This window comes from Lactuca virosa, chromosome 4, assembly GCF_052849685.1.
Source record: "Lactuca virosa cultivar CGN04683 chromosome 4, Lactuca_virosa_CGN04683_v6, whole genome shotgun sequence".
Taxonomy (NCBI): domain Eukaryota; kingdom Viridiplantae; phylum Streptophyta; class Magnoliopsida; order Asterales; family Asteraceae; genus Lactuca; species Lactuca virosa.
This window is the reverse complement of record NC_136429.1, coordinates 223191399-223263487: the sequence shown is the minus strand read 5'-3', so window position 1 is coordinate 223263487 and position 72089 is coordinate 223191399. Positions and strand designations below refer to the sequence as shown.

The 72089-nt window shown below is 33.6% G+C and overlaps 1 protein-coding gene and 3 long non-coding RNA genes across 5 annotated transcripts; 2 read left to right on the top strand and 2 right to left on the bottom strand.

The window, feature by feature from the left end:
- Positions 1-42424: 42424 nt before the first annotated feature.
- On the bottom strand, positions 42425-45008 carry LOC145105646 (putative protein phosphatase 2C 6). Its single transcript, XM_079042730.1, has 6 exons — positions 44888-45008; positions 44765-44802; positions 44384-44443; positions 43830-44102; positions 43625-43736; positions 42425-42720 (listed from the first exon to the last, which is right to left on the bottom strand). The coding sequence occupies exons 1-6, from the start codon at positions 45006-45008 to the stop codon at positions 42425-42427; spliced, it is 900 nt and encodes a 299-aa protein (XP_078898856.1).
- A 2501-nt stretch (positions 45009-47509) lies between these two features.
- On the top strand, positions 47510-48538 carry LOC145168734 (uncharacterized). The gene is made up of 2 exons (XR_013742042.1): positions 47510-47978; positions 48348-48538. It is a non-coding gene; the product is annotated as an uncharacterized LOC145168734 (long non-coding RNA).
- Positions 48539-55708: 7170 nt separating this feature from the next.
- On the bottom strand, positions 55709-58000 carry LOC145108029 (uncharacterized). Of its 2 annotated transcripts, XR_013708054.1 has the most exons (3): positions 57599-57921; positions 56261-56823; positions 55709-56006 (listed from the first exon to the last, which is right to left on the bottom strand). It is a non-coding gene; the product is annotated as an uncharacterized LOC145108029 (long non-coding RNA). The 2 variants fall into 2 exon arrangements; XR_013708053.1 differs by lacking the exon at positions 55709-56006 and having other exon boundaries at positions 56133-56823; positions 57599-58000.
- Positions 58001-66261: 8261 nt separating this feature from the next.
- On the top strand, positions 66262-67460 carry LOC145168733 (uncharacterized). The gene is made up of 4 exons (XR_013742041.1): positions 66262-66357; positions 66431-67195; positions 67285-67340; positions 67424-67460. It is a non-coding gene; the product is annotated as an uncharacterized LOC145168733 (long non-coding RNA).
- The last annotated feature ends 4629 nt before the right edge of the window (positions 67461-72089 follow it).

The window sequence follows — 72089 nt, the reverse complement described above, 5'->3', positions numbered from 1 at the left end:
GCCCATTCCTTGATAAATTTGTGATTGTCTTCATCTATGATATTCTTATCTACTCTCGAAGCAAAGAAGATCATGGTCAACATCTTCGTCAAATCTTGGAAACCCTAAGAGCTGAAAGATTATATGCGAAGCTCTCCAAATACGAATTCTGGATCCGCAGTGTAAACTTTTTAGGTCACGTAGTCAGCGAGGAGGGGATTCACATAGATCCTTCCAAGATCAACGCCATTGAAAGCTGGGTGATTACGAAAACACCAACAGAAATCCGTCAATTCTTGGGTCTCGCAGGCTACTACCGAAGGTTTATCCATAATTTTTCCAAGATAGCCAAACCCCTTACCTCATTGACACAAAAGGGTGTGCCTTTCAATTGGACGAAAAAGCAATAAGTCGCCTTCCAAACCTTGAAACGAGCCCTCTGTAGTGCACCAGTGCTATCCTTACCAGAGGGAACCGAAGATTTCGTAGTCTGCTGTGATGCTTTGAATCAAGGGTTACGTTGTGTCCTCATGCAGCGTGGAAAGGTGATAGCTTATGCATCCAAGCAACTAAAGACGCATGAAGTAAATTACACCACTCATGATCTCAATCAGGGAGCTGTGGTCTTCGCCCTAAAGATTTGGAGGCACTACCTCTACGGTACAAAGTGAACCATCTTCACCGATCACAAAAGCCTCCAGCACATTCTAAACCAAAAGGAGTTAAACATGAGGCAGCGAAGATGGGTTGAGATGCTAAATGATTACGAGTGCGAGATCAAGTACCATCCAGGCAAGGCTAACGTGGTAACTGATGCCCTGACCAGAAAAGAATACTCAGGTCGCCGGGTGAAAACCCTATCAATAACCATCCAATCCCACTTAACCTCGTAGATCAAGGAAGCCCAAACAGATGCATTGAAGCCGGAGAACGTCACAAATGAAACACTACGTAGGATGGACAAGAACTTTGAAGCCAAGGAGGACGGGACTTACTGTATCATGAAAAGATTCTGGGTCCCTAAACTTGGGGGATTCAGAGAAATGATCATGAACGAAGCCCACAAGACACGATATTCCATCCATCCGGGTTCGGATAAGATGTTCCTGGACATTAAGCAACATTATTGGTGGCCAAATATGAAGGCAGAGATCGCCATTTACGTGGGCAAGTGTCTCACTTGCGCCAAGGTGAAAGTGGAATACCAAAAGCCCTCGGGACAATTACAACAGCCAGTAATACCCGAGTGGAAATGGGAAAGGATTACTATGGACTTCGTGACCAAATTACCTAAGACGACAGACGGATTGGATGCTATCTGGGTAATCGTCGATAGGTTAACTAAATCCGCCCATTTCCTGCCAATAAAAGAATCTTACAAGATGGAAAGGTTGATGCGAAACTACATCAAAGAGATCGTAAGACTTCATGGGGTGCCAGTGTCTATTATCTCGGATCGAGATAGTAGATTTACCTCACGATTTTGGCAGTCACTTCAGAAGGCAATGGGAACACAACTAGACATGAGCATTGCTTACCACCCTCAAACCGATGGCCAAAGCGAACGAACCATCCAAACACTCGAAGATATGCTCCGAGCCTGTGTGATTGATTTCGGCAAGTCATGGGATACCCACTTGCCTTTGGTTGAATTCTCATACAACAATACTTATCACACGAGCATCAAGGTTGCTCCTTTTGAGGCTTTATATGGTCGTAAATGCAGATCGCCTCTATGCTGGGCTGAGGTGGGTGACACCCAACTAGCAAAAGGACAATCACCAGACAGCACTCTCACAGGGCCTGAAATCATTCGAGAATAGACCGAAAATATAATTCAAATCAAAGGCCGAAAGCCTGGAAAGGAATGATCCGTTTTGGGAAACGGGGAAAACTGAACCCGCAATACATCGGATCGCTCGAGATCCTTGCCCGAATTGGTCTGGTAGCGTATAAGTTGCAGCTACCTTCAGAGCTCAGCAACGTACACCCCGTGTTCCACGTCTCGAATTTGAAAAAGTGTTTATCAGATGAAACTCTAGTCATTCCTTTAGAATAGATCGAAATAAACGAGAATCTCCTATTCGTCGAGGAACCAGTCGAGGTAATGGATAGGGAAGTGAATCGTACGAAGCAGAGCCGTATCCCGATTGTGAAGGTTTGATGGAACGCTAAGCGAGGACCGAAATTCACATGGGAACGCGAAGACCAGATGAAGCAGAAGTACCTTCACTTATTCTCTCATTCATGATCCTACCTTTCGAAAGAATTTCGGGACGAAACTCCTTCTAACGGGGGGATGATGTCACAACTAGCATTTTTAGCTAGGAAATTTTATTCTCATGTAAACATAATCTATTTTAAGGCATGTACTCTAAGTGAAATCATACGCTATGCTTAATCAAAATCATCCATTTGAATCGAACCTCACTCAAGAAGCCCATAACCTAATACAATACATCTTATATAGTCAACTATGGGTTGAAAACCCAAGAAATCCCCGATTCAAGTTAATATGGAGTAGGATCCTCTTATTGGGTCTAATGGACCAATAAACTTTCAATTTGACTACTTTGGGCCTCGGAACCCTATTTGGGCTCTAATTGGACCCACATCCATGAAATTAAGGTATTTTGGGTCATATGGGCCTAGAATAATCCATCTTACTTCTAATGGGCCATGATGGGCCATAACTAGTTTCATAAGCCCTAATTGGCCGTAAACTACATCCTTGGGCTTCTTTGGGCCGTGAACTCTCATAAAGGCCCAATAGGCCGAAAAATATTTATTTTGGGCCTCATGATTTCGAACTAAAGCAAGTAAAGGCCCAAACCAATTCATTTCCTTTCTCCTTACCCCATTCTCGGCCCAACATGCAAAAAAACAAATGGGAAGGAAATGGGAGTGACACCTCATTAATACATATTGGATATCCATGAAAGAGTGCATGTATCCATGCAACTCTCACATCACCTTCTACTAAAGTCAAACTTTATTCTCTCTTATCTCGCACTCTATCTCTCGGCCTCTCTCTCACTCTCCAACCTCTCTCTCATTTCAAACTCAACCCTTATTCTCTCAACTCTCTTCCACCCTTCTTCTCTCAAGAAAATCGTGGGTAAGGAAGATCTCCAAGAGAATCAATTCAAGCTTCACATTGTGGTAAGATCTTAGAAACCCAAGTGTTATACTTCATATTTAAACTCATTCACTCCTCTTACACCCATGTTTTCGTGAATCATGCTTCTTAGAACCATCTAAGTTCGAAAATCATCTCAAGAACACACCTAGGGCCGATATCTCCTCATCTCATCACCAAAAAGCCGAAACCATCAAAGCAATGTGAGTTCATGCCCCTTGTTTTTTCGGTTTTACAATGTTTTGGGGGAGGATACAAGTTGCTTATGTGTTAGATCTATGTATTTGTGCATGTTTATGTGTGTTTTCTATCTTATGTGTTGTGATTTTGTGATGAAACTCCATAAATCTCGAGAACTCTAACAAAAACTTGATGATATTTGTGAACTAAAGCACCTTATATAACTTACCTTGAAGATGAAAGTATTATACATGTTAAAGATGTTGAAAGACTAAACTAGATCTTGTAAAGGGACCATTTTTGATAAATAAACAAAAAGGAATGAAATTTTTATGATACTTACGGTTTTACAAGGACTAAAAGAATCATATTTATATAAAATGGGTCTTTATGATAATCATAGTTTTAAAAGGGCCAAAAGTGTTAAATTTCGCATAATGGGCCTTAATATGGGCCTTCACGGTTTCATTGGGCTTAATTTGTAAATTTATGATTTTTATGGATTAAATTGTCATTGAACACAAATTTGAGCCAAAAATGTAAATTTACACTTTTATGGGCTGAAATTTTCATTTTATTAGGATTTGGGCCTAAAATGTTATTTTCACAAAACTTGGGCCGAAAATGTCATTTTTATCTAAAATGGGCTAAAAATGTAAAATTTTAATAATAACGGGCCGAAAACATCAATTTATATATACGTCGGCCAAAAATGTCAATTTATATACAATTGGGCCGAAGATGTCAATTTTCATGATATTAGGCCAAAAATGTTATTTTAAATCTAAGTGGGCTAAAAATGTCATCTTATTTGAAATGAGCCCATAAAGGTAAATTTTTAGTCTTGAAGGACCTAAAGTGTCAATTTCATCAAAAATATGCCTAACTTGTAAATTTTCGGCTTAATGGGCCAAAACTGTCAACATTACACAAAGTGGGCTTTTTATGCCATTTTAGAAAACTATCAAGCTAAAACAAACAATGTAATAACAAACGAACTAAATTCATCGATTACATATTTATTGGGCCTAATACTTACAATCCATGTTGTTGGGCCTTAGTGACCCATTTACATGTTTATTAGGCCTGGATTATACATTACATGTTTATTGGGCCTTAGTGGTCCATTTACATGCTTATTGGGTCTGGACTATACATTACTTGTTTATTGGGCCTTATTAGTTCTCCTACATGTCTCTTGGGCCTCGTACATTCACATACATACTCGTTGGACTTTTCAAACATAAAACGTACACGGAAAACATTATACATAACATAATACAATATTCACGTAAACTCAGTTAAGGATTCTAGTGAGACATGTCGGTTGACATCTCTCGAGTGTACAATCGTATCTTGTAGTTATAACCAGAGTCTCCTGGAGGGAGAGCGGGAGTTTGTGTATAGATCTATATGGGGTGACACCCCACACCTGAGTTGTTCGCTACAGTTAGACTAGGCCAGTCTAGGGTGACAAACATTACCTTAAATGTGACAACCCGGAACTTCTATCAAGGATAAACTCGACTCCGTCACCTTTTATCACCGTTTAAGGGTCCGTTTAAGTGTTCTAAGCTTGCATTTGACCAAGGTTGAGTTTAGGAATGAGTCAGCACGTCCCATAGTGAGAAAACCGGGCCATACACCCTCTTGGAAGGTATGTACGGCCGCACACATGAGTGTACGGTCGCACACATGAGTGTACGGACGCACACCCATCCTCCAGCCGCACACTCATCGCTATTTATATAGGGTGACCCCTTCACTCATTCCTTTCATTTGGCTGCACTCTACTTTCTCTCACTACTTTCTCTCTCTAAAAACTTCATCCAAGAACACTCTAAGGGCCTCAAGAACGTGAATTACTCCACCATTCAGCTTGTTATAGTGGTAAGACACCTTGATCTAAGCTTAAAACTCAGCATGTTCTTCGTGTTCTTCGTCACTTGAAGGTGTACGGCCGCACACCTTCATGGGGTGGCCGTACACACCTTAAACACTCTCCAAGGTGGGAGTTTGGCCTTCATTTGCTAGTTGGACTTGGTATTGGCCTTGAAACACCCAAAAATCGACATTTTGAGCATGAATGTAGAGTGTACGGCCGCACACCCCTATGTACGGCCGCACACTCCCATGTACGACCGCACACGCCCCCTGTACGGCTGCACACTCCTGTGTGCAACCGCACACACATGCTGACCGCACACCCTGGCCGCACACACATTCTTTTGGCCGTACACCTCCCTTGTGTGATCATATAGGGTCCCGACAAGCATTTCCAAGTCTTTAGGGTGGTTTCCCGTCATGTTTAGTCATGAAACACCCTAGTTCTAACACACATATGTGTTATCACATGTTAATAGGATTCACTTGCGTACGAAACACCGGTTGACACTCAGCATTCGTAACCGATCATACACCCAGATCCTACATCCAACAATGAGTTCATACCCCTACACCTTTTTCCGAGTTTTTCATGTTTTCAAGGGGAGAATACAAGCAAAAGTACAAGGAAACTTGTACTCAAAGTATATTATTTCGTATAAAATACTTACATGTGCAGCATGCTTTTTAAAACAGAAAATAGTTTTTACCAAACGATTAAGAAACCAACTCGTAGAAACAGTTTTCAAAACTAGAATAATGAACTTGTGAATCATGTAATAATATGTATTATTTTATAAAGGATTCATATATAACATAAACAGGATTTTCAATATTATTACTTATAAATTTGTTAGGCTAAGTTTTGAGACACGTCCTTGGTAACACTCCACCGGATACGAGAGTGTAGGACTAACCCTTGTAACCAGAATCTCTTGGAGGGAGAGCGTGACTATTGTGTATAGATCTATATGGGATTGACTATCCCGCACCTTCGCTGCTAGCTACAGCGGGACCGTTAGGTTCAGGGGTGACAAAGTCATAAAAAGATACTGGCCCCCGGTACGTGCCATATCCAGTCTAAGTACGGTTATGACACTCACAACTTAGGTAACGAGAATTTACTTTTGTAATAATGAAACAAGTGAACTAACCTCAAAGTAATAACCGATTTGATTACTAGAGGGTATTAGTAATACCCTTAGGATCTAGTTCACTACCTATTTTATTTAGTTTTATTTATGTAATAAGGCTAATATACCTCTCTGGGTGTAACCAGGGCTTTTAAAAGAAAACAGCTTTTCGAGTATGGTAGATACTCGCACACCTCAGTTTAGAACGGAAAATCAATCATCGACCTTTAGGGAAAATATAGGATTTTCTCGGGATAACCCGGCCATTTAAAACAGGATTGTTCAACATGAAATCAATGGATATTCATACTCCTTCCACGACTCCTTGGATTGTACATATCTCGTATGAATCGGGAAGTCATGGAAGGAATGGGTTTTTAAATACGTTTTTCATAAGAAAATATAGGATTTTCTTGAGGAACACTTTTCAAAAGGATTCAAAGAACTCTCTTCCACCAAAACTAAATGCTTATGAACTCACCAGCTTTATGCTGATATTCTTTCAAAACTGCTTGTATTCTCAGGGAATTAGTAGACAGGTACTTCCAGGAGTTCGGAGAAGTCGAAGTGTTAGAGTCGCGTCTTTCCATTTTACTTTTGATATGAACAAAACTATGTATTAAACAATGTAAACCTATTTCATATATGTATTCAATGTCTGGTTGTGTTACTATGCTTGCTATGATACAATTGTTGTGATACTACGCATGACGTCCTCCACCCCGGAACGATTCTGCCATCACGGTTTCGGGGTGTGACATTAAACAAGCTAGCGCCTGAAAACGTCACGAAAGGCGAATTCGTCATAATCAAGTATGGTTAAAACGACTCACATAGAGATTCTCTCCATCATAATTTTACGGAATACATATAAACTCTTGTTGATACAAAAACATACATACACTGATATTCGGTCTAAGGGTTTTGAGACCATGACACTTTTGTAAACAGAAAATATAGGATTTTCTGGGGAAACATACAGTTAAACAATACATTCTACTTACAATAGAAAAATTACAACATTTTTCCGGATTACATTTTTATATACATTTCAAAAACAGAAAACACACATGCATTAGTACTTGATTTTGACACATCACTTTCAAACCATTTTTCAGAAAATATCGAATTTTCTGGCGTTTTACGAACAGTACAAAACTTTTCATTCAAACATGCTTATGAACTCACCAACATTATATATGTTGACATTTTCAAAATAACTTGTATTCTCATGGAATCGTTAAGCGGAAAGGTCTACAAGAACATGTGGAATTTGTCATATTTTGTTATCATCATACATTGAATATTTTGGCATGTTATTTATGATACTATACTTGATGTAAACAATATTGGTTGTATTTTGATATGTATGATGATGATGTTGTCTTGTTTCAATTATATGTATTATGATGATATTACAAGATGAAGTCACGCACAAGCCCACGGACATTTCCGTCGTCTGGTTCGGGGGTGTGACAACAAAGTTCTTGAAATGAAAGATGTTGTGGTTGCCGATATTCCAAAAATACAGACGCCTACTTTTGTTACCTCAAATCCTAATAACTTTACTTTCATTTGTTCTATTCTAGAAGTCATGTTGGCTAGGGTTCCTGCTAATAATGATATTATCAAGGCTTGTTGAGAAATTCCAAACTCTGGAATTTGAGAAATTCCTGATTCTCTTCAGACGGCTCTTGCAACAGTTGATTTGTCAAAAAGAGGAGGAAAACGAAAAATACAAGCTAATGGTGGTGTGTCTAAGAAAAAGAGGCAACAAAAGCCAAAGTATAAGCGAACTATCATTGATGAAGATTCTGGTGAACAAACTCAAAACAAGGTTATGGGAAGAGATTCTTTTTTTCATGAAGATGATACGACACACACTTCCGAAGTCCCCTCTAAGACTTCTGAACCTATTACCTCTACCAAATTTTCGAAAGCTTCTACACCATTATCCACTCCTCCTAAGTCTGATGTTTATGAAAACATTTTGAAAGAACCCATCATTAATCTTTCTCAAAATCCACCACTACCACCACTTTCAAAATCAACATCCATTACGATTGAATCTTCCATTCCACCTATTTCGAAATCAGTTTCGGAATCAACATTCACTATTCATACTTCTTTGCCATTTCAGATTCCAATCTTTACAGACTCACCCACAACTCCATCTATATCAACTGCATCTCCTATCATTGATACTCCACCAGAAGCTCATACTTTCGAATCCGAGAAGAAGGAGAATAGGAATTTAAACATCCCTGAGAACACATCTAATGTGAACTCAAATGTTAATATTCGTGTAACTTTGGAACCTCCATCAACATTAGTTCCTCCTTTGTCTCCGATTTTGTATGTTAATTTATTCTTGGTGATGAACCTGAATCATTGGAATATTTTTCTATTCCAAATTTCAATTTTCAAGTTGAAAGTGATGATTAAGTTGGGTTGTCAGCTCCAATATCTCGTGGAGAATTTCTTGAGCTAAATAAGAAGACTCATCAGATTCTTCTTCATACGAATTATTTCTCTACCACAAATATCAAGCAGCCATGGAATGCTTACTAAATCCAATGCTAATATTTTGAAAATCAAAAGAAGTTAGCTGCTGACTCAGCTAAAAATATTACAGATGTTGAATCCAAAATTAATAAAGTTGTTTCTGATGTTAAGGAGATGACTTCTGATATGAAAAAGTTCATGGCAGATTTTCACTTCTTCTGATAAGAATGTTGTGGAAGTTAACAAAGTCATTGAAGGATTTCGATTATCCCTTCAAACTAAGAAATAAGGTCTTTCTAGTCTTCATTATGGACTTCAACGTAATAATTCATATCATCGCACATCTATTGCAAACTCGATTTTGAGGATGCAAACTGATCTTGCTCGTGAAAATAAGATTATGGATGCTCTTGCAGAATCAACTCATAAAGTTAAAGTTCAAAATGAGCAACTGAAGCATGCTATGGTTGAACTCCACAAGGTGAATGATGAATTGCCTTTTGTTAAGGGTCAAAATTTTAAATCAATCTGAGGCTGGTTAAAATAGTTGAGAATAAAGATGCTCCCTATGCCAATTATACTTTTCAACTGATTGATATGAAAATGAAGCCAGTTCTTTCCATGTTGAATGAAGTCTTAGATGTTACTCATAGCCTGGGTACTACGCAACAGGGGGGAGATAAGTAAAAAGGACAATAAGCTAATGAAATGATGTTCATGTTGATGATCAAATTCTGGAAGTTAATTTGAGGAATCCTTATGATACTAGTAAAATGGTGAAAACAGAAGCAACAAAAGTTGTTCTTGAAAGGCAAACTTTGAAGCAGAAATTAAAGAATATCACAGAAGTGAAAAGTAGTCAGAAGGGTAATGTATCTTCCGGATCAGGAAAAGTAAAAGTAAACATCATTTTGGAACATGGAGATGATTTAAATCCGAAAATGTCTGAAAGTGAATTGAGAGAAAGGAAGAAACATGCTAAACAGCTTGATAAATTGATTGCGTTAAAGGAAAAGATTGAAGCTGAAGAAGCAACAGAAAAGGATGTTAAGGAGGCACTTGATGCAAAGAAGGCTATATTCCCTGAATGGACCAAAGATCGGATTCAAAAAGAAGCCATTTATCACCCGCATCTATATTGGTTAAAGCATCTGACTTCTTTTGAAGTTAAAAACGAAATGGGTTATCAGTTTGATTTTCCGATAACTGCTAAGGCATTCCTACTTTGGTGTTTTGATTCAATTCAGAAAGCTCGTCTGTCAAACAAAGGGAAAAACAAGAAGCTATTCACTTTTATGTAAATAATTCAAAGCCATAATATGAATCTTGGAGCTTGGAGAGAATTGTAGCGTTGAAAGTCGGAAAACTAATTGCAGGTGATGGTTTTACAAATGTTGGTCTGAAGGTTTACAGAGCTTACAGTCAGACTTTGCATGAACTTTCATTGGCTGATATTCCGTTCTTAAATCCTTATGATTGGATATTGTTGTTTAATATTGTTGCAAAGGATGTTGTGAAGTACGAGCCCATCTTACAGTTTTTTAGAAGAATGATTTGGGCATATATCCTAGAAATTGCAAAAATGGATATTCAAATTGCAAATGTTCTTAATCGGAAGCCAATTTTAAAACCATTCCCAGATCCTGATGAAGTTGATCAATTTCAATCTGGAATTATTGAAAATGAATAATGGGGAATTGCTTACTATTGGGCTATGAGCATTACATCAATCTTATGGTGCACATGCAAACCCTAATGCTTGGATCTAGTTTTTCTACTTGTACATGAAATAATTGTCCAAGACTTGCAAACCCTAATCTAGCATACAATAAAAATCGAAATCTACATCTAATGAAGAGTTAAGATATTACCTTTGATTGTAGCTTGAAGATCTTGAGCTTTTGAGAACTTTAGCACCTCAAGTGTGATGTCTCTAGTAGATCACAAACACCAAAGCAATTGGATAATGCAAGAGAGAGAGAGAGAGAGGGGAAGGCTAAATTTTGGCTCGTGAATCCTTCTAGGGTTGTGGTAGCCGAAATTGTGAAGCCAAGGGCTTCTATGTATAGGTGAGGAATCAGGGTTTCAGTCAAAGACCTAATCTGGTTGCTTAGGCTCTAAGCAGCCCACTAGATCCTTCCAGAACCTAGCCCTTGGACGAAATCCTTATGGGCTTCCATAAGATTTCGCCCACCCTATCTTTAGGGTTCCTTAGCCCACTCTGCAATTATCCAATAATTACAATAACAGTCCCCTTAATTCAATTAACCTCTTTTGACCACAAAATTAATTCTAAATTAATTATTTACCAATGTTAATTAAATAATATGATTTCTCCTTTAATATATTATTCAAATAATATATTAATAAACCATAATAACCTCTTTCTCTATTATTCATCCAGTCAAGTTGCTTCGGTGAAGGCAACCCAAAAGGACCATGCTACAACCGGGTCAAGTACATACCAAATATAGTTATGGCTTAGACACCTAATCCAACAGTCTCCCACTTGGATAAGTCTAATAAATATGAATGCAAGTACGACTTCAAAATCCGATTAGCAATCGTAGCTCTCAAAAGTTGTTGTCGAACTCTGACACGTCCTGTAGATAAGGGATCGTATAGTCCTCCGTTCTCAAGATATCGTGTGGATAATCACATGGAACGTAGTCATACTTATTGTCCAGCAGTTTTTTTCTCGATCTCTGATTTTTCTGACATAGAACTTGATTGAAAACATCAATTCAGTCCTGACCGGGCCCGACACATAAGTCAAAACAAAATCATCGAGGGGCCCAAGATATCGCTTTTAGCCTCGTAGGATAAAAGGAATAGATAAACTTCGACTTATATGCTTGTACTATTTACTCATCAAATCGTACACAACAATATGTTTTATAACATCAAATTGCTGATGTGTTTACGCATTATCAATGCACAACCGACTCGTAAACAACAACTCATATATCTAGGTATAAAGACTATATGATATTATCGTCTCACAATCACTCGTGATTAAATTCTCTGAAGTGATTCATGTGAGCGTGGGTTTAATCCAATGCTCAAATCATACTTCATAAGCACTCATGAACGTTGCATCAAACTTTTGCTATGTCTAAATGCTTAGACAATCTACAAGCCAATTCATGACAGTCTTCTTTCATACTTACTTCCAACGTATGATCGACTGTGGATAGTTTAAATAATCTTTTATTATTTAGGAAGTCAAAACATGCAAAGTGAAACAATAGTAAACAATTAACATAAGACAGTAACATTACTTATAAATAATACTCTTTTATTTAATCATCAAATGTTAATTACAATTTATCTATTACAAGTTTCTAAAATCTATCTAATCACTAAAACTAATATCGTCCTTCAGCCCGATGCTCCTAGCATGCTGCAAGTGCTTAACCCTACTCAGTCCCTTCGTAAGGGGATCTGCTGGGTTATCCTCTGACGATACCCTCTTTACTATGAGGAGTCCCTCTTCTACCCGATGTCTAATGAAATGATATTTCTTGTCGATATGCCTGGATCTGCCATGATCCCTCAGTTCCTTAGTTAAGGCAACCACACCTTCGTTATCGTAGAAAATCTCCATAGGCTCCTTAATGGCAGTTACAACTCCAAGGTCTCTGATAAAGTTCTTTAGCCCTATTGCCTCCTTCGACGCTTCGCTCGCTGCTATGTACTCTGATTCGCACGTTGAATCAGCTACGGTCTCCTACTTGGAACTCTTCTAGGTCACTGCTCCTCCATTTAGGGTAAAGACCCAGCCCGACTGAGATCGGAAATTATACCGGTCAGTATGAAAACTAACGTCACTATACCCTCGCACTCTCAAGTCATCACTCCCACCGAGGACAAGAGCCCAGTCTTTAGTCCTCCGCAGGTACTCAAGAATGTTATTTACCGCAGTCCAGTGAGCTCTACCAGAGTTCCCTTGATATCTGCTAACCATGATCAAAGCGAAGGCCACATCAGGGTGACTACACGTCATAGCATACATGATCGAGCCAACAATGGAAGCATAAGGTACTCGGCTCATCTCTTCTATCTCGACATCAGTACTCGGACTCTGAATCTTACTCACCTTGGTATTGCTTTGGATTGGTAACTCCCCTTTCTTCGAATTTTCCATGCTAAAACGTTTCAACACTTTATCCAAGTAAGTACTTTGACTAAGTCCTATTACCCTTTTACTCCTATTTCTCAATATCCTTATCCCTAGAATATAGGCAGCTTCTCTGAGGTCCTTCATAGTGAAGCACTTCCCAAGCCAGTACTTAACCTCCTGCAGGGTTGGGACGTTGTTTCCTATGAGTAGTATGTCATCCACATACAGAACGAGAAAGCTAACTGTACTCCCACTGGCTTTGACATATACACATGACTTATCCTCGCTTCTTGAGAAACCAAACTCTTTAACTTTCTCATCAAAACAAAGATCCTATCTGCGAGACGCTTGTTTTAATCCATAGATGGATTTCTCAAGCTTACACACTCTATTAGGGTGCTTCACATCGACAAAACCCTATGGCTGACTCATGTAAACATCTTCAACCAACTTGCCCTTTAGGAAAGCGGTTTTGACATCCATCTGCCATATTTCATAATCATGAAACGCAGCTATGGCTAGCATGACCCTTATAGATTTAATCTTCGCTACTGGTGAGAAGGTCTCATCATAGTCAACTCCAGGAGTTTGAGTAAAGCCCTTCGCAACCAATCATGACTTATATGTGTGTACTTTCCCATCAATGTCGGTCTTCTTCTTGAAGATCCATTTGCACACGACCGTCTTACGACCTGACACATTGTCAACCAAGTTCCAAACTTGATTGTCATATATGGATTGAATCTCGCTGTCCATAGCCTCTTTCCATTTCGCAGACTTTGGGCCTGCCATGGCTTCCTTGTAGTTGTTAGGTTCATCCAAATTTATTACTGTGCTATCACTAATAAACGTATCACCCTCAGCAGTTATATGGAAACCATATAATACAGGTGGGACACTAACTCTACTGGAATGTCTAAGAGGTAGGGACTCGTCAATCGGTTCAACAGGAGTTTCCTCCTCAGGTTGAGCGCCAGTGTTATAGGTTCCTTCATCGCTTGATTCTTGAAGTTCTTCAAGATCAATTTTCCTCCCACTGTCCTCTTAGCATATGAGTTCTCTCTCTCGGAAAACCCATCTCCTCGCAATGAAGACAACATTGTCACTCGGTCTATAGAAGAGATATCCAAAGGACTTCTATGGATAGCCGATGAAAATACACCACTCACTACGAGGTTCGAGCTTGTCGTGATTCTCTCATCTTATGAAAGCCTCACATCCCCAAACCTTGATATGTGCCAATGAGGGAACTTTCCCTGTCCACATCTCGTGAGGTGTTTTGGCAACCTTCTTAGTTGGGACTAGATTAAGGATATGGGCGGCAGTCTATAAGGCATACCCCCAGAATGAGATAGGTAACGAAGCTCGACTCATCATGGAATGAACCATGTACAACAAGGTTCGATTGCGCCTCTCAGCCACACCATTCAACTGCGGTGTCCTAGGTGGCATCAATTGCGAAACGATTCCACATTCCTTGAGATAGTCGTGGAATTCAATACTAAGGTACTCACCTCCTCGATCGGATCGGAGCATCTTAATTTTCCTGCCCACCTGATTCTCCACTTCTTGCTTAAACTCTTTGAACTTTTCAAAGGTTTCTGACTTGTGCTTGATTAAGTAGATATACCCATATCTGCTATAATCATCAGTAAAAGTCACATAGAAGTGGTTTGCATCCCTTGTGGTGGATCTAAAGGGTCCACATACATCCATATGTATGAGATCCAATAAACCCTTACCCCTTTCACAAGTACCATTGAAGGGTGACTTGGTCATCTTTCCAAGTAAACAAGATTCGCACGTGTCATCCGATTTGAGGTCGAATGACTCCAACACTCCATCCTTTTGGATTTGGGCTATGCGCTTCTTGTTGACATGTCCAAGACGACAATGCCACAAGCAAGCTTTGTCCAAACCATTGGACGAATCAATGTGCAACACATTATTTCCTAAGTTGTCTACAACATTCACAGTTTCATATACTCCATTACAAGGCAATGCTTCAAAATAGAAAGTACCATTCAAGAAAGCATTAATAGAACCAATATCATTATTAAACAAAAATCTTAAACCTTGTCTGTACAAAACATGAAAAGAAATAATGTTTCTTGCCATTTCTGACGAGTAGCAACAATCATTAAAATCTAAACCTAACCCACTACTAAGCACTAGATAGTAAACTCCAATCTTGGTGACAGGCCTTTCCTATTTCCCATGATCAGGTTCATCTTCCCATGCTCCACATCCCTACTTCTTCTTAGACCCTGCAAATCAGAACAAATGTGAAAACCACATCCTGTATCAAGGACCCAAGAAATAGCATGTTATGAGTTGTTATATTGAATAGTATAAATACTTGCGAAGGATGGTTTTATCTTCCCATCCTTAATGTCCTGCAAATACTTCGGGCAGCTTCGTTTACAATGCCCTTTTTCGTGATAGTAGAAACACTCTGCTTCTTTTGGGTTGGAAGAGGGGGTAGCAGAACCAGCTTTGGTCCCACTAGAAGAGGATCCATCATGGGGTTTACCCTTGTGGCTCTTAGAAGGAGCCTTCCTCTTCTTTCCTTTCCCTTGCCCAATAGCCAAGACAGTGGCAGCAGTAGTAGGAGTAGATGCAGTAGATTTGCCTTTCAGACTACTCTCAGCAGTCCTTAGCATGCCTTGAAGCTTGCTCAGAGTGACCTCCTCCTTGTTCATATGATAAGTCATATGAAACTGGTCGTAACAAAGAGGCAACGAGTGAAGAATGATATCTATAGCCAGCTCCTCATCGAAGTTGACATTCAACTTCAGCAAGCGGTCCACGAATCTCTGCATTTTCTGCAAGTGGGTTGTGATGGACTCTCCATCCTTCATTTTGGTAGTGATCATCGAGGCGATGATCTCATACCTCTCCTGCCTGGAACTTTGATGGTACCTTTCCATCAAATCTTGGTGCATCTCGTAGGGATAGTAGTCCTCGTAGGACTTTTGGAGTTCAACAGTCATTGTTGCGAGCATGATGCAATGAACCTTCTATCATCTCGCTCATGATTTTCGTACACAACAATTTCTTCAGGAGTAGCAGTGTTCACGTTGACTTCCTTCAGCTCCTTGTCGAGAACATACTCTTTGTCCTCGTAGCGGGTGACCATGCGAATGTTGCAGATCCGATCATTGAAATTGGTCCCATCAAATATCACCCTCCCACACAAGTTCATGAGTGAGAATGAGCCATAAGGGGTCGAGCCAGAAGCGTTGTTGTTTTGAGTAGACATCTGAAATAGAAAAGGAACAAAGTTTAGATTAGATAATAATCCCCAATTAAACACCCAAATGAGAAATTAGGGCAAGGATCCAACATGATTATTTACAATTCAGAAGAGGGATGCCATAATCTAATTGCAAATAATATGAAGGTAGGTAAATGACGATTTACCAATTTCCACCGTAAAAAAAACGAAAAAGGACTTAAGTTTTAAATGAATTGAAATTCCTAAATTCTTTTGAGATTCATTGAACTTTTCAATGGCATGTTTAAATCTCGATTATGCCCTTCAAGTTTGTGACTGGGATACCGAGGATCACAAACAAGGTGTGAATAACCATGCAAATGTTACTCTCGATGTCATTTACCACCTAATCAATGTGCCGGTTAACCACACACACTCCATTGATCTATGGTAAACATCAAGTTACCCTTTGCCACCTTTGCTAGTCCCAAATTAGTGTGCCGATTAACCACACACGCTCCACTAACGACTTGGCAAGATGCAAAGTGTGATTTCATGGAATAGCATACATTTTTACATTTTTCCTAAAGTAACTAAGATTGGGAATTTATAAAAACATTTAGTTACTTTATATAATCATTATACTTAATAATGAGGAATTGGTTGTCCTATCCTACCCGTTCGGCTAACAACCCTCTACCAATCAAGGAAGCGGTAGGTGAGAGTGGACACCCATTAAATTGCCATTTTATAGGCAGCAACCTTATACCCCCCCCCCCCCTTATAGATTGGCTTCATGAATGAGGCCTACTAACGATAAGACTAGCTTTATCTTATACATATATATATTATTAATCTTTTAATATTATAATAGTATAAGGGTTGAATTTTAACTTTTAAAACTTTAGGGTTTAGAATTTAAATATTTCAAAAGTAAAGCTATTAATCAAAAATTTAAATTCCAAAACTTGAGGGAAAGTTTTGAAACTTTTCAAAACATCTTTTAGATCAAATTGGAAAAATAATTAGTTAATCATTTTATTAATCTTTATCACATAATTTGACCTAATCTTTTTCATGACAAGATAATTCAAATCAAAATAGAAATAATCAATCTTTATCATATAAAACAAGTAGTTATCTTATTTATGAAAATTATCTTTGAATTGCATTAGGATAATCAATACCTTATTGAAAAAACCGGATTTTATCAGTCAAAAACGTTTTTGGTAATTATCCTAATTCAATTTCAATCAAAATCCCGAAAAATCAGCCACCATACGACCCGACTCGCCGAGTCACTAATTGGACTCATCAAGTTCATCAGGTGACTCGACGATTTCATCAGTCAGAGGTACAATTTTTCGATTTTCAAGCTTTGAACAAATTAGCAATGCATCAAATACAAAAGAAAAACGATATAGTCTCTGATACCACTGTTGGGTTATGAGCATTACATCAATCCTATGGTGCACATGCAAACCCTAATGCTTGGATCTAGTTTTTCTACTTGTACATGCAATAATTGTCCAAGACTTGCAAACCCTAATCTAGCATACAATAAAATTTGAAATCTACATCCAATGAAGATTTAAGATATTACCTTTGATTGTAGCTTGAAGATCTTGAGCTTTTGAGAACTTTACCACCTCAAGTGTGATGCCTCTAGTAGATCACAAAATCCAAAGCAATTGGAGAATGCAAGAGAGAGAGGGGAAGGCTAAATTTCGGCTCTTGAATCCTTCTAGGGTTGTGGTAGCCGAAATTGTGAAGCCAAGGTGTTCTATATATAGGTGATGAATTAGGATTTCAGTAAAAGACCTAATCTGGTTGCTTAGACTCTAAGCAGCACACTAGATCCTTCCAGAACCTAACCCTTGAACGAAATCCTTATGGGCTTCCATAAGATTTCGTCCACCCTATCTTTAGGGTTCCTTAGCCCACTCTCCAATTATCCAATAATTACAATAACAGTCCCCTTAATTCAATTAACCTCTTTTGACCACGAAATTAATTCTAAATTAGTTCTTGAACAATGTTAATTAAATAATATGATTTCTCCTTTAATATATATGATTCAAATAATATATTAATAAACCATAATAACCTCTTTCTTTATTATTCATCCAGTCAAGTTGCTTCGGTGAAGGCAACCCAAAAGGACCATGCTACAACCGGGTCAAGTACATACCAAATATAGTTATGGCTTAGACACCTAATCCAACACTTACAACATGAAGGAGAAAGAAGAAGTGAAGCATTGCATGTTGTTCTTAAGGGATAAACACTTGTATTCTACTTCTATTCTGAATCAAATCATTGTAAAGGCTTAAGCGAACAAGTTAAATTCAGAAGGAGATATAAAGTGTATTTCAGATATGATTAATTGGTGGATAGTCATTCGAAAGACTTTAATGAATACTATTTTGAAGGTATTTAAAACAGTGCAGAAGACGGAAGAAAAGACCACTACAACAACTTGAAAAAAAAGGTGGAGATTGTTAGGATTTGGAATTAGATTGTGTCTAGGTGTAAGCGTCTGTAATGTTTAGCGTCTTTTCTTAGATTCCAAATTGAGTGTTGTAATTCTGATTTCGGAATCTTATTTAATCTTAGGTTTGCAGTTCTGAACTGTCGACTTAAGATTCCTTTCTAGTGCTTCTTTGACGCCTATATACAGGAGCATTAGTTAGTAGAGATGTAAGAGTTTTTGACATAGAATAGTTATGCACAATCTATTGTAAAGAATTGTTCTCTCGAACCTCTAATGAAATCAGATCTTATTTACATCTTTGTGTTCATCCAAATCATTCATATCTTCAAATGACATTTTTATCTTAGAATCTATCGTTTCTAAAATTCTATCAACTTGTTTATTTCTATGGTTTTTTTAATCTTTCCTTACATGCAAAGAGATATTTGGTAGGATAAAATAGTTTTATGTTTATCCAAGAATTTAAAGCTTCTGTTGTTGTTTTTAGTTTTTTAGAAAACGATTTTGAATAAAACCAAAAATTTAAAACCTCACAATAGAATCAAGATTAACTATCAAATTCATAAAATCAAATCACCAATAAAGTTAACCGTTAATGGAGCTACAAAGGCTCACAAAACCCCGAACTCTATATCAACACTTCACATGAGAGTTCTCTTGGAGTTTAATATGTAGATTCTAGAAGTGAGAATAGAAAACTAATTAGAACTCTATATCACCAACATTTTCTGTATTTGGAGAAACCTCCAAATCCTAACTCGACAATGAGAAGGTGAAGGAGATTTATACATTTCCAATGTCTTCCTTATGAACCCTAGATTCTCTAATTATAATGCTTCTTCAATTGTGCTACTAGTTCTCTTCCAATCTCGTTAGATCATCATTTATACCTTCTTCCTCTCTCTCTTTATCAATATGTTTGAATGAAGATTTCGAAGAGGATGGAATATCTAGCTTATTAACTTTTCACTAACTTGACAACTTATACCCTCATTCCTCTCTCTCCAACATTTTTCCCATAATGAATTCAACTATCTAATTTGTTTCATATTTACATTAAATCTCTCCCAAGCAAGTTTCTTTTTAATTTGGTCCTTACAAGAGTTAGTTAAGTCAAATCTTGGTTAAACACTAGGCTCTTGTCTAAATTACCATTTTATCCCTAGTCTATAGATTTGACCCAAATAAATATTAATTCACTTTAAATTGACTTTATAAGTAAACAAATTATCAATCATTATTACTCTAAATTTTAAATTCATTTATTTTGTTTTATTATTTGATTATTTATTTAATATAATTTTATTTTATCCCTGATTTAGGGATGTTACATAGGTATGCATCCTTTTTTGGAATCAGGTATCTTTATTGGAATATCGTTTCCAATTTTAAATTTGAGTGCATCAGTCATCGTAGGAGACCGAGATCTACTTAATGCCAATGCCAACCCATATTGCATAGATATGAATCCTCTATTGTAATCCTACATCTTGAACCACTTCAAGACATAATCTATGTATGTACTATGACTTAACTCAATGAGGTGTCTATATACATTGTTATAGATCTTGATGCTCTAGACGTATAGTGCATCTTCCATGTCTTTCATTAAAAAACAATTCCCAAGCTAAGTTTTTGTTGGATAAGGTGTCTAAGTCCATAACTTATTTGGTATATACTTGACCCGACCCGGCATGGTCCATTTGGGTTGCACTTCACCCAAACTGTTTATGGATAATTTTATGAGAATTGTATACTTACGATTTATTAATATATTATAAGTTATAATATATTAATATAAAGTCATGTTATTTAATTAGTTTTAATCGTGAATTAATTATGAATTGATTTAGTGATTAAAAGGAAGACTAATTAAATCATGGGCTATTGTATTTATATGGTGTGGGCTAATGCTCATTTGTTAATGGGCTAAGCTTATATGGAAGTCCATGGATGATCCATGGAGCTTTTAACCCATGGATCCTTGGAAGAGGAAAAGACATGGGTTCTTAGGGTTTCACCCTAACCATGCACACTATATAAACAAGCTTATGTTGCATGAAAAACCCCCTAGTGTGTGTGTAATAGTGGTGGCCGATTTCTAAGTGTTAGTATACTCTCTCATACATTTTCCAAGTTTGTGGTGATTTGTGATTTCCATTTGAGGCATTCACATTATTGGTGCTTGGCTCTCAAACTCCAAGGAATCAACAATCAACAAAAGGTATGTAATTTATCTAGTCCTTTTATGTTTAAAAGTACCCCATGCCATGCTAGATAGGTTATAAACCTTGGAAATTAATATTTTGCATGTACCTTAGACAAACATAGATCCAAGGTTTATTAGGGTTGCATGTACACTTAGGAAGTGTTAGAATGCTCAAAACCCTACAGTGGTATCAGAGCCTAGGCTTGTTTGTTTGATACTTGATGCAAAATAGTGATAAAAAGTCGATTTTTTGCTGTCTGACTGATGAACTCGCCGAGTCCATGGGGGGACTCGCCGAGTTCATGTGTAAACTCATCCTACTCGCCGAGTAGGTTCGTGCACTCGGCGAGTAGGAGCCTCAGAATGCAGATTTTCGACTTTTGCTGCTGGAAATGGACTAGAAACATTACCCTAAACTGTTTTGGTGTTTTAAAACTTGTTTTAGTTGGTGTAATGGTAGTTCTAATCCATTTACAATAGCTTATATCAAATTTTCATGCTTTGTATGTGTTCATATAATTCTTGAAACTTTGATGATCATGTTCATGTTCTTATGAATTTAGAAGATGATAGGAATTATTTGCTGAATTGTTTAGGATTAATTCTTAATCATTTATGTGTTTTAATGGAGTCCATAATTTGTCCTCAAGTTATGGATATCCAAAGGTCACTTCTTTTAAACACACACTTAAAACACATAAGTTACATAAAATGAAGAGTCTTCATTTTTATGAACCTTTAATTCATAAGTTATGAAATGAAAAGTTTTGGATAGTTACAAAACTTGCCCTCAAGTTTTGGAATTTGTAAAGTTTCACACACTTTAATAAACTTTAATTCCAAACCCTTAGAGTTTTAAAAGTTAAAATTCAACCCTTATACTATTTATAACATTAATGGTTAATTATTATATATATGTATAAGATCAAGTCGTTTTACCGTTAGTAGGCCTCATTCACGAAGCCGGTCTATAAGGGGGGTATAAGGTTGTTGCCTATAAAATGGCAACTTAATGGGTGTCCATTCTCACCCACCGCTTCCTTGATCGGTGGAGGGTCGTTAGCCGAACGGGTAGGACAATGACTTTAAATTCTCATTAAAAGTATAATGAATATTATAAAGTAACTAAACCTTTTATAAATTCCCAATCTTAGTTACTTTAGGAAAATGTGAATATGGTGCTAACCCATAAAATTCACACTTTGTACCTTACCAAGTCGTTGGTGGAGCGTGTGTGGTTAACCGGCACACTAACTTGGACTAGTAAGGATCACGAAGGGTGACTTAATGTTTATCATAGATCGGTGGAGCGTGTGTGGTTAACCGGCACATCGATTAGGTGATAATATTAAGGGTACCAAGTGAGTTTGCATGGTTATTCACACCTTGTTTTGTGATCCTCGGCATCCCAGTCACAAAACTTGAAGGGCACAATCGAGATTGAAACATGCCATTGAAAAGTTCAATGAATCTCAAAAGATCTAGGAGTTTCAAATCCAATTAAAACCTAATAAATTATTTCGTTTTTCATGGTGGAAATTGGTGAATCGTCATTCACCTACCTTCAAATATTTTATAGCTTGGATTACGGCATCCCTCTTCCAAGTTATAAAAATATTGTGTTGGGTCCTAGCCTTAATATTTCATATTGGGTGTTATATTAAGGACTTGAATCAACTAACTTGATTTTCTCCCATTGTAAATGTCTGGTTCAGACAACTATGATCTTCCCAAATCGCTTGAAACAAGCTTTCCTCTTGAAGATGATGTCCCTCAACATCATGCATCACTCCCTCCACCTCCTCCATTTATTCTCCCTGACCCACAAGCCCGAAGACTTGAAAGGTTCAAGATCACTCAAGCTCTACTAGAAATGAAACATAAAGATGGAAGACCTGTGTGCACTCATGTCTTAGGAATGAAGTCACACATAGACAGGTTGAGAATGTTGGGTGCTATTATTTCAAGGAAGTTCGCTGTTGACTGGGTTCTTCAGTCACTTCCTGAGTCGTATGGTGAGTTTATTAAAGACTACCATATGACAGATCCTGACATAACCCTAATAGATCTTTCTTATTTGCTTGTTGCTGCTGAATCAGCAATGATTTGGCGCAATGGTCAAGCAAACATTGATGGAAAATCTATTTCTCAAACTTCCATGGACATGGACAATGGTAACATTGGAAGTCCAAAAAAGCTTTCTCATCCCAATGGAAAGGGATCGGCCTTGGTCAACCCGGTTGACCAAAAGGTAAAGGGAAAGGCTAAGTCTATGATTGTCTCTGTTGGATAAGGTGTCTAAGTCCATAACTATTTCTGGTATGTACTTGACCCGACCCGGCATGGTCCATTTGGGTTACATGGCACCATGCAATTGGATAAACTAAAATGAGAGAAATAACACTTATGGTTTATTAATATATTATAAGTTCTAATATATTAATAATATTATTTAATTAGTTTGATCAAGAATTAATTTAGAATTAATTAAGTGATCAAAAGATAACTAATTAAATATATGGGTAGATTATGTAAATCTTCCATATCTTATATAGTGGGCTAAGAGGCTCCATGGATTATCAAGTTGGGTTCCACCCATAGGATGCTCCATGGATGCTCCATGGGAGTTACAAACCCATGGGTCATGGAAATGAAGAGTCATGACACATTAGGGTTTACATGGTGTAACCCTAGATGTGTCAACACTATATAAGAAACCTATTCTCCACCAAAATAGGCTACAATAAGAAACAAGAGGGCTAGGCCGATTTTAGAAGTGTGTATTCTCTTTAAAGTCATTCCAAAAGCATTTGGTGTTGTGTGAAGCATTTGAGGCATCACACTTGGGGTGCTAGGCTCACAAGGTTTCAAGGATCATAAGCAACAACAAGGTAAGTTATTCTATCTTTCATGCAAGTTAAAATTTGTTCCCCATGTATGCTAGATAGGAATATAACCTTGGAATTCAACTTTGCATGATAATTAGACAAACATAGATCCAAGGTTATTAGGGTTGCATGTACACTTAGGAAGTGTTAGAATGCTCAAAACCTATCAGTGGTATCAGAGCATGGTTCGTTTGTTGTTTTTTTTTGTGTGTGCAAACAGCTTGGAAAAAAAATTGTTTTTCTGTTTTCTGCTCGTATGAAAGTTTGCACATTTGTTGCTGGAAATGGACTAGAAACATTACCCTAAACTGTTTTGATGTTTTAAAGCTTGTTTTAGATGGTGTAATGTTTATGCTAATCCATTTACAATGGCAATTATTAAAATTACAAGTTTTTTTTTAAGTGTAATTTTTGATTCTTGAAAGTGTTCATATTCATGTTCTTGAACTTATGAAGATTAGATTATCATAGGAATTGTTTGTAACCTTCATGGTCGTTTAATTCATGATCATAATGTGTTTTAATGGAGTCCATAACTTGTCCTCAAGTTATGGAAAACCAAAAGTCTCACTTTTATTAAAGCCATTAAAAGAACACAAGAGTTATAAAAATGAAGAGTCTTCATTTTTATTACTCAATTAATTCATAAGTTATAAGAAATGAAAAGTTTTGGAAGTTTACAAAACTTGCCCACAAGTTTTGGAATATGTAAAGTCTTGATTAAAACTTTAGTTCCAACCCTTAGAATTTTAAAAGTTAAAATTCAACCCTTATACTTTAAAATATTATAACTTACTAATATATATATGTATAACGTCAAGTCGTCTTACCGCTAGTACGCCTCATTCACGAAGCCGGTCTATAAGGGGGTATAAGGTTGTTGCCTATAAAATGGCAACTTAATGGGTGTCCACTCTCACCCACCGCTTCCTTGATCGGTGGAGGGTCGTTAGCCGAACGGGTAAGACAAGGACTTATAAATTCTCATTAAAAGTATGATGAATATTATAAAGTAACTAAATGCTTTTATTAAATTCCCAATCTTAGTTACTTTAGGAAAATGTGAATAAGGTGCTAATCCATGAAATTACACTTTACACTTTGTTTAAGTCGTTAGTGGAGCTCGTGTGGTTAACCGGCACACTAACTTGGACTTAACAAGGAAGGTAAAGGGTGACTTAAAGTTTATTATAGGTCGGTGGAGCTCGTGTGGTTAACCGGCACATCGATTGAGTAATAAACATTAAGTGTACCAAGTGATTTGCATGGTTACTTCACACCTCGTTTTGTGATCCTCGGTATCCCAGTCACAAAACTTGGAGGGTACACTCAAGATTGAAACATGCCTTTGAAAAGTTCATTGAATCTCAAAAGAATCTAGGAATTTCTAAGAACCAATTAAAAACCTAATATCTATATTTCGTTTTTCATGGTGGAAATTGGTGAATCGTCATTCACCTACCTTTCAAATATGTTATAGCTTGGATTACGGCATACCTCTTATAAGTTATAATATATTGTGATTGGATCCTAGCCTTAATATTACATTTGGGTGTTTTATTAAGGACTCTCTTAATATCTAAACTAATCTTGCTCTCTTCTTTCAGATGTCTTCAAACAATGCTGCTTCTGGCTCTAATCCTAATGGCTCCTTTACCCTTATGAACTTGTGTGGGAAAGTCACTTTTGATGGATCCAACTTCAATGAATGGATCAGAAACATCAGGATGATTTCCCGCTACGAGGACAAAGAATATGTCCTTGACAAGGAGCTTAAGGAGATTGATGAGACCACTGCAACTCCCCAGGAGATCGCTGACTTCCGGGCACATGAAAGGGATGCTACAAAAGTGGCATGCATCATGTTGGCCACCATGACAGCGGAACTCCAAAAGTCCTATGAGGACTTCTACCCTTTTGAAATGCACCAAGATCTGATGGAAAGATACCATCAAAGTGCACGACAAGAGAGGTATGAAATCATATGCTCTATCATAACAACCATGATGAAGGACGGGGAATCCGTCACGAGCCACATGCAGAAAATGCAAAGGTATGTGGATCGGTTGCTGAAGCTTAATGTGAACTTCCCTGAGGAGCTTGCAATAGATATCATTTTGCACTCCTTACCATCGTGCTATGATCAATTCCGCATGACATATCACATGAATAAGGAAGAGGTCACACTCAGCAAACTTCAGGGACTCCTCAAGACCGCAGAAACAGGTCTTAAGGGTAAGTCGGTTGTTAACACTCCTACTCCAAACTCCGCCCCGGTTTTGGCAATCAGGAAAGGTGGAGGGAAGAAGAGGAAGAGCTCTTCGAAGGGTACCAAGGCTAGGACCCTTGATGGCTCTTCTTCAAGTGGAACCAAGAAAGGTTTTGTCACTCCTTCTTCTGACCCTAAAGAGGTTGAATGCTTCTATTGCCATGAAAAGTCACATTGGAAGCGGAACTGCCCAAAGTATCAACAAGATGTGAAGGATGGGAAAGTTAAACCCAACCATGCAGGTATTTACACTATCTTATCTAATAACTCACCCCATTCTAACTCTTGGGTCCTTGATACCGGTTGTGGTATTCATATATGTTCTGATTTGCAGGGACTAAGAAGAAGTGAGAATGTGGAGCATGGAAGAATAAACTTAATCATGGGGAATAGGAAAGCTTTACCTGTCACCAAGATTGGAGTTTATACTTTATCGCTAAGTAGTGGGTTTAGTTTAGATTTGAATAAATGTTGTTATTCGCCAGAAATGGCAAGAAATATTATTTCCTTTCATGCATTGTATAAACAAGGTTTCACCTTTTCATTTGATAATGAAGTTGGTTCGATTAATGCTTTCTTTAATAATGTTCTTTATTTTAAAGCATTACCTTGTGATGGTGTGTATGAAACTGTATCTGTGGTTGATAACTTAGGAAATAATGTATTGTGTATTGATTCTGTTCATGATAATAACTTGGATAAAGCATCATTATGGCATTGTCGTCTTGGACATATAAGCAAGAAACGCATAGGCCAACTCCAAAAGGATGGAGTATTGGAGTCATTTGACCTAAAGTCAGATGATAGTTGCGAATCATGCTTACTTGGAAAAATGACAAAGTCACCCTTCACAGGTTCTTGTGAGAGGGGTGAAGGTTTGTTGGATCTTATACACACGGATGTGTGTGGGCCCTTCAAACATGCCACAAGGGATGCTAATCGTTATTATTTGACTTTTACTGATGATTACAGTAGATATGGATATGTCTACTTAATCAAGCATAAGTCAGAGACTTTTGAGAGGTTTAAAGAGTTTAAACAGGAAGTCGAGAATCAATTGGGCAGGAACATTAAGATGCTTCGATCCGATCGAGGTGGTGAGTATCTTAGTTCAGAGTTCCTCGACTATCTTAGGGAATGTGGGATTGTCTCACAATTGACACCTCCCAGGACACCGCAGTTGAATGGTGTAGCTGAGAGGCGTAATCGAACCTTTTTGGATATGGTTCGTTCCATGATGAGTCGAGCTTCGCTACCAATTTCATTTTGGGGGTATGCCATAGAGACTGCCACCCATATCCTTAATCTAGTTCCCACAAAGAAAGTTGCCAAAACTCCTCATGAGATGTGGACTGGTAAAGTACCCAAACTAGACCACATTAAGATTTGGGTTGCGAGGCTTTCGTGAGATGCTAGACTCATGATAAGCTCGAACCTCGAAGTGAGAGGTGTATTTTCATCGGCTACCCACAGAAATCCTTTGGTTACCTCTTCTACAGACCTAGTGAGAATGTGGTCTTTGTAGCTAGGAGGGCTTTCTTTCGAGAGAGAGAGAGTTCATAAGCCAAGGAGACAGTGGGAGGCAAGTTGACCTTGAAGAAATTCAAGAGTCAAGTGGTGAAGGAACTTCAAACCCTAGCACTCAACTTGAGGAGGAAACTCCTGTTGAGCCAATTAACGAGTTTGTACCTCTGAGGCGTTCCACAAGGGTTAGGAATGCACCTGAGCATTACTATGGATTCCATATTACTGCGGAAGGTGATACACTTATCAGTGATGAGACACTGATAGGTCTGGATGAACCTAACAGTTACGCGGAAGCCATGGCAGGCCCTGAGTCAGCCAAGTGGAAAGAGGCAATGGACAGCGAGATACAGTCCATGTATGACAATCAAGTTTGGAACTTGGTTGAGAATGTACCAGGTCGTAAGACTGTAGGGTGCAAATGGATCTTCAAGAAGAAGACCGACATGGATGGTAATGTATACACTTATAAGTCACGACTGGTTGCAAAGGGTTTCTCACAAACTCCGGGAGTTGATTATGATGAGACCTTTTCTCCAGTGGCCAAGATTAAGTCTATTAGGGTTCTGTTAGCCATAGCCGCATTTCATGACTATGAAATATGGCAAATGGATGTCAAAACCGCTTTCCTTAATGGAAAGTTGGCTGAGGATGTTTACATGAGTCAGCTAGAGGGTTTTGTCAACACAGAGTACCCTAATAGAGTGTGTAAGCTTGAGAAATCCATTTATGGGTTGAAGCAAGCACCTCGCAGATGGAATCTTTGCTTTGATGAGAAAGTCAAGGAATTTGGCTTTTCTAGGAGTGAAGATGAATCTTGTGTATATATCAAGGCTAGTGGGAGTATAGTTAGCTTTTTGGTATTATATGTGGATGACATACTACTCATAGGAAATGACATCCCAACTCTGCAGGAAGTTAAGTCCTGGCTTGGGAAGTGTTTCTCTATGAAGGACCTAGGAGAAGCTGCCTATATTCTAGGGATAAGGATCTTGAGAGACCGGAGTAAAAGACTAATTGGACTTAGTCACAGTACTTACTTGGATAAGGTGTTGAAGAGATTCGGCATGCAGGACTCCAAGAAAGGAGAGTTACCCATCCAGAGTAATGCCAGATTGAGTAAGACACAAAGCCCTAGTACTGAGGCTGAGATAGCAGAAATGAGTCGAATACCTTATGCTTCGGCTGTAGGATCGATCATGTATGCTATGACGTGTACTCGGCCTGATGTAGCCTTTGCTTTGAGCATGGTTAGCAGGTATCAGGGGAACCCTGGCAAGGCACACTGGACTGCGGTAAAGAATATCCTCAAGTACCTACGGAGGACTAAGGATTGGGTCCTTACCCTCGGTGGGAGTGAAGACTTGAGAGTTGTAGGGTATAGTGATGCTAGCTTTCAGACTGATAGGGATAATTTCCGCTCTCAGTCAGGCTGGGTCTTTACCTTAAATGGAGGAGCAATTTCTTGGAAGAGTTCCAAGCAAGAGACAGTGGCTGATTCAACTTGCGAATCAGAGTATATAGCAGCTAGCGAAGCAGCAAAGGAGGCGATATGGCTGAAGAACTTCATTGGAGACCTTGGAGTTGTACCAGCTATTAAAGAGCCAATGGAAATTTTCTGTGATAGTGAAAGTGCAGTTGCCTTAGCCAAGGAACCAAGGGATCACGGGAGATCCAGACACATCGACAGAAAATACCATTTCATCAGACATCGAATAGAAGAAGGACTCCTCGTGGAAAAGAGGGTATCATCAGATGAGAATCCAGCAGATCCCCTCACGAAGGGACTGACTCGGGTTAAGCATCTCCAGCATGCTCGGAGCATAGGGCTAAAGGATGATATTAGATTTAGTAGTTAGATAACCTTGAAATTTGTAAAGTGTAATTGACATTAGATGATGAATAAAAGGTGTTTTATTTATGAGTAAAGTGTTGCTATCTCTTGTCGATCGTTTACTATATTTCTTTTGCATGTTTTGACTTCCAGAATAATTATGTTTGGTATATCATATTATTCGAACCTCCACAGTCGGTCATATGTCGGAAGTAGGTATGAATCAAGACTGTCATGATTGGTTGCAGAGGTCTAAGTTGTTGGACATGGCTACAACACTCATGAGTGCTCATAAGTTCTGAGCATTGGACTCAACCCACGCTCACTGGAATCACTTCATGGAATTTATCTCGAGTGATCGTGAGACGGTAATATCATATAAGTCTTCAAACCTAGAGATATGATTTGTTACTTATGAGTTGGTTATGCATTGATTGTACGTTAACGCATTGGTAACTCGATGTTATAAAACGTGCTTTTGTGTATAATTCAATGAGTGGTAGAACAAACATATGAGTCGAAGTTTATCTGTTCCTTCTTGGATTAGAAGCTGATATCTGGGCCCCTCGATGATTTTGTTTTGACCTATGTAACGGGCCCGGTCAGAACTACGTTGATGTGTTCAATTAAGTTCTTTGTCAAACAAATCGGAAATCAGAAATCGGGAAACAAACTGCTGGACACAAAGTAAGACACTGTTCCATGTATTTGTCTGGCTGGTATCTAGAACAGAGGATTATATGATCACTTATCTTAAATGGCGTATCATCATCTTCTCAGTTCCGAGAGACCTTGAAAGAGCTACGATTGCCGATCGGTTCCTGAAGTATTGCAGTTATAGTTATTAGACTTATCCAAGTGGGAGACTGTTGGATAAGGTGTCTAAGTCCATAACTATTTCTGGTATGTACTTGACCCGACCCGGCATGGTCCATTTGGGTTGCATGGCACCATGCAATTGGATAAACTAAAATGAGAGAAATAACACTTATGGTTTATTAATATATTATAAGTTCTAATATATTAATAATATTATTTAATTAGTTTGATCAAGAATTAATTTAGAATTAATTAAGTGATCAAAAGATAACTAATTAAATATATGGGTAGATTATGTAAATCTTCCATATCTTATATAGTGGGCTAAGAGGCTCCATGGATTATCAAGTTGGGTTCCACCCATAGGATGCTCCATGGATGCTCCATGGGAGTTACAAACCCATGGGTCATGGAAATGAAGAGTCATGACACATTAGGGTTTACATGGTGTAACCCTATATGTGTCAACACTATATAAGAAACTCATTCTCCACCAAAAAAGGCTACAATAAGAAACAAGAGGGCTAGGCCGATTTTAGAAGTGTGTATTCTCTCTAAAGTCATTCCAAAAGCATTTGGTGTTGTGTGAAGCATTTGAGGCATCACACTTGGGGTGATAGGCTCACAAGGTTTCAAGGATCATAAGCAACAACAAGGTAAGTTATTCTATCTTTCATGCAAGTTAAAATTTGTTCCCCATGTATGCTAGATAGGAATATAACCTTGGAATTCAACTTTGCATGATAATTAGACAAACATAGATCCAAGGTTATTAGGGTTGCATGTACACTTAGGAAGTGTTAGAATGCTCAAAACCTATCAGTCTCGTGTACCATTCCTAAAGAGTCTATATGTTTTTATTGTCATGAGAAGGGACATTGGAAGCGAAGCTGCCCTGAATACCTGAAATATTTGAAAGCAAGTAGAGACAAAATGTTTGACTCGGCTTCAGGTAAGTCCACTATCTAACTTTGTTAAAGTTCCTAATTGTTGATTCTTATTACATGATGTGACTAGGTTGCATCTTGATGTTTAGCAGGATCGAGCAAAAGGAAGGTTAAAAGAAGAGTGTGCTGAATCTGATCCCGAAGATGGATTTCTATCGCATGGTTCGAGGATCGGATTTTTGAGCTACTACTTAAAAGTTGTGATAGATTGCTAGGAAATATGTAATAGCATAGTTTTCATTTGAAGATGCATTGTAAGGAATATTTTTCCGCATTTTATAAAGAAATAAAAGTTTTGTTTAGTTTATTTTATATTATATCCCCTTACAATGGCATTTATGGAAAATTGATGTTTGTATGTTTCTAGCAATATTGGAAATATGAGTTTGATTCTCTCATATGTGGTAGTGTCTGAATTTACCAAATGAGGAAAGGTTCTCATCACCCAAGCTTCAGTTAGACAGAAACTAGTTGTATTGTATGATGAATGAGAATTTTCATCTTTGTAAAATTGAGACTAATTCATTGATCACATGCATATGTGAGTCAATTGAAGGACTAAGGAATTAGGCACACTGGGTGTGTGCTGGTCAAGGTCCACCACAAAGATCAATTCGTCATGATTTACTAAAGATTAGTAAATATGGTTATACTTATAAGGTTAAGTATAATTCTGTAACATTGGAAAAGTTTCAATGTATGGCAGAACGGATGAGAAGAATCAAATTTGGCAGAAAGATAAAAGTTTCTCAAATCTGAAAAGATGGGAGAGTACTTTAGTATCATGTTTTTATGATCATCTTAATGATTGTGAAACCATATCACAAATTCATACTCTAAGGACATCTTAGTGCATTGTTATGACTAAGATGAGGGGTCATGAATTGTTGGAATGGTTAAAATCAAAAAGATGGATCATACATGTTTTTATGATCATCTTAATGATTATGAAACCATATCACAAATTCATACTCTAAGGACATCTTAGTGCATTGTTATGACTAAGATGAGGGGTCATGAATTGTTGGAATGGTTAAAATCAAGAAGATGGATCATACTTCGTTCCAAAACAACTCTTAGAGTCATAATCCAAGATTGTAACATTGAGTGACATAAAGTAAGGTTTAAAACACTTATCAAATGTAGTGTAAAATGTTTTCTACTCCTGTACATTTGAAATTGGTAAGTTGTGATGTCTTGGATAAGACAAAGACCAACTAAGACCAATTGTGTGAAGTGTTTATCTTGATAAGAATCTGCACTATCCCTTGAATATTTGTTTTGTCAAGGAATGGTTCTTGACTATGGAAACTTATATGTCAAGAGGACAGTGGGAGTCTTAAAGATCCTGAAAGGATTTCAAGATTTAATCAAGAGTAAAACCTGAGTTTTATCACTAGCACACGACTTAAGGTTTGAAACCTATTAAGTTGACATAATTCTTGTTTCTGTGTCTGTTCCTATTAAGTTGACTATGCATATGAGTTCTGTTAGTTCTAAATTGTGTGCATAACAGCTTAGAAGCATTGGTGGGCCTTGTGCTACCAGATGACAAGAAATTAAGATTGAACAAGTTCAATCCATGTAAGGCTGAATTTGTTACTAACCTTGTCTTGTGATTATAGTTTTGACAAATTCACATGGATAGGAACTCATACACCATAAAATCTAAGTGTCATAAGGTTTCTCTCCAATTCATGAAAATGATGGTGAGGAAATGCTTTCACTAAGAAGATTTTAAGTAGATAGCAATTGTGATGTTTGCATTCTCAAAGTCGTTAGTGGAGCGTGTGTGGTTAACCGGCACACTAACATGGACTTGTGAGAAATGGCAAAGGTCTAAACAATTAAGACTATGATTACGGCATCCCTTTTCATAGTTCTGGAAATTGTTTAGACACACATGTGAGCTATCTAAGAAAGGGTGTACGAATCTAAATTTCAGAAGTCCAGCTGATTTCTGGAAATATGTCAGAGCTAGTGGGAGCATAAGTGTTATGCTGATAATCATCATGTTAGTGGGAGCATGATTATTATGTTTAGTGTTGCAAGTTAGCAATGTTAATTATAGAAAAACAAAAGTTTCAATTCGTAAAGTTGTAGGGGTTGAAAAATTTGTTTTGCTATAATTAAGGGAGAGGAAATTATACTTTATTTCAATTCTAAAAGCTTAGATTGAGTTTTAATCATCTTTAGTCAAGGATATATATATGAATTTTATGTTGGAATGGTTCAACATAAGGAAATTCTATATATATTGCATTCTCAAATTCGATTATGATCACGACATCCCTCTTCATAGTCGATTTTTGAAAACATGGAAAATAAAAAAAAATATTGTAGCAAAAGACTGATCCAGTATCAGGTCTTTATGTGAGACATCGTGAATCGTGTCCCATATGCTTCGGGTATAGGATCGGTCACATGTGCTATAATATTCATCCTTTCTAAATTTTCCAAATGCTCAGAGCATTAAGAAGGGAAAAGTCTAGAATTGGATAAGACTAAAATGATTAAGCAATTGTCGAGGACTATCTAAGGCTCACCAAAGATTGGTTGCTCAGGGACAGTTGGAAGTATAGTGTTAAATTTTGGAAGGACCATATGGATATATTCTGAAAAGAGGTAGCTCTTGTTCAGATATGATAATCAAAATAGGAATATGAAAATTTTCCATATTGGGAGTTGGATATTAAGAATCTATGAGAAAGTTAGAAACGTTTATGCAAGAAGGATGTTCAAAGCAATGTACTTTGAATATGAGAGTTCGTTTCCATAGAGTTGATCTCCTTTGGAATCCTCTGTAATGATTGATGACAAGGTTTTGGTAACCTTGTGCATAACCATTACGAGAGGATCAGTGCATATAAGTTTAAAATCTAACAGTTTTTTTTTTTGGTAAATGGTAGGAATTAGGAATTCTTACATTTACAATAAGGATTTGGGATTGTGAAATGAGCATCATTGGAATCATGTTCAATTGATCTATTTCACAAAGTAAAGATCATAGACAAACATAGTGTGCATACTTGGAGTATGGCATAACTATTGTTTAGAAAAACAAAGTGTACATGCTAGGAGCATGGGACGACTGTTGTTTTTGTTCAAGTATTAAGTTGATTATTTGAAACATTATACAATGAATAATGTGTAATCAATATGGTGATAAATAAAAGGTGGTTTTATTTATATTCAAAAGGGTTCTGAGATCATATTGGATTCGATTATTATTGTGTTTCACTTTGCATGTTTTGACTTCCAGAATAGCTAGGTTATTCTTTCCGAATGACTAAGTTATTTAAACACTCCACAGTCGTTCATATGTTGGAAGTAGGTATGAATTAAGACTGTCATGAATCGAGTTTGTAGATGGCTAAACGTGTTTAGACATAGCAATGGTTGCTACAACATTCATGAGTACTCATAAGTTATGAGTAATGGAATTAACCCACGCTCACTTGTATCACTTCATGGAATTTATCTCGAGTGATCGTGAGACGGTAATATCATATAAGTCTTCAAACCTAGAGATATGAGTTGTTACCTATGAGTTGGTTGTGCATTGATTGCACGTAAACGCATCAGTAACTTGATGTTATAAAACGTGCCTTTGTGTATAATTCAACAAGTAGTAGAAACAAGTATATGAGTCGAAGTTTATCTGTTCCTTCTAGTCCTTGGAGGATTAGAAGCGATATCTGAGCCCCTCGATGATTTTGTTTTGACCTATGTACCGGGCCCGGTCAGAACCTAATTGATGTGTTCAATTTAGTTCTTTGTCAAACAAATCGGAAATCGGGAAACAAACTGCTGGACAATAAGTACGACGTTGTTCCATGTATTTGTTCGGCTGATATCATGAGAACAGAGGATTATATGATCACTTATCTAAAATGGCGCTTCATAGTTCAACAGAGTTTCTGAGAGCTACGATTGCTGGTTGGTTCCTGAAGTAACATACGCAAATACAGTTATTAGACTTATCCAAGTGGGAGACTGTTGGATAAGGTGTCTAAGTCCATAACTTATTTGGTATATACTTGACCCGACCCGGCATGGTCCATTTGGGTTGCACTTCACCCAAACTGTTTATGGATAATTTTATGAGAATTGTATACTTACGATTTATTAATATATTATAAGTTATAATATATTAATATAAAGTCATGTTATTTAATTAGTTTTAATCGTGAATTAATTATGAATTGATTTAGTGATTAAAAGGAAGACTAATTAAATCATGGGCTATTGTATTTATATGGTGTGGGCTAATGCTCATTTGTTAATGGGCTAAGCTTATATGGAAGTCCATGGATGATCCATGGAGCTTTTAACCCATGGATCCTTGGAAGAGGAAAAGACATGGGTTATTAGGGTTTCACCCTAACCATGCACACTATATAAACAAGCTTATGTTGCATGAAAAACCCCCTAGTGTGTGTGTAATAGTGGTGGCCGATTTCTAAGTGTTAGTATACTCTCTCATACATTTTCCAAGTTTGTGGTGATTTGTGATTTCCATTTGAGGCATTCACATTATTGGTGCTTGGCTCTCAAACTCCAAGGAATCAACAATCAACAAAAGGTATGTAATTTATCTAGTCCTTTTATGTTTAAAAGTACCCCATGCCATGCTAGATAGGTTATAAACCTTGGAAATTAATATTTTGCATGTACCTTAGACAAACATAGATCCAAGGTTTATTAGGGTTGCATGTACACTTAGGAAGTGTTAGAATGCTCAAAACCCTACATTTTTTACACATTCAAGGTTAGAACATCATTTCTCATGAGTAGTATGTCATCCAAATATAGTACGAAGAATAATATAATTATCCTACTAACTTTGACATATACACAAGCTTCACCTTCAGTCTTGACAAAACCAACCACCTTGATGTTCCCATCAAAGCAATTACTACAACTTCGAGATGCTTGTTTGAATCCATAAATATCTCTCTGAAACTTACATACTTTATTTGGATACTCGGCATGTATGAAACCATAAGGTTTAGTTTTCCATTTAGGAAAGCAATTATTACACCTGTTTTCCATATTTTATAATCATGAAATTTGTTTTGGAAACCAATATCATGATAGATTTTATCATTGTCACTGGTGAAAAGGTTTCTTCAAATTCAATCCCTTGGGTTTGAGTATAACCTTTTACGAACAGTTGTTGTATGTATGTACCTTTCTATCCATGTATTTCTTCTTCTTAAAAACATGTTTACATCCTATTGTTTTACGGTCATATGTCCAATTAACCAAATCTTATTATCATACATGGTAATCATATCGGTTTCCATAGCTCCATTTATCATACTCTTATCCGTTATGGCCTCCTACTAACCAGTAGCTTCGGAATCCTCTATCGTTAACTAATTACCCTCATATATGAATAAACCATACCTTTCTGATTCATGTATGAATAAATCATACCTTTCTTTGAATCGTTGCTACCTTTCATCCAGGTAACTTCATTGGCATAAGATCTATTTTGCTAAGCTGAATGACTCTCATCCTTTTTCCTTGCTTATTTATTTTCGAATTTAAAGTGTGTCCCTATATATTTTGGTATCTTTTTTTTATCATTTCGGACAAACCTAGCAATACTTGTGAATAGATGAAAATCCCTGATCCAAATTTATCTCAACTTCTTTGCTAATTTAGCCAAGTCATAAACCTTTAAAAACCTAAAAAAATGCAAAACATTTAACTATCTTTGATTGCTTCCTTGCAATATAGACGTCAGCGACCACCCCGTACTCCCCACATAATTTTCTCAAATCTTATGTTTCCATTTATGATGAAAATTTGTTTATGTAAAAAGAAATTCAGAAGCATTCCACCGAATTACCATAATTTCTCATTGGTTTCGAACTTTTCACTCACACATCCTTCATTCCCATTCCTTTCTCGAGTATCCCTTTTTCTTGAAACTAAAATTCCATTCCTATTATGTCGATCCCGCATTAGGTTCCCATCATTACCGATGATATCAACACACCATAATAACGTTTCGTAATCAAATATTGATTGTCGAATAGGTTGTCGCTAGCACCCTGATCTTCCTAACCCCACTGATGATCATAGTAAAACGATGTAGTCAACGCAAAAAACAAACATAGGACAGGCCGACGCTTAGGGTTTACGTTAATAACCCTTAAAGTAAAAAAATAAATATTTATCTATTTATTTATACCGATAGTGAGTTTAAAGATTTTGAGTTAGAAGTTAGATTAGAGCATTCTGATGGAAGTTTTTGAATGATTTATTACTACTCGAACGACCACTTTAATACTAAAGAAGTTGATATTTTATTTTGTTACTATTTATTAATTGTTGAACATTCTTCTAACCATTATTATATGGAAGTGATACGTACATAACAATTTGTCTTCATACACAATAATTTATGTTTTATAGATTTGTACAATACAACATTTTAATGTGCAAATTGGTATGCATGAAGAAAATTTGTTTTGTACGAATAAGCTCTCACTATTATACTATTAAAGTAATACATCTAATTCTCTTATTTTAATAACCTTTTTTTTAATTTTATCCCTTTTAATTATATTTTAAATTTATATATTATTTTTTAACTAATATACACAAAATATATTCAATATTTGTATAAAATAGCTATATGCTTGATAAAATACTACACATATCAAATATAATATGTTCTTAAAAACTAAAAGTTAAATAAAAATGTTTTATAAAATATATCTTTAAAAAAAGATAAGGAATTTAAAAGATAACTTTTTTTTTGTTGATTTGCTAAAATTAATAAGCTTAGATTTACCATTATGATGCTCTTTTTCATATTATAATGCTCTTAGGATGAAAAGGAAAAACAAAGTTCATTTCCTTAAATATCACGAATCCTAATTGAATTTTATAATACAAAAGTGAGTTTTTATTTTAACAAGTCTTTTAACAACTTAATAACTTTTTACATTGGCCTAGTGACACATTTGTTAAGTGAAAAAGCATAATCTGTTTTGAAACTGGTCCGGTCCAATTTAAATATGATATTTTCCAAGGTAAAGTCAAAACGATTTGGTTCTTAACCAGTTTTGGGAGAAAAAGAAAATATAAACCAGTATAACTAGCGATTTCCGTTAAGGTCTTAATCTGATTCCCAACATCTAGAATTGAACCGGTTTTGAAAATCTGGTTTTTGTTCAACCGAATTTCAGACCAAAATTGGAATCCTCGCTTGGTAAGCTATGTGAGCAAGATCCAACCACCAAGTGGTCTTAACAAAGTGACTATCTATGCATTAGTATCCCATGATGTTCTCTCTCTCTCTCTCATATTGTATAGTCACATCTCATGCTTTTTGTTAAAGAACAAAAGCTTATCAAGGATGGGTGGGAAGAGGGATCAGAATATGATTTTGTAACTTTTAGGGGACAATAGAAGTAGCGATTCTCTTTCTCCATCATATTATTATTATATACACTTCTTTCAACTACACTTTCTAACAATCCCATATCGAACAAACAACTAAAGCGTATAAGCCCCACTCCCTATATGTGTATATAGATAAGTGTAGTAATTCACAAATTCAATCCAAATTCACGTCTTTATGATTGCACTAGGCGAATGCCCGCGCGTTGCGCAAGATAGGAAAAAAATATTTTATATTAAAAATAACTAAATCACTGTTATTAACAATTAAATAATAATTTCATAACAAACATAAAAAATGATTTTTAATATTATCATTATGTTGAACTATATCATAAGAGATAAGGTTGGAACTTGAATTTGTTGTGAATATACAAAGTTATATGGTTAAAATAGAAAAAAGTTATAAACTTTTTAAAAATAAATAAATCATTATTGTTATCTATTAAATAATAATTTCATATTAAATAAAAACGTTTATATTAAATATTATCATTATGTAGAACATAAGATAATAGAGACATCTTTTTATATATCTTAAATATTATCATTATGTACAACATATGATAATAGAGACATCTTTTTTATCTTCAATAGTAAATTAAATTTTTTTTTTGTATCATAAATATTATTATAATTATGTAGAACATATGATAATAACGACGTCTTTTATAAGGTTGGAACTTAAAATTGTATTACATACATGGTTGTAAAACTTGGCTAACACAACCAAATACTCGACATGTTACTTAAACTCGGCCTCCAATGGAAGCGAGTTTGCCTAACTCACACTCGGATATTAATCAAACTCGATCCAAATCTAAAAAATCCACTCCAAAATCATTTTCGAAATTCTGAAACTTAATTGGTCACTTGTCAACAAAGACAATTTCACCAAAGAATACCATCAATGACCTACAAAGGTAGACGCAAGGAAGATCTCATGGCTTAGTCCTTTTGAAATATTTCACAACATTTCCTATTTATAGAGGGGGAGACATTCACTTGTTTACTCTCACCATCGATGTGGAATGAAAACATTTTAATTAAACTCCTTTCTTTATTTGCCAATAATTTCATTTTGTTAAATAAAATATTAAATAATAAAAATAAAACTTTATCCAGAAAATCTGTTGTTCAATAGTTCCATTTTTCAGTAATCTCGTAAGTTGCAATCCAAAAAAGTAAGTTTTTATTGAATAACTTTTGGTTGAATCCTAAAATCATAAAATCAATTAGGTACTTAATATAGAAAGTTTGTTTATATGTATTTTCATGATTCAAAAGGTCATTATAAAATGAATTCATTTATAAAATATAATTGAGTATATATTTCGTGCTTTTGAATCAAAGTGATTTTTCAAACAATTATAATTTTATGTTTAGGTAGTTTTTTTTTATATTTATATAACATTCTGTAACTTATTTATAATATTATTAGATACAATTTAAATAATCATGAGAGTTTCAAATGTATGTGGTGAAAGAAAAATGATTCATTTATCGGTCCATATTGATCAAACTTGGATCGATTCAACTCAATATACCAAACTACATAACGTTTTTTCTACTGAAACCCGGTTTGTAGATATTTCGTGTTTTTGAATCAAATTCATTTTTCAAACAATTATAATTTTATGTTTAGGTAACTTACTTATAATATTATTAGAAACAATTTGAAAAATCATGGGAGTTTCAATTGTATGTGGTGAAATGAAAATGCTTCCTTTATCAGTCCAAATTGATCAAACTCATACCGATTCAACTTAAATACCCAACAACATAATGGTTTTTCAACTGCAACTCGGTTTGAACCTGAAAAAATCATGTTCAAAACCATTTTCAGAATTCTAAAACTTAACTGGGCAGTTGCCAATAAAGACAATCTCACCAAAGAATACCATCAACATCCTAAAAAGGCAGGCATAAGGAATTTCCTACGGTTTGGTCCCTTTGAAACATTTCAGAACCTTTCTTATTTATAAAAGAGGAAACGTTCTCTTATTTACTCTCACAATCGACGTGGGATGAAGACAATATAATAAAACACAATTTCTTGTTTATAAAACATTATTTAGCTTATTTGATAAAACATAATTTCTCTTGTTTACTCTTTCTTTATTTTTAATAGTTCCATTTTTCTATAATCTCGTAAGTTGCTATCCAAAAAAGTAAGTTTTTATTGAATAATTTTTTGTTAAATTCTAAAATCATAAATTTAGTTAGGTACTTAATATAGAAAGTTTGTTTATATGTATTTTCATGATTCAAAAGTTCATTATAAAATGAATTCATTTATAAAATATAATCGAGTATAGATTTCATGCTTTTGAATCAGAGCGATTTTTCAAATAATTATAATTTTATGTTTAGGTAGATGTTTTTTTTATATTTATATAACATTATGTAACTTATTTATAATATCATTGGAACAATTTGAAAAATCATGGGAGTTTCAAATGTATGTGGTGAAAGGAAAATGTTTCATTTATTGGTCCAAATTGATCAAACTCGGACCAATTCAACTCAATATACCAAACTACATAACTTTTTTCTAGTGAAACCCGATTTGTATATATTTCGTGCTTTTAAATCAAAATGATTTTTCAAACAGTTATAATTTTAGGTTTTGGTAGAATTTTTTTTATATTTATATAACATTATGTAACTTATTTATAATATTATTAGAAATAATTTGAAAAATCATGGGAGTTTCAAATGTATGTGGTGAAAGGAAAATGATTCCTTTATCGGTCCAAATTGATCCAGCTTCGATTCAACTCAATATACCTAACTACATAATTTTTTTTTACTGAAACACGGTTTGAACCTAAAAAATCCGGTTCAAAACCATTTTTGAAATTCTAAAACTTAACTGGACACTTGCCAATATAGACAATCTCACCAAATAATACCCTCAAAATCCTATAATGGTAGGCATAAAGAAGTTCTCATGGTTTGGTCCATTTGAAACATTTCACAACCTTTCCTATTTATAGAATAGGAAACGTTCTCTTGTTACTCTCATCATCGATGTGGGATGAAGACATTATAATAAAACACTCTTTCTTGTTTATAGAACACTAGGTGTAAGACCCGTATATTATACGGGTTGATTAAAAAAATTAAATATTAAAGTTTAAATAATAAGTATTTTTTAAAATAAAATTTTAAAATAGAGAATAAAGAAACATATTAATTACAATTTACCATCACATTTATTACATTTAATACTTTACATATATAAGTAAAAATATTATGTGGCTTTTTAATTTTAAAATTTGAAAAAACCCATAAATTGATATGTGGATATTATTTATTTAAAAAATATCAGAAAATGACAAGTGTCAAAATTGATGAGAAATTAATAAGTGGCAAAATTATTTTTATTTATTAAGGAGGATTATTAAACTTATTTATAATATTATTGTAAAGAAATTGAAAAGTCATGGGAGTTTCAAATCAATGTGGTGAAAGGAAAACTGTTTCCTTTATAAGTATATATATAGATATAGATAGATATAGATATAGATTAATTGCAGATATCCCTGCCCCAAATACTATACTTCAAATTTTAGACTAAACTTGCAATTTTAAATAAAACATAAAAATTATATTTGCAATGAAATACAAATTTAAGAACTGCATTGAAACAATTTCAAATTTTTGACTGAGCTTTTAATTTTGTGTAAAGCATGAAGACTAAATTTGTAACTAAAAGTTTGAAACCATTTTATATCATCCTCCAAATATCAACCACAAAAGTACTAAGTTATTATTATTATTATTATTATTATTATTATATATAGCAAAATAGATAGATAGTTGTTCTAAATCATCAACCTTATAAAATCAAATTTAGCATGTTGTTGTTGACTTCAAGTCAACAACAATCACACAAAAATTATCAGTGCTGGATCTCACACGAGCTTCTTCGTGAAGACACTCTGCAACATATTGTGGTGGACTTTTGTTCAATCTTGCCACGTGGCGCTCTCGTTGCAACAGTTGGCATGCAAAATTTCCAACAGATTTTGTAGACATGACATCCCATAAACCATCAGTAGCTATTATCAAACACTCGTCATCTTCTGACCTCGTAGTAAAAGTCAACTCGGGAACCGCACTTACAGCCGGCTTCAACTTCTTGTCTCCTGGACATATTTCAGACACCACAAGTATATAATTATAATCATTCCATAGTCATACATTTTTGTAGGCTATGTTTGGCGGACTAACTGCTAGTTGACATATGTAAAACTAGCTGCTAGCTGATGAATGAAAAGCTAGTTTGCTAGCTGATAGATGAAAAGCTAGCTGCTAGTTGATAAATAAATAGTTTTTGGAAAAACTAACAGACATATGCAAAATGCATAAAAGTGCATGTAGAAGATTGTGTTTTTTTTAATTAATAGAAGGCATATTTGGAAGAATTTAAAAACGTCCAATAAGCTTATTGAAACGCTAGTCTGAGTAGCTTTTTAAAAAGTTAGACTATAAGTTACTTTTTACTTTTTAGGCTATGTTTCGCAGAAAAGCTAACTGAAAAGCTAACTACTAGCTTACAAAAAATGAAATTTTGTATAAACTAACCGGTAAGCTAGCTAAAAGATATAAAATGATATAAAAAGACATTGAAAAAAATGTTTCTATAACTAATTAAGGGTATATTCGGAAGATTTTAAAAAAGCTCTTAAAAAGCTAGTCTAAATAGGTTTTTTTAAAATCTAGCTTATAAGTTAGCTTATTAGCTACTTTTTGGATTGCCAAACATGTCAATTTAAAAAGTAGCTGATAAGCTAGCTTTTTAAGAGCTTTTTTAAAATCTTCCGAATATATCCTTAATTAATAATAGAAACATTTTTTTTCAATGTATTTTTATGTCATTTTATATCTTCCAACTAGTTTTTACCAATCGTCATTTTTTGAAAGTTAGCTTATAAACTAGCAGCTAGCTTTTCAGCTAATCTGCCAAACATAGTCTTAGAATATGATAAGATACATGTCCTGCAAGAAAAAGGAAACCAAAATTTTTAAAAATAAGGAATATTTATAAACCTATTGCCCTTGACATTGCAAGTACACCATTCACTCTGGGTGTACCCCACTCGTCTGATAATACGCAGCCCCCACTTTTAACAATCCTCTCTTCCTCATCTTCTTTATCAGGCTGTTACAAGTTAAAACAGAACAATTGGCGAGTGTGTTAGAGAAAAATAAGCAAAAAGAAGACATTGAGAAAAAGATAAGAGATTGAAAAGACCTTATGGTCCTCTGTGAGAGGAATGGTGTGGGACCCACGACAAAGAACAGCCCTACTATCACCACAATTCGCAGCAACAATTTGGCAAGATGAGAGAAGCACCACCAATGCGGTTGATCCAGCATCAGTTTCACCTTCACATGCCTTATCGACATTGTCATAAGCCCTAAAAAATACAGATTCCCAATTTTTGTTCCATTCGGTTGTAGTGTCAGCAATGACCCATGCTTCTTTCAATGCTGTGTGCATTGATTTCATACAATAATCACTCGCCTGTATCATCATCATCATCATTAATGAAATAATGATTAGTTTTTAATGGAAATAAGTAAAAGATATCATGACACCTTAAAAAGAAAATAACTACTTACCAATGACTATCAATACCAATTATGGTAGGCAAGTTACTAGCATGATTTATTCATACATAAAGTCATAAACAAGGTAAATGATTGATATTTGATCATGCATATTTATTCATCTATTTTCCTAAATCTGAATTGCTTGAGAATTGATAAGTACTCTAACACATTGATAAATCTTTGTTATTGCACCTCATATTTAGATTGATCCACACCATGTTTGATGTACTTGTTTCCCATATGAAAGTTACCCTATTGAATGTTGGTTATATCGATAAAAGATACAATATCTCCATCTCCATCACCATCATCCACGCAAACTTGATTACACCATTATTGACTTGTTTTCCTTTATATTCAACTAAAATATGATTTCATTTATGTTCATATCTTCTTCTCTGTTGTTGTAAATGGAAAGATCAAATCACAGTAGACAATAGATGTAATAACCTAAGTAAGGACTTGAAATCTAAATAGATCATCAGTGCGTAACCTCTCTTGAACTATAAATTCGTCTGAATCTTCCCTAAATCTTCTCCGTGTACAAGTAACTCTAACAAATTAGTAAATTACAAGAATGTGATATTCATATAATGATATGGTAGCTTCTCCTACGATAATCAAGATCGTAGATTGAATAAAGATTGATGTAATTTTATCTGTCATCGTGAACAACGAAAATGAATTGAATGTTACCGTTTCTTCTACGGCGTTTGTGTATTCTTTTTTCTTCTTTAATGTTCAGACATGCCATTAATGGCGCAGAAAGGAGTTTTCCAGAAAGAGTTTTGAAATGTGATGCCATGGAAGAACACATTACTATTCCGGTAAACAACGGATTTAGGGACTAGGGTTCTTCGGTGCTGAATTTTGAAGGTTTAATTTCGTATGATTGTCTATTTTCTTTATCAATATGTGTCTTTATCGAAATATTTAATAAAATAATATTTTTATCGCATTTTCAGTTTGGTACTAAACTTTTATTAGTTTTTTTTTCTAAACTGAAATTGAATATAATTATATAATATAAAATATAAATTTTCAATATATAAATAAGCTATTAACCTAAATATTAATAAAATATATCTTTATCGAAATATTTAGTGAAATTAGATTTTTATCAAGTTTTTAATTTGGAACCAAAATTTTACTAATTTATTAAAATATTTAATTTTCACATACACTAAAGTACTAAATAGTAAATAGTTTTTATTCAATGAACCATAAATCAAAGAACTTGTATATTCAGTAGATAAAGACATAAAGTGTATAATAATTTATTTATTTTTATGAAGATGTTTTGTTCAAATAAAAACATTACTTTTAAATTTATACATTTGATTATGATAAAACTTAAAATTTCAATCATTTGGATAAAAGGTGGGTTGAATGTATATTTCAACCTCACCTTATCAAACGTCATTTGATAATTTTTTTTAATAACTATTAATATATATTTTTATTGTTATTGAAGTTGTATATTTTTTATATGCGATCGTATACCTTTTCTATTATGATTTAGTTGTTGATGAAAAGTTGATAACTTTCTATTGTTATCAAGATGTGCGGAAGTATTGATGATTATTCGATTTTTAGGATTTATTTCAATTATATTATTTCTTGAAATGATTAACTAAAGTTGTTTATTGGTAATATGTTACTCACATTTAGGTTTCTATCATTTATTGTAGCTCCAAATAAGTATATTCTTGACCTTCAATTGATGGCCACGTTGGGATTTTTACTTGCTCATGTGGTTTAGATTTGATCGAGTGTTGACTTGATCAATTTTATAGATGATCATGGTGTTTTGACCTTAATAGACTTTACATGTAATATCAGTTTCAATCTCATGAGTACTTATATATGGTCATCATGTCTTCTGTTAATCATAATTCAATTGAGTCTTCGGTTGTTATAGCTATAAAATACTCATCTAAAATAAATTTATTTGTGTGGATAGCTAGTCCGTTTTAATAGGTTTTATTTCATTGTTCACTTATAATCACATCTAATGGAACAACTTAAACTAATCCAATTGCCCCTCTTGTTTATCTAAAGTCCTACATTGTAGATTCTAAGAGCTTATACCTATTTAAAAAAAACTACATCACTACTATTTGTTACAATTTTGTTAACATCTACAGGTCTTTATTATAATTGTTATCATCAGTTTTGATTACAACTGCTATCATTTCAAATAGGTCTAAGATCTAAAGGATTGTATTTTTAAAACGGTTAAGGCAAACATTAAAACATAAATTGTTTCAGTAACATCAATCTTATTATCAATCTAAGATTTTCATAAATCAATCATGTAAGTAATTTCAAAGAGGTATGAAACTATACACATGCATATCCTTGGATGATAAATAGTTAAATATATGTATATAAGTAAAAGTATTTGGAGACATATATGGTATCATATAATGAAACTACAAAGGCATATAGAATTTTAAAGGAAATTAACTTATTAAGGTAATTAACTTTTAGGTTTGTTTATATTTGGGTAACTATTTTTTTTATACACATCTAGGTAATGAACTTTTTAGAAGTGTTTACATATTACCATTATGACCGGCTGTAGCAGGTTACGTCCGATCATAATGGTCATATGTGAGCACTTTCAAAAAGTTCATTACCTAGATGCGTACAAAAAAATAGTTACCCAGATATGAACAAACCGAAAATTTAATTACCGTGATTAGTCAATTTCTTTCCTATTTTATTTTACCTTCTAATTTTGATTTGGTATAAAATTTAATCTAAATGGTAAATATTTTTAAAACCACACCATTTTAGCAAAATATCTTTTTAAAATACACTACTTTGGTTATAAATAATAATAATAATAATAAAACTCAAGATTTGACATGGAAAAAAAACATCGTCGTTTTATAGAATTTTATTATTTAAAATACTAAATATAAAAATTTAAATTTACTAGAAACTATAAGTATCAGAAATTGAGACTAATAAAACGAAGAACATCATCTTCAATGAAGTTTGTTCCATGTATTATAAGAATTTAAAATACAAAAACTAGAAGTATTTTTATCTACATTGATAACATTGTTTTTGTCTTTTATATATATATATATATATATATATATATATATATATATATATATATATATATATATATATATATATATAGAAAGATTCATTTGTTTAAACTAATTATTGTGTTAATGTGTGACCATTTCTTAACCAATCAAAACATAAGGGCAATTTCCAAATTTTATATGCAATTTTGATTTAATAACCAAAAATAAAATATAATATTTATGGAACTTACCTTAAATCGTGTATCAGTTATATCAAGGTCATTATCTTCATCCTTTTCATACACAACCTCAAATTCACTTAAATTCACGCTTACTTCATCTTCATTACCCTACACCATCGACCAGCTTCATCACCATCACCATACACAAACTGCCGGCTACCCATAACCACAACTAAGATCATCTTCTACACAACGAAACCCCACCGAACATCATCCATCATTTTACCCCACCGAGCATAAACTATTATTAAATTAGTCATCAATTCAAAATCCTTGGAGTACTGGAACATCTTTAGGCTTCGGATGAACGACTCTTGTCTCTTCGATTCCAACAAACGCTTAGAAAGTATAGCAACATTAAAAATCAAGCGTTAATATGATGATCTCCATTAGTTCGTTCTCCATTCCAACAAAAAATTCTTCTCCAGTCCGACTCCGAACGACCATTAATCTGCACTCGGTTTCTACAAATTGCTTTTATTCGATTTCTTTACTCTGGTATGAATCTATACTCGGTTTTTAATTTAATTTCTTGTTTTTGAATTATGGTTCTAGTTCTTGATTATTTCTATGTACACTCTTTTATGTCTATTATTTTTATTCCACCGAGAAACGAGTTAATGGAAAATGAGGATTTTCCTATTCTCTATTTCTCTATACAAATGCAAATAAGTGAATAAAATATAAGTAAATGGAATGGAGTATGAATATTTTCTCACTAATTTATGCATGTTCTACAATTATTGGTTATTGGTTTTGGTGCAATTCACAAGTCCACATATTTTTCCAAAGGAATTTAGTTTTTTATTTTTCATTTGCTAATGCATTATTAGAATCTAAACTACAATTTGGTTTTGATTTTCACAGAAGTTGATGCTTGAAGAACGGACCACAAAGTTGAAAGTGATTCTAAGCAACATTATTCTTTTAGAATGTATTAGTGTCGTTGTTAGATTTTGATGTTCTCTTTCCGTTTTGAAAATTTTTTTAGTTTTATTCTTTAAAAATAAATGTAATTCTAAGCAATTGTTACATGTATTCTATAAGAATTAATGTAATTTTTGTTTTAATTCTTCAATTGATGGTTCGAGAATTTTGTTATTCTACAAGAAATTTTTAAAGTAATGATCAAGAAATATGTTCAAGAATATTTTTATTATTTTATGCTTCAAGAATATTTTTATTTTTGAACATACTCAAACAAATTCTGTTAGAATGTCCGAACTAAAAACCTTATAATTTGTAAAATCGGATTTTTAAAATTAATAGAATCTTTGATCCCTTAAAATATGCAAATCTCCTTTATTAAATCTATGTTAACTGACTAAAATACCCTTCTAGTTAAATTAGATGATATTTTTCAATATTAATCACTTTCTTAAAATAAGTAAAATGATTGGCCCACATTTATGTATACAATAACACAATAATTACTTTGAATAGAATAACCTAAGCATATATATATATATATATATATATATATATATATATATATATATATATGATAATTACGCTACCAAAAACGGCTCCTAACTTGTCATGACCAATTTAAATGCTCATAAATGTTCATAAATATTGTTTTAAGGAAATTTAACTGTTAATATTGCAAATATTATGATTGACTACCTTAATAAAAAATGCAAATTGACTTATCAGGTTAATTACCTTTTCGTTTTGTTCATATTTAGGTAACTTCTGTTTTTGTACACATCTAGGTAACGAACGAATGTAACCTACTACAGCCGGTCATAATGGTCATATGTAAATACTTCCAAAATGTTCGTTACCTAGATGTGTACAAAAATAATTACCCAGATGTGAAAAACCAAAAAGTTAATTTAATAAGTCAATTTCCCAAATTTTAACATGTACTAAAAATTTAAGACAACCTATACGAACAGGTTATACGGATTATATATGTATATTGATTTTAAGAATATCATCCTATCTTTTTTTTCCTACTCGTCTTTCTACTTATTAGATTAGGACAAATGTCAAAATTAAAAGAGGGGATTAAGAAAGAGAATTAGTGATATCCACATGTAATAATCTTATATAAGCATAATTATGAAGAAAATGTAAAAGGATATTTAAGTTTTCTAGTTTTAAATATAAATGTACAAACAAGATTTCTTTCTTTTTGTCACAATTAGAATATAATGATGTTTCAACTTTTCAAGAGTAAAATACAAGTTGTTTAAATAAAAAAAAGATTAATATACAAAAATAATTTATCATGGAAATAAAAAATAGAGTAAACTACATGAATGGTCCATGTGGTTTGGAACTTTGGATAATATGTGTGTTTGCTTCCTAGCTCTTTATTTTCACTCGAACACTCCTTAGAGTATGGTTTTGTTTCATATTTGGTTCTTAATGTAAAAAATACTACTTTACCCTTCGAGTATGGTTTTGTTTCATATTTGGTTCTTAATGTAAAAAATACTACTTTACCCTTATTGATTTGATGATTTCTTTTTATTTTTTCTATGTTATTAATTTGTAAAAAAAAAATTATAAAAACATGTGGCCTCCTTATCCCTCATTCTTTCTAGCTTTCTTGCCATATCGATGCCACCACCACCCGCCGCCTCCCACCTCACCGCACACCTGCATCTTTTCTTCCTTCTCACTACAAACGTCACGAAGACGAACATAAAAGAACATCGATTTTGACACATCGTCTTTCGAGAATAACATCAAAATACTCCCATGACTACTGCCTCCGTTTGCATAAATTGATTTAAGGAGAGATCCGTCTACATAGATCTCATGTTGTTATCTTTGCCTCCCTTCTTTCCCTTCTTGTTTACTATTTTGTAATAATGCAAATACAAAGAGGGCTTTCGATCAGCTTGACCATCCAAGAGGGATTTGGGGGATTCGATTGTATTTTTCTTATCATTTAAGCAAGTGTAGATACAAAAAGCGATATTTATATTGTGTGTTTCAGGTAATTTGATCAAGTTACATATACAGAGAGGGTTTTAATTCCACGAATGCTTGATAGGTAGTGAATAAAGGGTTTGGAGAAATGTTTTTTTGCTGTTATTTTAGTTTGGGATTTAATCATGGGAGGGGGAGATAGAGGTGGGGGAGAAGGACGGACAGTGGTGGTGGCGTCGGAGATAGAGACAAAGACGGTAACGAAGAGAGAATACGAGAGGTGGTATTGGAGAAATGGGAGAAGTGGGAAGGAATAAAAGGAGTCGGCCATTTTCAGCAGGGATCCGGTTGTTTCCAACGACGATTCAGTGGTTTCTGGTGGTGGTGGTCTAGTGGTGATAGTGGGCTAATGATGATTGTCCGGCCGGTTGTTTAGTATTCTTGATAATTTGAGAGAAATAGAGAAATGTATATGAGGTTTACAAATAGTTTTGTGAGATGGAGTGGAGGTGAGACACATTTAATTTTCTAAAATTATTAATTATTAACAAATAATAAATAAAATTAAAAAGCATATGGACAAATCTCACCTTTAATTTTCTAAAATTATTAATTATTAACAAATAATAAATAAATTTAAAAAGCATATGGACAAATTTGAAATAAATGTTACAATGAGAAAAAAAAAGTCAAAGAACCATATAGTTCTAAACCATAATGACTATCCCTTTAATTTACTCTAAATAATAAAGATAAAAATTTTGGTTTCCTAATTATTATACAAAAACTATTTTAAAGAAAACCAGTAAAAAAACATTATACAAAATATTTAAAGGAAAACCAAAAAGTTAACTCCATTTATCAAATAAACTGAGTGAAAAACAGGGTGTGTAAAAATAATAAAATCTTATTTACGTACCTGCCAACCACCATGGCCATCGAAAATGGCAAAGTAGTGAACCGGAGACATCTCCAACGCATATTCACACTGAGGGGCAGTACAACCACCGAATGTATTACAGCGGAGGGAAAGAAACGTCGGCATAATCACATACCGATCCTCCATATACCTTCGTTTGCCTTGATCCGTACAAAACCCACAGATTAACCACTCATTGCTCCTCCCGATGCACTGCTGCCCTTCATTTGCAGGCGCCAACACCCCATCGCCATCTTTGCTACCCATATCGTCTTTACCCATCAAACCTTTACCACCAGCAGCCACCGCAGGTAATCCGATCACCACCTTCAGGTCATGGAAATAACTGTCATCAGACATTTTCAAGATCGGAGAATCTGGTTCCGATTCCGAGATCCTGCTGGAACCATCGCTCGCTGGAGAGCTGCTTCCGGAAGCCATTTTGCTAGAAGGGAGGGGGGGCTGCAGGTGATTTGGTTGTGGGTTTTAATGCAAATTGCAAGGGGTTTTGAGAGAATTTATAAGCAAATTAAAGGGTTTGTTCATCAACGCGTGGAAGGGTCGATGATAGATGGCAATGCTGCAAGCGTGCATGAATTTTTTTGGTTACTGCTACATAGGTTTCACATTCAGAGATGACAGTCCAGTTATATGCTTACAACTAGATGTAAAAAACCAAGTGACGTGTGATGACCTCACATGCTATACGTTATGTTTGACTTTGTTGACTCATGAAAGAGAAGATTATTTTTACAAATCTAGAGAAAATTTGTTGAAAATTCCTATTTTTAGCATTAATTACTTATGTTCCAACACTTTCCTATAAACATTTAATGTCTTTTTTTTTTCTAGAACCGCAAATTAGTATATGCTCCGGGATTAAACCAATGACCTCCTTGTTACACACACTTTGTTAGACACCTTGTTAGCCAAGTACGTACGCTAGCACAAAAATGTATCGATTAGGTCAAGCATACACCCAACGCCAAGAGTGTGGTGATGATATAGAGCCTTCTCATGTCGTCCCTTCTTGGCGTGGAGAGGCATGGTGTTGATGTGATAGCTTGTAGACGTGGAGAGGCGTTACCTCAGTCATATTGTATCACGTCATTTCTTCATTCTTTCTCCTACCTTTCTTCTGTGGTGGAGAACAGATGATGTAGCCACCCTGTGTGGCATGTTGTATACCTGATAGCCTTAACACAACAACATTGTTAATCATGACAAATTACTTTCAAGGGGTTAGCTAGTGTTGGTACTTGAGAAGAAAGGTTGTGAAGAAACAACTTGTATCACTTGTATAGCAAACAATTAGGTTAGGCGTGCCCATAAGTAGATATGGTTGGTGTGTGTAATGGTGTTTATTCAGATGTTTGGAATGGTTTGAAGAGATAATCATTGTATTTTTATACTTGGCGAGATGCGATAACGGTTTGTTTATAGTTATAAAATGTACGGTTTTTCATCTAGTGAGATTTTGGACGATCTTGAGTAGCACGCTTGTACTTGTTTGATTAATTGTTGGACCATGGTCATATGTTATGGAACATAACTTACGGTGTTGGGTCTCTGGGGTCCACCATTAATCCTCCGGTCTGAATTGTGATTGAGAGAGAACAATATCGCATTTAGGACTATAATCATTATAGATATAGTTGCTAGTTACATTCTTATATAAGGCATGTCGTCGTTTCTCACATTAAACATAGTCATGTCGCATAAATAGGAACTAATATTAGTACATAATTATCTTACCATTTAGTTTCCTTAAAAACATGTATGGTGATTAGGATTTCTTTTATTTGTAATCTTCTTTGCATCTTCTCCATTGTTGTTATTCACTCCAAATATTAAGTCTTGTAGATGTCTAGAGAAGTGGTTTCATATCTTACGCCATCAAAGGTGTTAGAGATTATCGATAATTCAATATTTCACCCATCAACGATGTTGAGGCTTATGATCCTCATTATTCCATTAACCAACCCTTTCCCGACAGGGTTGGTATTTATATCAAATCTTTAAAGATAGGTTTACACTTACCATATGATCATTTTTCAGTCATGTGATAAGTGATTATCACGTTCGTCTCATTTAACTTTAGTCAAATATTGTTTCTCATTTGAGTCGGTTCAAAATTTTATGTCGTTTATTGAATATGCCTCCAAAGATTCACTTGTTTTCTATTGTTACCATACAATTCTTTGGTTGCTCTAGTGTTGATTCTTATGTTTCTTGCCTTCTAGATTTTATAAGAACTAGAAGAATAAGGTATTTTAGGTTAAGGGTAGTTGTTTTACCTTTACGATGCAAATGCATGATCCCGTGCAAAATAAATAAATAAAATAAAATCATAATTTGCCTCTACATGTGTTCGCTAAAATAGAGTCTTAAGGGCACCTCTAACCCTAAATAAAAAATCACTTTTATATTATAAATTACACTATAATGCTCCAATTCTACACCATATCTAACACTATATATAGTGTTGGATTTTAGTGTAACACTAAATATATATAGTGTAATGAGTTGGAGGACTTTAGTGTATACGCTATCTTTTACACTATAATTACAAGTATAGTGTAAAAAATGGTGTTAAGGGTTGGAGATTACACTATAATTATAATTATAGTGTAAAAAAGATATTGTAAACAATAAATTACTCCAACTCATTGCATTATATTTAACATTAAAAATAATATTTTAAAAATATTCTAAGTATATTCTTTTTTATCAAACTTTTATAATTTTACAAAAACAACCCTTATGTTTATTAGGTTTTTATAAACTTGACTAATATATTTTTATTACTAATGCTTAATAAATTATATTATCAAATATTTATGAACAAAACATCCATAAAATGTTTTATTAAATGAAACCAAGTTATATTTGACACAAATCTAATATTGTTATTATATAAACATTATAATAGTATAAAATAAACAAAACATAACTATGTTCAAAGTTAAATGACCAAATTGTACAAATGAAACTTCAACACTATATTGAGTGTTGAAGATTAGTGTAACACTATATTTAGTGTTACATTATTCTTCAACGCCATATAATGTTAGGTGTAATGTAGGGTTGGAGCATTATAGTGTAATATATAGTGTAAAATATGATTTTTGGTGTAGGGTTGGAGATGCCCTTAGTAAAAATGAGAGGTCGTTATATGAAGGTTCACGAATATCATAAGATTGTTCTTATAGCATTGATGATGAGTAGTGTCTGGAGGAGAGACAATAGTCTTCCTTCCTTATACATTGAGACATAATGTATGCCTTTATTTGTTTATTTTTTTTTGTCATAGATATTCCTTAAATTTTGGAGAGTTTTCGATCTTATAGTTTTGATGAGTTAAGTTTGATTATTATTTGTATTTATTGCAAATGATAGCATGACGGGATAACATTTTCGTGGTTCGTAGAAAGTAAGTTTCCGAAAGGCGCCTTAAAGTTCGCTAGTTCTCCTATTTTTTTATGGAAACGTAGAGGCATCCTATTCTGGTCAAGTTATTCTTGATATTTGTGCATTCGATGAAAATATTAATATACTAGGTTACAACCCGTGGAAACCACGGGTAAAAAAAACAATATTGATAATTAAAAATGATAATGAAAAATAAAAAATTTATTAAATTAATAAGATATAAGATTTGTTTACTTTTATGTAGAAATGGAAAATGATGATGAAAAAAAAATATTATATTAATAAGATATGAGATTTGTTTAGACTTTTATGTAGATTATTTAAAATGAATATATATATATATATATATATATATATATATATATATATATATAAACAGGATCTGAAAACTCTTTTTAAAATGAGGACTCGTGAGGAAAGTTTAAAAAAATTATAAAAAAAATACAAATAATAAAATCGAACATAGCACTATATTGGAGAGAAAAAAAAATTGGAATTTTTTTTGGATCATTAAAATTGAAGCATTGATAATTTTTATGATCCATGATTCAATTTTAATGATACAAAAAAATTCCAATTTTTTTTCTCCCGGATATAATACTATACTCGATTTTATGAAAATTGGTTTTATTTTTCATGGTAAAAAGAGTTTTGTGGAGCATAAGTTACAAATTAATCAAGAATTAAATTTTATATTTAATGTAATTTTCATAATTATAATATATATAATGTTATAAACTTTTAGAAAGTAGAAGATTACAGATTTGATCATTGTGATAAAATGCAAACCTTTAATAAGTTTATGGATAATGAATATAAGTTTTTAATTACCAACTTACCCTTAGACAATTTTAAAAAAATATATACGACAGTGGCCAAATTTTCAATCTACTCATACACTTGTAGTTAAATTTAAAAATTATTTAACAATTAAATAAAAAAATCTAAAAAGGTTTATTGTTAAGAACTATAATAGGCAATAAACTTAAAATAATAAAAGTGCAATAATGCTCGCCATCCACCATTAATTCAAGTTCTGTCGTTTCCTTAAAAACACATAGTTTGTTTAGCTTTTACATGAATTCACTTATAGTAGCATAAACATTCAGTAAAATTATAGACCATATATCAAAATTAATCATTTTTCGTACTTAATAACAAAAAGGCAAAAGTGACTGTATATACATGTTCAAAAGAAATTATTTGAACCAACCAAAAGCAATTTTGTTGAACCTTGCCCACAAAGATTTGGAATTTGATATCCTAACAGGTGAGAGACCTATATCAATCTATACAAAAATATACTTTTTATCAATATTAAAAGGATAGCAAATAAACATGAAATTTAAATGTGAAAATATTATTATTGACTGAAATTAAGATTTTGAATAAAATAATATATAAGTAATCAAACAGATCAACAAAATGAAGATGTTGACTAACAAATAAGTCAATTGCCAATACACAAGTGAAGATTACATATTAACAATAAAAACGTGTTAAAACTAACATCATAAAGAAATTCACAAGAAAAAACAGTTACCTGGCTTAACAACCTCAAAAGGTTGTGACTTGATCAAAACTTATCTTCTATATCTGAATGAGTAATAATATAAACTGGAACCCACACAGAGACTTGGTTAAACTCAATGTATGCTAAACAAATAAGTCAACACACTTTCATTTAAATTTAGGGTGCTATTTTTGTTGTAACACGCCTTAAAATCATCAATTATTACAAGTTCAAACATCTTGATTATCCTCTTCAGCCCTCAAAACACCTGGAGCACTTAATGTCCCGCTTAAATAAGATTATCATTAGATTATTAAATCAAAAACTAATTTCATAAAGAAATTAAAGCCTTTAAAATTCTTCATCAGTATACCCTTAATTTCACAGCATGGACAAAATCACAAGCCACTCAATGAGTTTCAGAGTGTATACCCTCAATTTTTCATTAAACATCATTTACACCGGCAACACTTAATCCATGCTTAATCCAGGGAGCATTTAATTGGGAAAAGAAAAGAAAAAAAAGAATGCGGCCTTACTTTATATCCCATTGATCACCATTTCCTACACAACTTTATACATAGTGGCCTAGCCTGAAACAAAACAAAGCACATCAATTTCAATTAGCTGAGGATACATGAATGAAAAGTCAGTAAAAAAAATCAAATCAGCATACAATTTGAACATTGTGGATTGCAGCTATGAGCAACACACTTGACATCTCCACTACAAGAAAATGAAAATCGATTTGAGAACGACCTTATATAGGTATTACTTTATAGCAAATTTACAGGCACCATCGCATACACATAGTCACAAATACACACACACACACAATCAGATACATGTATAATCAAATAAATGCACACAGTCACAAATACACATGTAGACAAACAATCACAGAGATAAACATACAAACAGATAGATACCCAAACACAAACAACAGTCACAAAGATAGACATACAGACAAATAGATACCCAAACACAAACAAAACATAGTGTTCTTTCCACAATACCCATATGACCTTCAAACAAATGGAAGTTTGATGAGAATGAAATCAAATAACAAAATTCATGACAACATCTTACGTATTCTTTAGCCATTAACTAAACACATCCCCACAGTGGGGTATGGCGTGTTCTCGATAATCAGTTCCTAGAATCATGTTTGCCCTCTTTGGATAAAGAAGAGCAAGCTCAGAAACTTTGATAGTAGGCATGGCTTTCTTAGAATAAGATGGCAATGCTTACATGAGAACCATAAATCGATTTAGGGCTTGAACCTTAAGGGTTTCAAAAGCTTAATATCAAAATGAAATAGAGACCATAAGTCGATTTAGAGCTGAAAAACATAAATTGGTAGAATACCTGAGATGGTGAGATGACGAACACGTGAAATTGGAAGGAGAAAACCAACTGAAACAATCAGGCATCTTCTTCGTTTTCATCGGGAGCAAGATTAGTATCAAGAATTCAAACCACAACTTTGCCAAGGGCAAAAATGATATTTCAATTTGCTGAAGTAACCAGCTACAGGAACCAAAGGTTTGATGGAGGAAAGAGGCGGTGTGTAGAGAAGAAAGAAATCGGCCCGAAAGAATGGGAAAGAGGAGCAGTTATAACCTTAAATTGAGAGCTGCAAATCTTTAAAATTTGAAAGATAAGAGTAAATGGACCGAGCAATCCGGCGTATTTTGAATTTCTATTTTCACAAGTGAATGAATTAAAGGGTAATGAAGTAATTTAACATTGATGTTGTGGGAGTGACATTTGTAAAAAAGTATTCTTTTATTAGGTGGTACCAGTGGTGGTGAGGATGATATGTTGGATATAATGTGCAAGATACAATCAATTTATTGCACTGCTAATTGTCTAATTATAAATGAGTTATAGGGGTCACACACTAAAAGTTATAAAATAGATATGAAAATAAATAATATATTTGTTAGATAAATTATTATTAATTATAACCTACAATGTTGTACCGTTACCATTTACCTGGAAACAAATTATAACTCATTAATCATTAAGAATTTGGATTAGAAGAATTGAATCCAAATCATAGGATGTTAAAGTGCAGAAGATGATTAAGGATCGGATCGTTATTTTTTAACTTCCTTTGATGCTCTAAGTGCAAATCTTTCAAGAGATCTTCAAGTAAACATCATATTCATTTCCAACCTTAAAAATCGCCACTCTAACTCATTCTCATATTCTCCAAATCGCAAATGAGGAATAGAGAAGGGAGTTTGGGGTTTATCTTCTTATCTTTGCTATGTTGACACATATAGTCCCTCAATTCCATATTTTCATCACTTGGCCCCAAAATGACATTAACTAATGACTAGCTATTATATTTACAAAATCAACCCTAATAAACTTATTTATTGACAAAATAAATCCAAAATGGAGTTAATTCAACTCTTAATTTTCTAGACTTTGACTAAATTCTCATTTTTAATAATTTTTTAAAACAACTTCTATTTTAACAAGTAACGTTATTAAACTTAATCGTTAGTTATTATTTATAGTTTGACTTATTTGTTCATCTAATTTAACTAAATTTAAAAAGTACCCATAGGCGTTGGGTGTTGCATTATTAGCTCAAATGAAAATATTCGTATGTAAGAAAATATTAAGGTGAAATCTAAAGGATTATCTTCTTTATTAACAAAAATAAAATCTTTCTATATTTATATCTATATATCTATATCTATATCATATCATACTATTATATTATACTTATAAAAGAGACATTTTTCCAATCACCTCATGCATTTGAAACCCCCACACAAATTTTCAAACACATCATGCATTTGAAACCACCACACCTTTTCACCTTCAAAGTAATTAATAACACATCACACATTTTATATAACTGAAATTTTGAAGCTACGAATGGAACTATGGATGGTGAATTCAGAGCATGGCATGAAGAAACAATTGATTTTGCTCCTACGTACTTATAAATATGTTCCCAAATGAAAATTTGGCAACAATGATGAAACAAAACTTGCTCCTTCATGGTAATTAAATCATTTTATATCATTCATTTCATACATTCCACTATTTTAGTTTGCCCCTGTTGCATGGTAATTAAATCTCTTTATATCATTCGTTTCATAACTTCCACTCCTTTAATTTGTACAATTTCAAATACTCATAATGGATTATGAATACATGGCAGATGTGATAGGATAATATGGACTGGGGATGAACTAAAGCAGATACTATACCCTAGAAATGAATCCAAGTTGTCCGATCTTCGGCCGGTGAAAACGATATTTTCTACCGAATTAAAGTCTCAAGATAGAATATCAAAACTTTTGCATTTCAGATAGGTTTTCAGAATTATATTTGTTCCAATCTTACTAAAGAATGCAAGAACATGAAGTCTACCCACAATTCGTGAAGAATCTGAAACTCCAAGAATGAAAGAAGATTTAAAACCTTTAAAAATGAATGAGAAACTCGAGCATAGAAATTTAATGGCAAAAATTCAGAAGTTCTACAAAATCTACAATGAAAAATGCAAAAATTAGATGTCTTAAATTACCAAACATTGGAGGTAATAAGTAAGTTCTCTAATCCTATTTCAATAATTTTCAAAAAATGTGATTCAACACATGTGGGGTTTACTTAAGAAACTAAACGCATACGACCACAAATGAGAACCCATATTAATCAACTATCGAATACTTATATTAGATACTAATGTATATATAAACATTAATAATAATTTTGCATTATCTATTTGTATAAATTATTTGTAAATCAAAAAATATACATACTATTTAATCGGATACAACCTTTATGTACAACCTATTCACAATAGATTAAACCATATCAATTATAATGTAATATTTTTGTTAATTGCATTATGTTAGTATCTTATTTGTTTTAAAATCATAACTTCTCAATTAAACATATGCTTAAAAAGAATGTTAACTATTTATTTTACTATAATATATATAACCATATTAAACTACATAATTATTCCACTGCGCAACGCGCGGGCATATGACTACTATACTTATAAAAGAGACATTTTTACTTGCACCACATGCATTTGAAACCTCCATGACTTTTCAATTTCTTTCTAATAATTATTATAAATTGGTTAATAATGTTAAATTAATGTAAAAACTAATTTCTAATTATAATATTAAAATATCACATTTTACTTCTATTTAAAAAATTATGATTTTAACTTTTTAACATATTATATTTAATTTATTAGTTTAAATATCTTGTCGTATGTGAGCAATTGTAAATTTATGATTTTATGCAAAATAGTTAAATTTTTAATATTAATATAATGTTAAACGTTTAACTTAAATCAAAGTTTCAGTTAAACTTGAAAAAAAGTCGAGAGACTATTTTATAAATAGTTAACATTATAAATTTTAGTGTTAAACTTAAATTGTAATCCTAAATTAACAAAAAAAAATAACATGAAGATATTTTTTATAATCATTAAGAATTTTCAAATAAGTAGCTTAAAAATAACTTACAATAAAAATAGTTAAAAGTAATATTATATAAAAAAAATTATAATGCAATCTTTAAAAACAAAAACACTGTTTGTTGTTTAAAATAATTACAATCAAAGAAAATAACAATATTTATCAAATAAATTTTAAAAAAGTTCAATTTCTGAAACCAAATTATAATAATTAAGAGTTTCCAAATACGTTATTTTAAATAAATTCTAACAATAATAGTTAAAAGTAACATTATATACAAAAATTATATTGTTACATTTAAAAACAAAAATAATGTTTGATGTTTCAAATAATTACAATGATAGAAATTAAAATCTTAAACAAATAAACTTTCTAAAATTAATTAATCATAACAAATATAAATATCATCAAACCATATATTATATTTAGTTTTATTAATGAGTAACCTGCACGTAGAGTCTATTGAAACAATTGAGATTATAAAATTTTAAAAGATGTCTACAATATCATATAATTCAAAACCAACAATATTTATACCAACAATAAATATACCAACAATATATTTATAAAACATATATATTTGTGAAGATTTCAAATATATTGTTGTATTCTGCGTAACGTAACGTGCAGGTATTCGCCTAGTATATACATATTACTCATAGGTCTATTTTATATTAGAAAGTGGTCGAAAGGTAGTTGCTACTAAACAAGGGTAAAATTGGGTAAAATCAGGGTCTTAGACATCACATGCATTTGTAACATCGTGTTTTAAGGCAAACTTAAAATATTATTAAAATATTTATTTAAATAAGAAAATAATAGTTAAAACAATAATATATACAACTTTTTCTTGTGATCAGGTGCAATAGAATGTCGTTTTTATAACACACTATGGTATACTTTGTAATGCACTTGTTTGTTGAAGTGGTATAAAAATATATAATCAATTGTAAAACATATACACCATGTGTGTCTCATTCTTCACGGGACATAAGGGAGCAAAACAAATCTTTTTGTCACTTGGCAAGATAAAAAAAATTCTTTCATTAGAGTCGAGTACATCTTTCATGTGAAATATTCTAAAGCTTGTATGATTGAACAAGTCGTCCAATGTGTTAACTGTTGATTTCAATCTAAAGACTAAAATTGAGTAATTAGCGAACAGTCACACCTTAGAGAGAAAGGGAAGCACTCAGTAAAAAACATAATATGCTAAAATACTGATAATTCGCTTCAAGGGAAAAATCAAATTCAATTGAATCCTAACCAAAGTCAACAAATATAAGATACTATGGTATGATGATGTTTGATTTTATAATTACTATGTTTTTCATCTCATTTTCTTGGATATATATATATATATATATATATATATATATATATATATATATATATATATATATATATATATATATATATATAATCAAATGAGAACACCAAAAAGGTTGAGAACGCGAGAACACAGTATATTCATTTGCGATTCCATGTATTCATTTGTGGAGAAATGATAAATTTTTACGCCTTTAATTTCAATTGAAGAGAAAAAACATATTCATGTTGATTGTGTGTAAAAATTTATCATTTCTCCGCAAATGAATACATGGAATCACAAATGAATATACTTGTTCTCGCGTTCTCAACTTTTTAGGTGTTCTCATATGATCATTTCCCTATATATATATATATATATATATATATATATATATATATATATATATATATATATATATATATATAATGGAAGGAGGTATGAGCAGTAACTTTTTTGGACTTAAGAGTTTGGCTATATTATTTTCAGCTATTGGCAATTTTAGTCCCTTTAACTTTAGACATTGGCCACACTAATTTATTGAGATTGTCCATTTTAGTCCCAGCCTCTCTCTCAAAGTTTGCCCACAATAAAAAAATTACAGTCATCATACAGACCACACGTTTTTCTATCACCTATTCCACCTACTTCCCACCGACTCTACATTGTTTTCACCTTCCAATTCATCTCTATCTTTGTTCCATTTTTTTGTGGTTTCTGTCACACCTCAATTTCTCGATTTTGTGTCTTCCCCGATTTAGGTTTCGATGACAGTGCCTCCGCCACAGCCTCTGTGGAAGACGCAGGAAACGATCGTTTACAAATTGTATTGTTTCTTTGATATTTTAGGGTTTTCTTACTTTTGATCAGGTTACAAATGACCGGAGAATTAGAGCTAGAAGCGAGGGGTTTAGAAAACCCTAGCGATTCAGATCATCTGCTTCCTCGTCACCAACGCGTTGATTCTGAATCACCGTCGTCGTCGTCGCCACCGCCGTCCGCTGCAAGTTCTGTTGATGTAAAATATGAAGATGTTGAAGAAGGTTCGATAGCTAACTGTCGTATTTGCCTTGAGTGTAACAGAGAGGAAGGTGAATGCTTTTAGTTTTACTTGCATTTATCTGAGAACATTCGTTTTGTAGTAGGCATAAGGTTACAGTGTGCTGAAGAATCATAAGCGAACTTTGTTCTTTCCTAAATCGAACTTCACCATCTGCAAACAATCAACAGGTATTTGAAATTCCTTATTCACCCCGGAAAATTTGATCCCACCCGTTGCCATTGTTGTCTCTTCGATTTATATTTGGGGAAGAAGGAAGGCCTGTCAAATCTATACTTAATCGACCAACTTCCGTTTTTTTATGTTTTCTCATCTCCATTCGTCTCTGTTTGATTCATTGTGTCTATGTTCGATGTGAGTACTCCTTTTAATCGAATATTCAATTTCATTATTTTGCAATTTCTAATTGTTAGCTTCAGCTTCACTTTCATTTAATCAGATTTGTTTTATTATTAAATTCTACAATAACCTAACTTTTGATTCATAAGGTTTGTTGTTAAAAGATTCAACGGTTGATTTGTTTTTCTTATGTGGTGTTCCATTTCGTGAGCAGCAATCACTCCATTGCAGTGATGCTGTGTGGTTGTACAAAGGAAACAAACAAAAAAATTGGTCGTTAGCAGGTAAAATCCTATATAATTACATTAATCATATAGTAAAAGTTTCTAAGACATTTTAACTTGTGTTCCATGTTACTATGGTAAATAACAATACATTATCATGAATATTGGATAACGGACAATTGCAATCACAAATATAGGAAAAATACATTGCATTGGAAGTGCGTAAGTGACACATATGTATATCAAAACAATAGGTAAATCTGCCAAATATACACTCTGAAACCTAAAGAAATTGAGTAACACCAAAACATAATGTTTTCACTCAAGTTTTTTTAATGTCGTCTAAGGGCAAGACGGTAATTTTAATGTTGAAAGGATGAATTGGAAGTAACTATTGTTTTCATTGAAAACATTTAATACATTTTTTTTAATGTGGTCTGAGGGTAAGACAATGATTTTAATCTTTAAAGGGTAAAATGGCAGTTAGCTATCGAACAATTGGTTGTCTTGATTCGTTATATAGTTACGATTATATCCTCATGTATCTTCATCTTATTTGGATTAAGATGACATGAAATAATAATAATCTTATTGTATGTGTCGAGTTAGAGTGAGTTTTTTTAAAACATCTTTGAATTTTCGGTTTTATTCCTTCAAATTATTATCATACCTGAATAACTAAATATGCTTATTAAATGTACAAATTTTGACAAATATTCTTTCATAAACCATGTTGTAGATATTATGGATGGTGATGTGAGTTCAAATCTAATGGAATGGGTTGAGAATAAGGGCATCTCCAACCCACCCCAAACTCTATTTTTTCCTCCATTTCTTCCCCATTCTTCTCCAACCCTACCCCATTTTCACCTCCATTTTTGGAGATATAAATAGTATTCCCCCATATATGGGGGAATACTATTCATATCTCCAAAAATGGAGGTGAAGTTTGGTTGCCAATTTTAGTCCCTCTCATTTTTAATTTATATATTTCTAGTTTATTTTATCTACTAATTATAATTTAAATGTAATATTTAATATTTATAATATCATGTTATATACTAATTTATATTAATTAATCTTAAATATAGAGTTTAATTAGTAGAGGGGTGTATTTGAAAATATATATAAGTTATAAAAATGGAATATTTGAGGAATATACTTTTTGGGGTAAAAAATAGGATAGAAAATGGAGTAGGGTTGGAGATGAAACACTATTTACTCCATTTTTTACTTTATTTATGGGGAAAAAATAGAGATGTGTTGGAGATGGTCTAAGGAGCAATCTGCTCCCATAAATAGAGATGTTGATGAACAACCAACTCCTCATAATCATATTCTAAGTGCAAATGGCAGTGATAAACATCAAAATGCAGAAATCCACGGGGGAGAAGAGGAAATAGTAATGAAACGAAAACAAAAAAAAACATCAAAGACATGGGATGGTTTCACTATAGTGGCTCTATCTAATGGTACCAAAAAAGCTCAGTGTAATCATTGTAAAATAAAGCTAACTTATGGTGATAGCGGGACTACATCAACATTAAAAAGGCACCTGCTTATATGCAAGCCACATAAAGATTATGAAGAAAAGCAGAATTTATTGAATTTTCCACATATTAGGTCTGATGGGGATGCAGGACATGAGAAGCTTCCTTCATTGATCAGGCCTGATGCAAAGTATGACAATAACAAAATGAGAGAAGCAATAGCTACTTGGGTGTTGGGTACTGAGCAACCTTTTTCTGTTATGGAGGATGATTTATTCGTGCATATGATGAAGACGACTACTCCATTATTTGAGAAAACAAGCAGGACTTCAACCAAATCAGATTGTTCTAAGATATACGAGCATGAGAAAAAAACACTAAAAGCTCTTATAAAAGCAGCCTCAAAAATCAGTTTGACCACTGATTGTTGGAAGTCATCTCATCAGAAGATTGAGTACATGGTTATCACAGGGCACTTTATTGACCATAATTGGAGGTTTGATTTCCTTCTATATTTTTTTTAAAAGTTTTTTCCATTTTATTTAATATATTTATATTGATATTTGGACTTGATTTTGTAGATTGCAAAAACGTGTCTTCAGTTTTGTACATGTTCCTCCTCCTCGTACTGGACTTGATATTGCTAATGGTATTTATAAATGTTTGAAGCATTGGGAAATTGAGGACAAGATATTCACGATATCTGTAGACAATGTTGCATACAATGACAGGGCATTGAGAAGACTAAAAGAATTTTTTTCTAGAGTGAGAAAACTCATGTGTGGTGGTAGGTTATTTCATGTTAGATGTTGTGCATACATTTTGAACCTTCTTGTGAAAGATGGTCTTGCTATGATTAATTCTGTTATCGGGGAAGTTCGTGAGGGTATAAAATATATTAACAATTCTGAGGTGAGACTTCAAACATTTTCAAATATTGCACATCAACTGCAAATACAAGATAGAAAGTTATTGCTTGATGTTCCAACACGATGGAATTCAACCTATGATATGTTGTCGGTTGCATTAAAATTTAAAGATGTTTTCTCAAGGTATACATTAGATTTTAATAAAAATAGTTTTGAATGTTGTGATTTTCAGGTTTTCAAATATTGCACATCACTAAGTTTTTTTGATTTTCATAGATTTGCGTAGTACGAGCCACATTTCCATCACCTGCCTAATGATGAGGAGTGGGCGCATGTGGAGAGTGTATGTGAAATCTTGAAGGTTTTCAAGGTGCATATTACCTTTATTTAAGTGTTATTTTAAATATTTTATCATGCGTAATACTAAAGCAACTTATTTTCAGGTATGCACAAATGTCATTTCTCGAAAGTGATTATCCAACATCCAATCTGTATTTGATTGAGGTGTTTAGAGTAAAAGAAACTTTGGATAAAGGTGCTCTATCAAAAAATGATTCCATTAGGACTATGGTGACTAAGATGAAGGAGAAGTTTGACAAATATTGAGGGGAGTGCCATCTTGTTATGACTATAGCTTCAGTGTTAGATCCAAGATTCAAAATGAAGTTATTAGAATTTAGTTTCCCAACCATATACTCCAATTCTGAAAAGAACATTGAAGAAGTGAAGAAGCACTTTATGAAATGTATGAAGAGTATTTGGAAATACATGATGCATCAGTCCGAGAAGCTGCAATGCCTGCAAATGGATGTGGAGGAAATGAAGTGTCAAAAACAACATCACTCGGGTCAGGATGGGAGGATTTTGGGGAGTTTATAAAAAATACAGATTTAGAGAGACCAGAAAAGTCAGAATTAGATATGTATTTGGAGGAAGGTGTTTATAAGGACCAGGGACAAAATGGAATGAATTCATTCAAGGCTTTGGAGTGGTGGAATGTTCATAAACTGAAGTACCGTGTTTTATCAAAGATGGCTATGGATGTGCTTGCGATCCCGATTTCTACCGTTGCATCTGAGGCAACATTTAGTGTTGGGGGTAGAGTAATTGATCCATATCGATCTTCATTGGCACTGGACACTGTTCAAAAGTTGATTTGTGGAGGAGATTAGATTAGACATCGTTATGGAATCAAGAAAAAATTGAAGGTGCATTTGATAAACTTAAAACACATGAACTAACAATTGATTATTTAAATTTATTAATATTTGATCGTGTTGCTGGGTTCTTTTTACAGAAGGAGGAAATGCCCATTGAGGTTTTATTACCTACAGGGACAAGTAATACTTAAAGGTGTAAGCCATTCTAATCTACTTGTAATCTTGGTTGTTTAATTACATTATATTGCACATCTCATAAAATGTTTTAATTTGCAGATTTTGCTGGATTGAATTTGCTTCAAGGAAGATTGGCTTTTGAATTTTGATAATATGTTATGTTAAAATTTAATTGTTTTATAGTATTTTTGTAATTTGAACTTCCATGATAGGAAGACTTTCTTTTGGATGATTTAATTACATTTTAGGTTTGTTTGTTGGAGTTTAAAACTTATGTAATTTGAAGATTGTATTTATACATCTTGGTTGGAATTTAAGTAGTCTGCACCTAGTTGACAATTAAGTAAATTCGTCGTTTTTTTTTGGAATTCATTTTGTAAATGAGCTTTTAACGAGCTCGAGCCAAGCTTAAGCTTGTTTAGGCTCAATTAGACAAAACGAGCCGAGCCCGAGCCTATGTATTACTTTACGAGCCGATCTCAAGCTCATTATTTGGGGCTCGAAACGAGCCGAGCTCGAGCTCGAGCCATACAAATTTTAAGCGAGCCGAGATCGAGCTTGGTCAGGTTCGGGCTCGGCTCGGCTCGTTTGCACCCCTATACCTGATCTTTTGTTCATTAAATCGCTCATTTACTTGAATATTTATTAAGTAAATTTGTATAACTATATGAGATTTTATGAAAATGGGTATTATTAATGCATTTCATGTCTTGTAGGTTGGTTCCTGTTATGCTGCAATGAAAGCTTTATCACGAAAAGAAATGCATTATGGATCCTATGTAACATCAGAACAGGTGTTACAATAGTGGCAGACCTTAGTGGGGCATTTGGGGTCCCGGGCCACTGCTCAATTTCCGGCACGCAGTGTAAAGTTTTTTATTTATTTTTTTTTTTGGTTTTTTTCTATTAGGTGCACCCGATTGAAGTATGAGGGACACCCCTACTAAAACAGTCTGCGTCCGCCGCTGTGTTACAATATCATTAATATTCATTCTTTTATTAAAAATAAAAAGGTATGTTTTTTTTTAATATTTTAGGTTTCTTACTAGGTAAGTGAGGCAGGAGACATTTGTGCATCTTCAAAGGAAATATGTCAAGTTCTTAGAAGTTTCTGTTCAAGTGATCGTGGCTATCAAGTAAAAAAAAATCAAATGTAGAATTTATAATGAATAAAGGAGGTTATGCCATATATGTTGATTTACTTCTAAGGTTGTAGTCAAGATATGTAAATACTTTCTTTAGTTAATCTATTATTTGTTAAGATTCTTCCTAAAATTATTATATTCTTAATTTGGTTGACTGACATAAGTGAAAATTTGTTTTTCTTTGTATTTCTACATGCGTCGTTCTAACCCATGCAAAGCGCTGACATCCTTCTAGTTACTACTATAGACATTTAGGTTTGAACCAATTATATCCAAGTACAATTTCATCTCATTTACTATTCAGCAAATTGAAAAAAATATATATATATATATTACCACAAAATTTTAATTTTGGCACCGAGTTCTTTTCTCAATTATATAACTATATTTACAATTTTGTTGCAATATCAACCAAGTGACCGGTTCTCTTTGTTATCCCATAAATCACTTTTCCCGAATTGCAATAAAGTCACTAAGTTTACCAAAATTTCGATTTTGACCTCGAGTTTCAAATTTCCAGAAAAGTCTATATTATCACAAAATTTTGATTTTGACACCGATTTTTTTTCTCAATTATGTCATTACATTTACAATTTTGTTGCAATGTCAACCAATTGACATATTTATGAGATGTTATTATGGTTTAGAAGCTCGATTTAGAAGCTTCATTTGTACAATAAATAAATGAAGGTCAATCTAATAGTTCAAACTCACTTATAAGTCAACAAAAAGGGCCTACTCACCCTTTCAGGAGATGTTATTATTGTTTAGAAACTCGATTTATACAAGTAAATGAAGACCCTTACAAGGTCGATTTCTACAACAAATAAATGAATATCCCTACAAGGTCGATCGATTGGTACAAAAAATAAATAAATACCTTTACAAGGTCGATCCAAGAGATGCTTAGTGAGTTTGAACCAGATCCAAGAGATGATTAGTGAGTTTGAACCACTAAATCACTACAAGAATCTACACCTGTGCAAACGACATCTGTTCCGACGACATGTTTCGTCAATAAAAGTCAAGCTATAGTGACGACATGTCGTTGTCACATCGTCGGGGTAGGTAGGGCGCGAAAATAAAAAAAAAATTCCTGCTTTTCTTAAAATATATTCCGACGACAAGTCGTCGGTATATAAAAAATAAAAATAATTTCTATTTTTTAATTGTAATGTTGCAGATAAAATAGAAATGATGTCGTTTTGTTGACCTCTATACCGACGAAAGGTCGTCGGTATAGAGCTAGGTCGATCCGTATGAAATGTCTGTCGACGACCTGTCGTCAGAATAGATTTATTATTTTTATTTTTTTTAAATAAAGATGGAAAATACTAAACGACATCATGTTTCTTTAACATATACCGCAGACATATCGTCGGTATAGGGTTTCATCTTCTTTAGTACCCTAATCGACCCCATTCATAGTCGCCACTTGAGAGCTATATTCTCTCTCGGCGAAATCACGTCTCCGATGAATACGACCGGTTTTTAACCGGTAATTTCTTCATTCCTCCATTTTTTATGATTTCTAATGTTTTAGGAAGGTTTTTGAGGTTTTTGTGGATTTTAGGTTTAAATTTTTAGAAAGGTTTAGGGTTTTTGAGGGGCCAACCATCACTACCGAACCTGCCATCACCACCATCGTCGGCTACCGTCGACTGTCCCTACACAAGAGGTAAGTCGTATTTCAATCCCAATTTTTTTTTCTGTTTTCTAATTTGGGTTGTATGAAACTGATTTTGGTTGTATGGAACTGATTTTGCTCATCTAAGTCTGATTTTGCTCATGTTTTTTTATTAAGGTTCACTAACTTTAGGTATAATTTGTTTAATTTTGTGTTTAGATGTATTGTATGATTGTATGAAAGTGGTATTGTATGTGTACATTTAAGTGCTTAATTTCTTAAACCGGAATGATAAAATGAAGTGCTTAATTTGTTTGATTTTGTGATTGAATGAAGTACTGAATTGCTAAAACTGAAATCGGATGTCCAAAATGTATAACATCATAGTTTAAGAAAAGTACAATGCTATAATTGAATATGAAATGAAAAAGATGCTACATTTATAAGTGCTTAATTATATCATCATACCTTAAGAAAAGTACAATGCTATAGATGAATATGAAATGAAAAAAGTGTTACATTGATAAGTGCTTAAGTATACCATCATACTTTAAGAAATGTACAATGCTATAATTGAATATAAAATGAAAAAAGTGTTACATTGATAAGTGTTTAATTATAAAATCATACTTTAAGAAAAGTACAATGTTATAATTGAATATGAAACGAAAAAAAATGTTACATTGATAAATGTGTAGGTAATATGAATATGAAAAAAAGTACAATGCTATAAATAGAAAAAAAACAACAAAAAGATTAAGAAAGAGGAAGATAAAAAAACTAATAACAAAAAAGAAGTGAAAATAGAATGTTTTAAGAAAAGTAAGTTGCTATTAATGAAAACCTAACCGCAAAGGTATGACTATAATTAATAAAAAATTAAATTAATTAGAAAATCAAATTAAACGGTACATTATTTAAACCATAATATTATGTAATACAATCTTAAAAGTACGATGATATGATAAAATAAACAAATGTATGATGTTATAATTAACAAAAGTATGGTACTTTTGTTAATTATAACATTATACTTTTGTTTATTTTCTATCATAACATCGTACTTTTAATATTATATTACATAATATTATGGTTTAAATAATGTACTATTTAATTTGATTTTCTTATTAAAACACGTTGAATCATTGAATTTTAGTTTAAGTTTATTCTTTATAATCATCAAGATCCTACAAATACCCACCCGAAACTAATATAGAAATTAATTTCGGGTTGTCCCTGTTTTACGACTGATTTTTTGAATATTTTATCTCATTTAGGACGTGAATGTGTATTACATTGTAACGCTAATAAGTTAAGCTAGATGATTTGAGTAATTATAATAAAATTTATTCATTTTATTGAATAATTTAATCATTGAATATGATAATCGTTAGTCATATGCATTGTTGACTACATAATATAAGGCTTTTCAGGGAATTAATCATTAAGCGATAAATTAACGTTTCTGATGTAACGACCGCAACTTCGGGCTAGAAAATTAAGATATAATAAGTGATAATTATTATAACGTGAACCCTCGAATAGGAAGATCGCTAGTTGTCGCACCCCCAAACCAGAACGGCGGAAACGTTCGGGGGTGGAGGACTTTTAGGTAAGTATCACAACACATGCAATATAGTAATCAAAGTACAAACAACCATTGCATTAATAAGTATAAGTTTTACATAAGTGTTTAAACATTACATATTTAAACACTAAAGTAGGTACAATAGAAGACAAGAGTCGCGGTACGGTACTAGGTAGTCTTCTGAAAAGCTTCTGGAGTGTACCTGTCTACTGGATTCCTGAGAATACAAGTTATTTGAAAAGAGTATATCAGAATTTAAGCTGGTGAGTTCATAAGTATTTTAGTTCTGTTAAGTATACCCTAAGTTCTTTGAATGAGTTCACTGGTTTCTCCAGGAAATCCTATATCTCCTGAGGTGATTAACTGATAACCTCAATAGTTTCCCTCTGTAATTACTTAGTTTAT

Excerpts from the sequence above, each read along its gene's own strand:
- LOC145105646 (XM_079042730.1), bottom strand. The coding sequence starts at position 45,008 with ATGTGTTCTTCCATGGCATCACATTTCAAAACTCTTTCTGGAAAACTC. Across the intron at positions 44,803-44,887 it reads CAAACGCCGTAGAAGAAACG|GAGAAGCTACCATATCATTA; the intron begins GTAACATTCAAT and ends TGATTATCGTAG. Across the intron at positions 44,103-44,383 it reads TGGATCAATCTAAATATGAG|GCGAGTGATTATTGTATGAA; the intron begins GTGCAATAACAA and ends ATGATGATACAG.